Below are 72,089 nucleotides of genomic sequence, written 5' to 3' on the forward strand. Positions count from 1 at the left end.
CAGACGTACAATTTATGAAGCTGTTTGAAGGTAGAATAAGTGTTCATTTAAACGGCTTCTGCAGATGCTGTGCCCACGACCTGGATACCTGAGTTTTATAAGACCTGCTCTGTTGTGCTATATTGTATTACAAAGGTTCATCAAAATACTCTTGATTCTGTTTTGTCAAGGAATAACAGATATTGATGCTCTCCGTTTTAGACAAAACACAGCTGTGTTTTTATGCACAGGTAAGTTGTTTCTGCAGCCAACATTAAAAAACATTCCATGGGGTAATTGTCTCAAATCAAGGAAAATGAAACAAGTAACCCTTTTCAACATCTATAAAGCAATTTCATGTTGCTAGGCCATGGTGATTAGCTTTCGGCATTTTCACAGAGAAAATTGCAGGGCATTGAATAAAGTATGGGTACATGTTTTTGTATACCATTTTTAAGACTAAATGTATTACTTTAAAGCATTAAATAGTAATACAAAGTATGAATGGGATTTTGGGAACTATAGCTTCAAATTTACTTTTCTTCTTTTGATTGCCTGCACTTTAAAATCTTTTTTAGAACTGATTTTCAAGAACTGGGGTAGAGAACTAGGAGAAAAAAAATCATTGCAAACTCTGGGATGGAATGACAATAGCTCTCAAATGTATATGGGCAGATGTTTACTTCTTTCTAAATGTCAGCAAGAAGCAATAAACTTCAGTTTATTGGTGACACCTCTCCACAGTGGAAATCTGATGTAGAGACAACTATGACCTGAGGGCTACATTATTCCCAAGAATATAGATAGAAGGTGAGTTAATGCTTATAGATATTTGACTTTTACACACTAATAACTTTATGGAAGGGGACTCAAAGGTTGGTTATGAATCATGAATTTTTTTTATTTCACTTTTGAATTATATTTAAAGTTCACATCTGCCTTAATAATGCAAATTCCTACTCCAGGAACTTGTCATAAATAATGGGATAAAATTGATGTGACTATTGTGCCTGATCTTGTTTCACAAATAAATAAGAAGAGTCAGTCTTCAAAACAAGTCTGTTTTCAGTCTTGTGTTTTATAAACAAAACACAACCAAATCTGGAGAATATTTTTTGCAGCAAGGAAAACTGGTAAATCAACTAAGAGCTAAGTTGTCAAAAGATTTCTAAAATTTAGGGCTACTCATATGCTTTAAAATTAGTACACTTTAAATTGTTTCCCTGAGGTGTGTAGTTTAGAGCCTTGAACCTCAACTCTAGCTTCAACTTCACCACAGAAAAAAAAACAAGAAAAAAAGAATTTATACAGTATGTTACTGAAACACTTCTTAGGGAAGTTGTATGTCCTATTATGTGTCAGATTTTTATGTGATTTCTCATTCCTGAAACAAAAATATACCAGTGTAAGTGAAATACTTTTATTATTGGAATCATATAAACATAAGATACCTAACCACTGGAGCGAGCAAAAGGAAGGATGTTCTGGTAAGCTTTTTCAGTAATATCTTTCTGTTTAAGCCACTGAGAAGTAAATATGGAGGCCTACATTTAACAGGGTACACAGGTTCCCATCTCCTTTATAGATATATCCTATTATTTTCTCCACTAATTGCTATGGAAAATTTTGGAGCCAAATAACTTTTTGGAGGTGAGCTATCATCGGATAAAGATGACTGTGGATTCTATTACAGACAGAAGAACACTGCATTTAATTTCTTGCTCTTTCTGAAGTTCATATTCTATTCTAGTTTTAGTAGATCTCTTCATGTCAAAAGGTGTTCAGGACTAGATTGAATAAAACTAAATTCAAGGAAATGCATGAGGCACATACTTAAGAGATCCCTTTTGCAAAGATATGAAATCTATTCTTCTAAAGTGCGATGCAAATTTTTTACTGGTTTTCTTACCTGCTTTTTCGACTACTTTATGTGTTTAACTAGATAATTATTTGTACTGAATCCATAACAACTTTTTCATCTGAACTTTCTATTGCATGAAAATTTTACTCAGTCTAGATAAGAAGAGCAGTGGATTAAAATGTCAACACCTGTTTGGTTATGACAGTCTTAACAGCAATCATGACTGCTGTAAATGTGGGAACTTCACTCATGTAAAAGCTGAAGCCTGAAGGTCTGACAGAATAACTACAATATAGTTGTATTCTCAGGTTTTTTCCATGTAATGCTCAGGGCAGTCTTATAGGAACTATATACTTTACAATAGATATGTAGCAGAAAAGCAAAGCTTGAACTATGAAACTGTCAATTAAATATCTAAAGGAAACTAATAGAGTGAACATTCCCATACAAATCTCTAATGTGATTTTCAGGTTACTTTTCCCTAAAACTAATTTTGTTTCTGTAACCAATTTTCCTTCTTACTTGTCTGTAAAGTCTGACATTCTTTGGTCACCTCTCAGGCTATACTGTTCAAAAGATTCTATTTCTCAAGAAAACAGAAGTGTGAGTGATGAGGATTAACACAGCATTTCAGATGGAAAGTTGTTATCAATGTAATTGTTAGCATTAACTTCATTAAAGCCAAGTTTGCACTCCTGGCATCCCAGAAAAAGAGCGATGTCTGGCAACAAGACGTTATGCAAAAGCAAAATATCAAAGGTATTCAAGATGTTTCCTGTATCTCACTCACCACATGAAGGAATTCACAGTCAAACATAGTCATCAGCAACACTAGGAAAATCTATAGTGACTTCTGTTAATTTTCACAATATACTCAGAGCACTTCCAAAAAAGTGTGTGACATCCTAGAAATGTTTAACAATGTTCTTTCTCAAATCACTTGCAGAAGTAGAGACTGGTAGATTTGCATGGTAATCAAACGTCAAAAAATTATAAAGAATGCACATTAGAAAAAACAAACCACTCCCAAGTGTTTGAGGAATCTTTGATCGTTCATTTTTGCTTAATATGTTTGCAACTTCTTAACCGAGTTACAACAGATGCATAAAACAGCTCAATCCACGTAAGCTTCTAAGATCTATATAAACTGAATTGTGTTCTCCCACGAGGTGTTCCTTTGGACATAATGGAGCAGACCATATGTAAGTTTAATTAAAATCTACATCTGCAGAAGTCAATACCTTTGCAGTCAGCTGATGTGCAGCTGCTGAAATGCTTCAATATAAGTAGCAAAAAGAAAGGTAGAAAAAAAACCCTGTCAAACTGATGACTGAAAAATACGCAAACAAGAGCTCACTGCCTCCAACAGCGCATCTGGACGATTCTGGTGGTCACTGCTGCTGCCAGCTGTAGCTCCCTGACTGGTAATTCTAAAACAAGCGGCTAAGAACCCTCAGGCAAATCCGTTTCATTCATAACGCAGATATGCCGATGAGAATATTCACATGAACTCGTATCCATATTCTGGAGGAAGTTTTATATTTCACCCCATTCTGAAAAGACTGGATTTTCAGGAGCTCCCATGTCGGCACCGTTTAGGACTGCCTGCGTCTGCCCGGTTCCAAGGAGCCTGCTGGCCCTCAAGCGGGGATGCGGTCCTGCCGCGGCAGAGCTCACAACGGGAGTTGTGATTTGGCAGTGAAAAGCGGCTAGATTAGATTTCCTTTTTTTTTTTTTTTTTAAAGGAGTGACAACGTCTGCCACCTTTTGTCCTTTGAGATACTTCATAGTACGGACCGATTAATGGAAACCTGTGAAGGAGGTGAAAACAATGAGCACAGGCAGTGTTTAGCCTGAAGGACTTGCTGCCGGCTGGCTACCTGTTGAGGTGGGTTCACTCAGGCACTTCATTTTTTCTGTCTTTCCAAGAGAGTTCATTTAAGCCCGGCCGGACCTGCTGAACGCCGCCCAGCCTTTCTGGCAGACGCGGCTCCCGAGTCTCCCTAGGAGTGGAGGCACCAAGCAGAGAGAAGTTTTCTGCGGAGAGGACTGGGATTCCGCTCCTGCCCGCGGACCGCCCCGCGCTCCCACTGCCGCCCTGCGTGGGCAATCACAAGCTGAAAGAAGGGAAGAAAAGGGTGGGGGAAAATAAGGAGGGAGGAAAAAAACCCCACCCTTTCCTTCTCCGAGAAGACGTTCCTGGGGAGCTCAGTCTCCCGGAGCCGCGGGCTGCCACTGCCAGAGCGGGGGGTCGTGGACCCTCCGGCGCCGCGCGGGGCAGGCGCGGTGGGCAGGGGAAGGGGGTCCCGCGACAGGTGGGGTGGGGCTCTGCTCTGCGGGGGGCGGCGGGGCTGCCGAGCAGGCTCCGCGCCCCTGCGAGCGCCGGGGCGCCCTAAGCGGTGGCACCCGCCGCTTCCCCGCCCCTGCCGGCGCGGGTTGCTGGGGCGGCCGCCCTTGGCTCGCCGCCGTGCCGCGGTGCCGGGGAGCGGTGGCTCCGCGTTCCCCGCGGGAACTTTGCCCGGCGCGCAAGGGGAAGGATGGAGCCGCGGGAGCCCGCGGGGGGACCCCTCAACAGGTCCCGAGCTGTGGCAGAGCTGCCCCGCGGGGAGTTCAACCTCTCTGGGCTGCCAGAGGAGGAGGGGAAGCCCCTCTTCGGCATCGGCATCGAGAACTTCATCACCTTGATCGTCTTCGGCTTGATCTTCACCCTGGGGGTACTGGGCAACACCCTGGTGATCACGGTGCTGGCAAGGAGCAAGCCAGGCAAGCGCCGAAGCACCACCAACATCTTCATCCTCAACCTGAGCATCGCGGACCTGGCCTACCTACTCTTCTGCATTCCTTTCCAGTCTACAGTCTACGTGCTCCCCACCTGGGTGCTGGGTGCCTTCATCTGCAAGTTCATCCACTACTTCTTCACCATCTCCATGCTGGTGAGCATCTTCACGCTCTCGGCCATGTCCGTGGACCGCTATGTGGCCATCGTGCACTCCCGGCGCTCCTCGGCCCTGCGCGTTCCCCGCAACGCACTGGTGGGTGTGGGGCTCATCTGGGCACTCTCCTTCGCCATGGCCTCACCTGTGGCTCACCACCAGCGCATCTTCCACCGTGAGACCAGCAACCAGACCTTTTGCTGGGAGCACTGGCCCAACCCACGCCACAAGAAGGTCTACGTGGTTTGCACATTCGTCTTTGGATATCTGCTGCCACTGCTTCTCATCACCTTCTGCTATGCCAAGGTGAGGCAAATGTAAAAGGAATGGGGGAGTATGATGGTGGTAGATGTCAAGGATGGTGGTAGGGTCATCTCTGGGCATGTGTAGGGACGTGGCATTGTTGGGAGGAAAAGAAGTAGGGGTGAATTTACGGCACAAAGGGAGAGAACAGATTTTATAGCTGGGAGGAGACAACATCTGTGCAGTGGCACAAGAGGAGGGAGCAGGTTTTATAGCTGGGAGGGGATGACATCTGTGCAGTGGTACAGGTCAAAACAGAGATTGCATGAGGTGAACGGGGGGGTGGGGTGTGGTTTTGACAATTACTGGGGTCTCTCTGCCAGATTTCCTTGTTGCAGAATGCTGAGAAGCCCCAGTGCTCTGCTGCTTTCTCTGTCACCTCAACTCTTTTATTTTCTTGCAGTGCTGTATGAGGAGTTTAACTCAATGAAGTACAACAAAGCAACAAGTTGTCCAGGCTTCACAGTCGTTCTTTAAAATGCAGTGCACTTAAAAAAGACACAAACTACCAGTTTGGTCTGGTCCAGTTAACACATGAAGAGCAGAATGTGCATCCCACTGCCTGGTCCCTATGTGCCCTGTCTTGCCCCACCTGAAGCTGATGGGAGGTTTGCCTCTGACTTCAGCAAGGGAAGGTAGTTCCAGGGAGCAGGGCATGAGGACCCACACAGGAAAAAGTAATAAGCAAGGGTACCTAAATACAGGTATTTAAGGACTTTTCTGCTTATTTTTCTGTGTGTAATAATTGTAGCCTTCAGCATAGGGCCCTCTGCTTGCTGCTGAACAGGATCGGAACACGAGTTGCTACCTGCTGAGTTAGGCAGAGATCCTGCTGTTTCTGTGCCAGCAATCTTCAGCTGTAGGATTTCTCCTTGGGCAGTGATTTACATTTGAGAGGATAGGACTGCTCTTGCAGATAAGGACTGCTTAAATGTTGAGAACACAGTTCTTTAATTGGCAAGTTCAATAGATGTGCCTGAAGTAGTTAATTTGATCAAAGAATTTTATGTTCTGTTCTGTATTACATCAGTGTAATTGTGAGGTGCAAATTGAGACTAGAATGGCATCTTACTCTGCTAAAATCAAGGCATGCAGAACTCAAAGGACAATATTTCTAAATTACTGGTTGTAGAGAAACAAGTCCAACCTGGCAAATGAAGAAGAAATGTATGTTTTCATACATAAACTGAATACTGCTTTCCCTGTGTGAATACACTGGTATTTCATCTACAGTGGTGAATAAGACTGAGCTGTAGCCATAGATCATCAGTTTGAGGAAAACACTACATATTGCACAGAGAATGTTACAGAATGAGTGGAGAGGGAGCTTTTCAGCTACTAATTTTTCCCTATTTCAAAGACAAAGCATCTTCAATTTTAGTATGAAGTCTATGTGAGAGAAAACTGAAAACAATACTTTCTAAATTAGGATAGTCCTGCACAATATAGGGAGGAAAGAAAGAAATATGCTTAATCAAAATATATGCATAGTAAATATAACACATCCTGTTGTTACAAAGCACCTCTACAAAAGTAGATATCTCAATATTAGTATGAATATGTAGTTAAAACAAAACCAAAAGAACCACAACAAAAACCCCAAGCCAACAATAGCAACCCTATGTAAAAACATGCCCAGAACAAGTCAATGAAATCAAGGCCACTTAATATTACAATAAAATCATGTGCTTAAATTATTGCCAGGCTAGGATGTCATGCTTGCTTGGTGATGAGTTTTGAGTCTATACGTATTATCCTGCTTGCCATGGTGTCAGACTGGAAGATCTAACCTGAAGGCCTGAGTTTTAGAAGATACCTAGGACATACCTGGTATCCCATCAGTGTCAATGACACTGCAAAATGCCATGACGTGTACAAGGCTATTGAAGGTATTTGTACCCCACAACTTGTATCCCACTTGTTCCTGCCCTCATTAGGAGCCGCTGGCAAATCTCCATCTGCAATAGTTGGGCACTTGGGGCAGAGTGAGGAAGAAATTAAGGATGATAGTAGCTGAAAATCAGAGCTGAAGTTTCAGATTTCTCCAAGCCATTGCTACTCTGACAGATCTTGAGTAAATTGGTCACTGCAAGCTTTTATTGATGTTAATAAAGTTTTATGAAGTACAACAAGTATTTTGGCTTCTGAATGCACACAGAGTTAGAGGATTGCTGCTGTGGAATACCATCAGAAGTACTATAAAGACCATAGAATCATAGAACAGTTTGGGTTGGAAAGGACCCTAAAGATCATCTAGTTCCAAAACCCCCTGTCATGGGCAGGGACACCTCCCACTAGACCAAGTTGCTCAGAACTCCATCCTACCTGGCCTTGAACACTTTCGAGGATGTGGCATCCACAGTTCCAGTACCTCACCACCCTCATAGCAAGGAATTTCTTCCTAATATCTAATCTAAACCTACCCTCCTTCAGCTTAAAGCTGTGACCCCTTGTCCTATCACTATATGCTCTCATAAAAAGTCCCTATCCAGCTTTCTCATAGGCCTCCTCTAGGTACTGGAAGACTGGCAAAGGGTCTCCACAGACCCTTCTCTTCTCCAGGCTGAGCAACCCCAGCTCTCAACCTGTCTTCATAGGAGAGGTTAGTCTCTGCATTAGTTTCTTATGGACTTCACTGATTTTCATGAAGAGTGGATCAGTGAAATAATGCAATCTTCTGATACAGATTAAGATCTGATACAGATTAAGACAAAGGAGACTAATTTCTCTATTTGAATATATTGCCTTTTCCAGACTGCTTTAAGGCAGTTCTGTTTCTTTCATAAGCAAATTGCAATTGAACTTTCAAGTTTTGAAAGTCTCATTTTTTAGGCACTCTAATAGGGAGCCAAGTTCTTTCTTTCTCTCTCTCTCTCTCTCTTCCCCCTAAATTGTATTAGGAAAGATTTATATCTTCCCCAGTGGATAACCTGCAGAAGTTCTGATAGTGCCAGGTATTTGGAAACAGTGTCTTCCCAAAATACCTCACGTGATGTGCTCTTCAAGTAGAGATTCACGAGGTTGTGCTCTGTGTCTTGTGTGTACAGTTTCACCTTTTCTCTCTTCCGTAAATAACTTTGCTTCAGTTTCAGCCAAATTTTTGATAGAGAAGTGAAAATATCAGGAGGACTGATATTTCCCTAGTTTTGTGAAAACAGCAGCCAATGAGTGAAGAAGGTAGAAAGTCTCCATCATCCTCTCTTAAGGAGAGTCAGTTTGCACTCAACTGCTAAACATCAGACAAGCCATAGGGGAAGAGGTCTTATGTATGGAGAAGACACATCTTTTTGGGGGACACAGTCAAGAAGTCACAAATCTGTAGGAAACAAGCGTTTGTTGCCTCACAGACTTAATCTTGAAAGAAGTTTACTACTCAAGAGAGAGGATCAGTGATTATGTCATTTTTAGTTGAGTCACAGCACTGCATACTTGTAGACAGTCTGTATTCTGACTTTTTCATTGCTTATCATACTACTTGCCATATTTTTTTAATACTGACTTTTCTGTGTGTGCTTTGTAACAGTGCTACAACATTTGCTCACTAATGTGTTCCTAAAGAGTGAAGTGATAAATGATTCCCAGACAGCTTCTAACAAAAATTGGCACCTGCCAGGGTCATGCAATGTGACAACTAATTTTGGATATCACAGCTTTTCAAGGATTCAGTCCTTGAAAATCAGGCCTCCTTCAATCAAGCCTTTAGGTTGGACACCTGTAATTATTAACAAACTTTTCCTTTTATAGATGTATGATTTTAAAAGCTTTTTTAAAAACAAATATGTCTTGCCTTGGGAGTGTTTCCATTGTTATCTATCATTCTGAGCATTCTGAATTCACAGAAGTCATGTATGATTTATCGAATTGGTTAAAACTAAGCCAAAAAAAGTAAGAGCCTCAACATAAGATACAAGCTTATGTGGTTTTTGGCTTCAGATATTGTATCTTAAATTTTGCTGAGCAGCAAGGGGAAAAATTATTAAACTGCACTGAAAAGAGTGACACACTTAATTGAAAGAGTGAAGGATCTATTGTGACAATAGAAGTAGCAACATTACTTTAAAACATGGATTGCAGGCAATGGCACTTGAATTTAAATCAGGTTCATGCTACAGAGATGGTTCAGAATGTAATGCTTACATTATGGCTCTGTTAAACAAGCAGTTCATTCTTATTAGATAATGACCTGGCTTTCCTTCTGCATGATTTCCTTCTGCATGATTTTCAATGGCTGATAATGAAGGTGTAGTCAGTGGAATTATTGTATACATGCAGATGGGAAGACAGAAAAGCTGTTCCTTCCCTCAGAGCCAACTAAGAACAGGGACATGAAAGCTGGAGTTAGAAAAGTTTCATGTTTCTTTTCTACAGAGCTTAATTTTTTAAAAAAATGTTGCACCTTATGAGAACAGGTTAGGACCTGTTTTTTAGCAAGCTGGGTATTTAATTCCATAGGTTAAAAATGCAATGTAATTATATTAGTGCAAATGTACCCACTAATACATGCAAATGTACTAGTGGATATTTTGAAATACTTTCTTAAGAGAAATAGCCTGAGGTAAATTAAGAGTTGCATGTAGAATTATTGTTCATTCAGGTAAAGACAGTGGCTGTTAGAGGAATAATTTAGTATTCATTGGCCCAGAGAAGAGATAATTTGAAATGGGCGATAAGGAGAGTGTTTTTCATTTACCTCGTAGTGTTTGTGCATAAACACAGCTCTTTTTATCCCTCCATGGCATTCTGTGTAGGTCTTTGAGTGCTGTTCCACTGATGTTGATAGGTAATTGCATTTTGCATATTTCTCTTGCTGCTAGTTTGCATACCATCTGGTACACTACTACCTAGAGCCGGCATGTTTTCACTGCAGATGCTTATTTTATGAAATATATACATAATCTGAAAGAGGGGAAATTGAAAAGGATTCATTTAAAAGTTATCATCTAAATTGGCACCAAAACTCTCCACCACCATCTCCCATCCCCACCAAATATCCAATTTAACGGTTTTGTCTACTGCATCTTTCTTTGGATTGGAGAGAGATGCAATGCGAAAATTTATGCTAAAAGTTTAAGCACAGAAGACAAAAATACTTGTAACTTTAAAAAAAGACTTTGCAGTTCTGATTTCTGGGATGAGTTTATCTGATTTTAGTCTCGGACTGTGAGGGTCCAGTGAAACAGCCCATCATTGTAAATTATGTGAAGGAAATATGATAGATTGTGCAGCAGTGATGGGAAGTGAACTTAATTTTATTCCTTGCATGCCCTTTTTTTAGTTTTACATTTTTCACCAATGGACCCAGCAATTCAACTGTTTTGTACAGGGTGATGGTAAGTGAATCAAAAGTCTGTGAGCCAGATGGTTATTTTCCTGATCTTCTGATGGACTTCAGGGTTTCCTCTGTCATTTTCTGGTCTGCTTCATCCTGAAGAAGAAAGTAGGAATAAAGCCAAAAGGGGACCTTCTCAGGGAAAACTGATTTATTTTTTCCCTGCTTTTCCTGAGCTCAGGTTAGTCTTGGTGGCAGTCTGGATAGTGTTTCAGAATAGGAAGTGCTTGCAGTATGAGTCTTTCACATGTTAGTGCACAGACAACCACAAACAGACAGCACTTAGAATATTAAGTGGTTACAATTAATTTTTAGTCTTATTATTGTTCTTGATTCACTGGTAGCTAAGAGTAGACACTTAAAAAGTGGAATATGCTGATGAGCTATGGTTATTCACAAATACCAATTTATTTCTTTTAATTCTCTAAGACTCAGATGCCAGAGTGGGATCATATCTCTAGGTAACTTTGATGTCTGTCCTGGTAGTGGTTAGCTGTGCTCCCCAAAGAAAACAAAGAAAATGTCCCCAGATGATATAAAAGAACTTGAATTTGCACCCTTTTCCCCACCTTAAGAAGGCCTTATGGACCATAAAATTTAATGTTACATTCCTTAAAAAAATATTTTAAAGCTGGATTATTTTACCTACTAAATCTGGATGATCTTACCTTTTATATTATTCTCATTTCATCTTAGAGCAATGTAAAATGCAACCTAGCAGCATCATCTAACAGAGCCCATCACTTTGATGCTGTCTCTAAAAAAATTCCTCTTGCTGTATTTTAATTAAATCCTCCAGTTTAATAAGAATTTATCTTTTTTATTCTGTATGGTTTGTAGTATGTTAAGCATATTCAGCTGAAGAGCACATTCCCTGCCCTCCATACCTACAAATCATGCCATAAGAATATACTGGATTCAGGTAATAATGACTGCAGATAAAGTAGGGCATGTACCTCTGTGCATCCACTATCCAAAATCTTATGTGTAAAGTACTGTGTTGAAATTTGGATCCTGCTCTTGGATGATGAGCCTTTTTGTAACATATTTTTAAAATTACTCATGAAAGATGCATGGCGAGTATCATAAAATTGTTGATAAAAGTCACACCTCATATATTGTGCCTCATTTTAGTATAAATTATTTTTGAAAGCCCAAGCTTCTTTTGAAGATCAAGTAGTGCCAGCATCCCGATTACATTAATCAAAAATCCATCTGAAAGAAGGAAATTACTCAGGTGACACAGAAAAACTCCGACTCAAAATACATTTTTCTTGTGTTACACTCAGTAAAGGTCATTCTAAATTAACAGGTATTGATTTTTAATGGAAGAAGAGTGGTTGCTAATTCTAGGTGCATGGTGGGTTTCCTTGTTAATTCATAACATGTATTTTTAATGTAATATGTCTGAATTTTTATATAAGAATTCAGTTGTGGTCTGTTTCATATTTGTGGACTCATACAGATGCAGATATGTATTTCCTTCAGTTTTCATACTGTGCACTTTGGAAATGTGTAAATTGGATCAGCAATGCTTGTAAGGGAATCATACAGTGCAGAAGAGCATACTCTAAGATATGTGGGTTTGAATTTTATTTGAATAGGAAACGGTGAAATACAATACAAGATACAAATTAATCTTTTCAGGTCCTTAACCACCTGCACAAGAAATTGAGAAACATGTCAAAGAAGTCAGAAGCATCCAAGAAAAAGGTATATTGTATTCATTACTATTATTTATTTGTTTATATTTTAGTTTTATGGCTAAACACATTTGGTATTTTATTGCTTGTTGCTAAAGATGTAACAGAAAGAAGAAACTGAAATTAAGTATTTCATGAAGTATTCAGTGTCCCTCTGAACTTAGCAGGATTGGAATCTTTTGCAATCCAAGTTTTCCATCACATTGCATCAAGCCATTACCTGAGATCCCCATATTTTGAACTTCAAAGCATCTGAAATTTAGGCATGGAGAGACAACCTATCTTTAGAATTAAATGGTTTTGGTCTTTTTTTCTCACAGGCATTTTCCCCTGACTAAATGGGATTTTTTTAAATTAGCTGTTTTTTTAATATTTTTTAAAGAATTCCTCTGTTATATGTTTAAAATTAGGGTCTCTAATAAGAGACTTTTAATGATTCTCCTAGTCTTCTTTGATTTTCCACACAGTGTTTTTTGGTTCTACATTCAAGATGCAAGTTACATACTGGTTACCAGTAGAATCATTAAAGGTCTTTAAAGCAGAATATAAGCTTTGTGACTTAGAACAATATTTGAAAGATGTGTTTATACCAAGAAATTGTCAGTTAATATAATACAGATTTGACCACAGTAATCATCAACTAACTCCTCAGTTTATGACACTGGAGTCAGAAAAACCCCTTAGGCAATAGCTCTTCATTTGATCTGATCACTATTTCCATATGGACATGCAGACTGTCTGCAATGTAAATGAGATGTACATGGGCTCAGCAGGGAATAAGCAAGCTATTATTTATGCATTCTCTATTTTCCTGAAAAATACCCTAGTCAATAGATTTCGATTCCTAGAATTAGGACCTTTACGACCCTGATTCTGTAAAATACTTAATATATACGGTTTTGCATTTAATGTTGTCAAGGCCAATGGTGTAGTTTTCAAAGACGTTCTATATAATGCCATTTCTAATCTAAATTATTCTCAAACTGGAAATCTGTGCATTCCGCTAAACACTAACTCTAAGAATTACATAGCTGGCTAGGAACTAGCATTCGTAGCTTCAGGGTGAAGTATTACAGACATGATAAAGACTGCTTGGATGAATCAGGATTCAGTAATCAAAAGGGGAAAAAAAAGTAAGCCAGAACTTTTCTTTTGCCTTAGAAAATAAGTTTCTGAATCTAAGGCCTAACTTACGTTTTTCAAACACTACATTCATTAGTGTGCTAATGCTCTCTCTGGTTACCATAGCTTTTTTATTTTTATTTCCTTCTACTGTCTTGTTAAGAATGCATTTCAGGTGTAATTATACATTTGTGGCTGTATTGAAACCTTTAGGAATATTTTGGTAGTAGAACCTTACAATAAATTTGCTGTTTGTGTGGAAAAAAGTTAATGAAAAATATTAATTTGCCTAAATTATATTTTTCATGCATTTTGGTCACCAAGCATTAGTATTAACAATATATCAGACAGGTTTTATTTGCTAATGGGAAACAATAAGCAAGCCCCCATTAGATAAACAAGAGCTGCTCTTTAGTGATATCTTGTTTGCAAGACATAGTGATGATTTGAAAAGGTAAGCTCTGAAGTTAGGCTTAGGAGGAACAAAGGGATAAAACAAATGTTGTAAGGTTTCCTAATGCAAAATTGCTTATTCTGCAGATGTGAAATAACTTCAGTAAAAGTTAAAAGGGACACATGGTCAGCCTCTGCTTTCAGGTGCATCTGTAATCTACTGAAAGGTGGTGATTTTCACAGTTAATTTTTTTTTTAGCATTTTGGACAAACCGAAGTAATATGCCTCTTTTGAAGTACATGTGGTATCCTGAAAATCTGTTTTCACTTGGAATATTAACACATCTAACACAGTGATCAGAGAATGAACTGTTCTTAATTTGTACACCCTTCTTAACACGCATTCTACTGATGAGACCTGAAAAAGAAAACATTTCTGTGGCTGTTTTAGTGGCAAATGACTTAAACTCCATAGGGCTAAGTAGAGGAACCACTTTTGAAAAGATGATTGCTTAAGACTATACAAATTGTATTAACTACAGATATAATGTCCTCTGGTTTCTGTTGTGAGATTATGCTAACCAGCAACAGTATCTGTCATAAGTTATTTTGGCCTGTTGCCACAGAAATCAAAATTTTTTCCCCATGAGTTTCTCTAAGTCAACTCCTATTCTGATCAGATAGATCAGTCGGAATTATTACTGAGCATTAATCACTTCAAGAAGTATAGACCAAGTTCAATAAACTATCAAAAACTCAACATATTTTCTGTGCTGCAATATTTATCACTCTATGGTCACTGGGTTAGTTTTGGCTGTGAAGAAGTCTAGAGACTAAGTTTTCTGAAAAATTACATTAAAAAGCATTAATATAGTCATCATAATGACCCATAACATAATATGCTTTTGAATTATTATCAACTTGCAATTGGGAGGCTAATTGAGTTGAAAGAATACTTGTTAGATGAGTAGATATTAATTAGTTAGGCAACTGCAAAGCAGTAACTTGTTTCTGAATTAAGTGAAAGCTAAAAAAAACATTGACAGTCAAATTCCACTGTGCCCTGACAGAACTTCTTCAGCACCTGGAGGGTCGTACTAACTGATTCTGCAGCTGTCAGAATGGATCTAATGATGTTGATGGCTGTTCGTCTCATAAATAGTGAAAGTGGAATATGGAGGCAGCACTGAGGATGTTTTGTGTTCCATTTTTTTAATTCAGTATTTGGTGGTGAGCTTTAATTTCCAGATTGCTTTTGACAACATGCAATCACCAGAAAATTCAAGCTCCTTACTCTTTTTTTTCCTCTACTTGTATCCCAGAATGTGGTTGTATGACACTCCCTGTGGAAATTCTATCTTTAAAGGAGAGACTTTCAAAAAAATTCCCGCATCTTTAGTAAGCACTTGAGCAAAGTGACTGCTCTAATCTCTTCCATGAGCTGCCTTTATGTATACTAGATCTCTCTTGAAATTTTCATGAGAAGTCCTTGTGCACTGTACTAAAATATAGATCATCAGATCTGGATGAGATTTCCCAAAGATCTCTGTTAATATTATTTTACATCAGGCTTACATCCACCTCAGAAAAAGCTAGGCTTTTGTGTAGGGAGTTGGGAACACCATTCTTTCTCTTTGAGGAAAGTTATGTGTTTGCATTTTACTATGGCATTTTTAAGCCTAAGGTTCTCCTTTGCAGTAGTTCACTATGAAAAATAAAGCCCATACAGGTAATGGGGTAAAATCAGTAATAAATATTCCAGTGTGGTCTGTATCAGTGTACTTTTTTTTCCACCAAATAATGGTTTTGAGGCAGGTTTAAAGCTGATTCTTCAAGTGCTCATCAGACATCTGTGTTTTCCTTTCCTTGTCTCAGACAGCACAGACTGTGTTGGTGGTGGTAGTGGTTTTTGGCATCTCCTGGCTGCCGCATCACGTGATCCATCTCTGGGCTGAATTTGGAGTTTTCCCACTGACTCAAGCCTCCTTTCTCTTCAGGGTAATCGCACACTGCCTGGCTTACAGCAATTCTTCTGTGAACCCAGTTATATATGCATTTCTATCTGAAAACTTTAGGAAGGCCTACAAACAAGTCTTCAAATGCCAGACGGGTAAAAAGTCACCTCTGAATGATGCTAAGGAAAATAAAAGTCGGATAGATACACCACCATCCACCAATTGTACCCATGTGTGAATATTGAGAAGGCCTGTATGTTGGCTCTTCATTTGTGTCAACTAAACACCAAGAAAAAGCACAATGAGCTTTATCCTGTGTTTATCTTGATAAAACTAATTGGTATTTAATGTACTGAAGTTGCATGTGTAGCAAAAGTCTGTTAAACTGGTATGAAAGAAACCTGGGCTGATCCTTTGCATCTTAGATAGCTTTATCAAATGAAGCTCTTGAACCCTTTTAAGATATTTAAATATTTAAAGATATTTGAGAAAAAAATGTTGAGATTATATGTCTGTATTCTTACTCACTAAGCATACAAATATACAAGAAGATGTTGATATGGACAGGTAACTTTCTGACATCTTACTCTATCAAAGTGAAATGATGGATAAATTTTCTGTCTTAAAGATAATAAATACTGGGGTACTATGATTTCAGAGAGTAAAACTTCTGTTCTCTCTTCAGATTGTTTTGACAATGCCTTTTTTTTTTTAAAGTAAGCATGGGCTCTGATTTGGAGTTGAAGTAAGCCGTGTACAACTTGAGGTAATTGCTTTAGAGAGGAAATGCTAATTTTATCTGTTTAGCTGTTTGTAATGTATCTTACTGAGCAAAGATGGACTGTTTTTCCACTTCATATGGCTACCTTACTGTAGACATAGAACTTTTATGTATGCTATAGAAGGTTTTTTTTACGGTCTGTGTGTAGTTGTACCAAAATGTGGATTTATGTCTAACTGAGGGAACCTTTTCTTCACGTGTTGAATGTGCATGTGTGTGTATGTTTTCTCAACTTTATAGACTTTGAGATGGACATACAGTTTTAAATGTGCAATATATGCATATGTTTTAAAATATTATGTTCCATAAAGCAACTCTAGACAATGCGTAAGTATTTAAAAATAGCATTCCCTTAAAAGTTGTGGGGTTTGATATCATATAGTTTTAAATTGGAAATACACAGGATGTTGCGTTGAAATGAATGCAAAATATGTATTGCAAATGGTACAATTCTGCAAATTCTTAAATAAAATTAATAGTTTCAGCAATTTTATAAATATATTTAATAGGTCTCTAAGTGGTAAACCACTAAAGAAATAGTGGAAGGGCCCTTACTCCTTTGAGAACATTCTTTTAGCTGGAATAAGATATGATTTTATCTTTCTTATTAATGACTCATAGACTCATAGAGTAAATCAAATTAAAGGAACCTCTGGACATACTCTCAAGGCAGGGATATCTTCAGAGTTATATTGCTTCCTTGTCTAGGCAAGTTCTGAAAATTTCTAAGGATGGCAACTCAATAATATTTTTGGGGCAACCTGTGCCAGTGCCTAATTACTCCCACTAAAGTATTTTTTCTTATCCAGAGTTGGAATTTCCCTTGACGTATCTTGTGGCCATTGCTTTCTGTCCTTTTGCTGTCTTCTCTCTAACTTACTAATATGCAATTTAAGATGGCAATTAAATTTCCCCTAATCTTCTCTTCTGAAACAATGTGTCGCTATCGTGCCCCAGGTCCTTGGCCAGAATAGTGGCCTTCCACTTCCCTCCCTCCAGCTTATCCATCCCTCTCACGAACTGAGGTGTTCAAAGTAAAGAGTGTGTTCTGATGTAGCCTCATGAGCACAGAATAGACTAATTGCTTCCCTTGACCTTTGAATGATTCTTGCTAATACAGCTCAGTATTATAATTTATTATTGCAAGGTTATGCTGCTGACTCATTTAATTTAATTTCTGCTTTAGAAGCACTCTAGTCCTTTTCTGAAGAATAGCACTGAGTCCCAGTCCAAGTTTCAGAACTTCACTTCTGGCTTTGTCGAACATCATGCACTTGATAGTGGTTACTTCCATTCCTCCAGCTGATCAACAGCCCTCTGAAAGGTAGCCCTGATCTCCAAAAAACCATCACTACCCCAGGTTTGGTATCATGTGTAAAATTGGTGAGAGAGTCCTGCACCGTTGTCCCGGACCTTGAAGATGCTAAGTAGTGTTGGCTAGATTCTCTTTCAGATTCCTTTTTCTCCACAAACTTGTCATTAAAAAAAATAATGCAGAGTGGTGGAACATCAGCTATGGAGGGTTAGTGAACATAAAAATATTTACGTGTATGTGTCAGTATTGGAATCTTGGAATCAGTAAAATAATATTGAAGACGTGCTATTGCATGTGTGGCGTTTGCATCCATTTGTTCATATGAAGAGATCATTTGATGATATTGCTAGGAAAACAAATTATATGGAAAAAAAACAATCTCAATTGGAGAAGGAGGGTTTATCTATGCAGGAAACCATTTCCTAGTTTAGAAATGAGGTTCAGAAAGAAGTTCCTTTGAGTTTTCAGATCCTCATCACCTCAATCACTCAAATTATTAAAGCACTATTAGACTTCAGCTGAATTTATAACATGTTAGGAAATTCTAAAATTTTGAAAATGGTTTTTAAAAGAAAAAAAATTGTGATTTTATTACTTTGAATAAAAATTACCATGAAAATCTATAAGTATATATATTTGACAAGCTGAGTTTATTGTTTTATCTGGAGAAGGCTTTTATTTCTTAATTGTACATAATTTTAAATCTAGGAGCTACATCTATTTAAATTTTAAGGATGAGGGGGTGGGGGATGGGGATGTAGTAACAACTACTCAGAAAGATCCCACCTCGTTCCTGGAGAGTATCAGTAATATTTCCACCTAACTTTTCAGAGAAATCTTAAGAAACAGTTCATACCCCAAGGCTCAATTTCCTGCTTAAAACAAGCTTTTGTTGGTCCATGTTTCTAGTGTGTGACTTTGTCATACCCAGTGGTGACAAGAAAGTTGTGAATATAAAAGCAGTGTTAATGTGTGTTGTGAACTGTGTCCAAACTTGGAGCAGCTGAGCAGTTGGTTGGGAAGGTGTCATGCCACAATAATGGATGACTTGAGTAGAAAATCAGGGAATGGGTGCTAAGATCCCTTACAACTGAGTGTCTGCTTCCAAGTTCTGAGCTTGTTGGGAGGGATTATTACTTCTGGTGGAAAGCAAAGCAAAAGTTCCACCTCATTGACTGTCCTAATAAGTTTTTTTACATCTTTTTTTGACCAGAAAGGTTAATTTCAGTGTACATGAAGTAAAGAAGAGGGGAAAAAAAGAAAATAATTTCTCTGGCTAGGGCTGACTTTTCCACTGATAAACATAATATCACTGAATTTCACCCTGCTGTGTGAATTTGAAAATATGCTGTACAAAACAAAATAGGAAACAGGAATGATCACTCGAACTCCTCTCAAACTAAAGCAAGATTTGTATTTGTAACTAAGAAAATTCTTGCATTTCCCTTAAAATTCCTTAAAACAAATTCTCATGTTGTGAGAGTTGGAAACTGTTACTCACATATTTTTTCAATAAAGTCCCTAAAATTTCGTTGTATGTGTACTGCCAAAGTCCTACATTACTGTGCTGCTTCACGAGCACCTCCAGAAGTATAAAACGTACAATGCACTTTCAACACTTGGGATGTATCCAAACAGACCAAGTAGTGGGAGTTGCTCAGTTCATCTTAAAACTGTGTGTTAGTGGAGAAATGTAGAAGTCTTTCCTTTTCATAGTTTTCTTTGCAGAGTGGATGAAAGACCAGAGGAGGGGTAGCATCCCTGTAACACCTCGGGCTAACGTAAGAGGTTCTCCTTTCTTGCATGCTCTGGAAAGGAGATCTGTTCTGTCCATCTTCTGAGGCTGTACTAAGATACTGCAGCAGATTAATAGCCAAGTTGGCATTCTATACATTAGATTTTCTGATTTGTACCACTTTTGCCTTAAAAAGATACAGAAGTCTCATTAAAAGAGGTAAATAAATTATTTATTGTTTGCCCTGCCTGGTTGTGGATAGATATTTGACATACTAAAGATTACAGCAGTGATCTTCTTCAACTAATAAAGCCTAAAATACATTTCCAAGATTCATGTGGACCCATTGTGCACTGCTGTACGTAAATCAGATTTAGGATCCATAGCCAAAAAAAAATAAATTAAATGGCATTTAGCCAACATACTGCTCATGATGTGCAAACACCTGAAAAATGAAGGAATTTGCTTACATATATGTTCAGCTGTACTACCTTCACAGCTGATTGTATCACCCACCTAACTAGTTTTGAAGAAAGGAATCTTTTTAGTTTAAAGTGAAGCTGACACTTAATTGCTGCTTCTAAGTGAGTCATTAAACCATACTGTTTTCAGTCAGAATTGTGCACTAAACATTACGCTTTATATATTTAATATTACAACAAAATAAATTTTATTTTACATCCCACATTGTAGGGAAAGAGGAGGATCTCTTTATAAAATAATTTTGTGAATGCATTATTTTGGACATTGTTATCTTTGTGGTTGCTTCAGAGTATGATGTGACACATTGAACCTAATGATATTCATGGTATTTTGAAAAAGGATAAAATCAGAGAAAAGAACAGCTTCTAGCTTGCAGAGCTTGTGTTAGTGTTCTGTATTCAGTACATGTACAAATGTCAAAGACCCAAAAAATTAAAAATCTGTGTTTGTTTCAATGTATAATGCATGTAAAGTAACATGTAGTTCTTCTAAGATATACTGTACTTTGCATGGATTTCGTGTGTTAGTTCCAGTCATCACTTCTTGGCTCTGTAATACAAAATACAAACTGCTTTTCTTTAAAATTTTTTATATAATACTTAAAAACAAGCAGTACCCTGGGGATAACATCTAGCAAAAAAAGTGAACAAAAAACTCAATAGCGTTAGATGGCTAGATGTCACTATGGGTTGAAAATTTAACTGATATGAAAAACATTCACATTTTCAAGTACTTAAGTGCATGGAATTAATTAACACTTTTTATTCAAGTGTAGTTTAAATCTCTGTAATTTATGTATAGTTTAAGAGACATGCAAACAGAGCCAGATTCATGTATTTGAATATGAGAAAAAGCAGAGTTCTCCAGTGGTGTGAAGTACAAATCTATTTTATGAAAACCTGTATGTGGCTCCACTTTTGGAAGAAAGCAGTCAAATTAGTGCATATTTTGTGTGCATTTGCATTAACATTGATCAAGGGCTATTTTAATACAGCAAAAATAGCTGGTTGAGCATGAAACAAGATTACAATCAGTTTTATACATAATGGAAACCTTTTAAAAACAAAAGTAAATGCTACAGCATGGATTAAAATTATGTGCACTTTATCCGTTTTACTCTTCAATACTAAAAGAATTCTTTGTATATTCACAGGTATGTGACATTTGTAGATATATTAGTGCACCTTGTCCAGATGCATTTACCAGATGAAGACTGAGGTCTCATTTTCTAGAAGTATTTCCTTTTGTGCAACATTCTTCTCCTGGAAAAGTTTGTACAATTTCCGTTGCATGCTCATTCCATTCCCCCATAAATATTTAACCACATTTAAATTTTACTGAGAAAAATAAAACCTCCCCTCCAGTATTAAATCACCTGAGCTACATAGATGTTTCTGGCAATACCTGTAGAGAATTTACCAACTTGTTGAGGTTTAATATTAAGATTTTGAAAGAAAATACAAAATTCTTTCTGGTGTCTTGTAGATGTGGCATTTACAGATGAGGTTATGGTGTGACAGTTCCTTTACATTGAATTTCATGGTTTAGCACAAGCAAACTGATAGTTTTAATATAGTAAAATGAAAAGTCATACATTTAGGAATTAAGAACATAAGGCAAACTGTAAGAAATTATAATTGTACTGAAAAATGTTGAGACTGAAACTGTCAGTTAATTAAACACGACCTCCAACTCTGTGTAAATGAAATGACCTGCATAACCCCTGGAATCCTAAATTAAAGACATGGTGGTACCTGGGGTTGAGCCACTGGAAGCACTGTTGCCAAGTAGGGGCTTTCACATAGACATTCCTAGAAGTTCTTAAAAAAACCAAACACCCCAGCTGAAATCTGTTAGCAGTTCAGCACACTCACCTCCTAACTGGACACAGGAGAGAAAATATAATGAAAGGCTTGTTGGTCAAGATAAGGACAGAGAGGGATCACTCAGTATTTACCATCACAGGCAAAATAGACTCCAGTCAGTGAAATTAGTTTAATTCATTAGTAATCAAATCAGATTAGGATAGTGAGAAATAAAACCAAATCTTAAAAACATCATCTCCTCATTCTTTCCTTTTCCTGGGCTCAACTTCACTCCTGATTTTCTTTAGCTTCCCACCCTGACCGGCTCAGGGGGACAGGGAATGTTGGCTGCGGTCAGTTCATCATATATTGTCTTTGCCACCCCTTCCTCTTCAGGGGCAGGACTCCTCACACTCTCTTCCCCTACTCCAGTGTAGGGTTCCTCCCATGGGAGACAGTCCTCCACCAAGTTCTCCAATCTGAGTCCTTCCCATGGGCTGCAGTTCTTCGCTAACTGCACCTTCCATGAGGTGTAGTCCTTCAAGAACAGAGTGCTCCAGCCTGGGTGCCCCATGGGGTCACAGTCTTCTTCAGGCACCCACCTGCTCCAGAGTGGGGTCCTCCACGGGCTGCAGATGGATCTCTGCTCCCTTATGCTCCTCCATGGGCTGCAAAGGGACAGCCTGCCTCACTATGGACTGCACCATGGGCTGCAGGGGAACCTCAGCTCCAGCACCTGGAGCACCTCCTCCCCCTCCTTCTTCACTGACCTTGTCTACAGAGTTCTCTTTCACATATTCTCACTCCTTTCTCTCACTACAGTTTCCACAATCCATCCAGCTCCCCCTTAGCTATGTTATCCTAGAGGTGCTACCATCATTGCTGATGGGCTCAGCCTTGGCCAGCAGCGAGACCACGGAGCTGGCTGATATTGACTCTGTGGAATGTGGGGAAAGCTTCAGGCAGCTTCTCACAGAAGTCAGTCCTGTAGCCCCCCTGCTACCAAAAGCTTTCAATGCAAACCCAATACAGAGGGCTATTGTTAAGAAGTGGCCTCATGACATCACATAGATCTCTACCCATACAGACAGACAAACACCTGATGCTTTGCCTCTCTGAATCAAGCAGATGAGTTCACAAGGTCACATACTGTGAAATTAAGCTGTAATAGTTAAATCTGTAAATTAAGAGGAAGTTTTTACATTAAGCCATAGGTATAATTAGCCCTAGAATGTTTAATGAGTAAATGCAGTATATTACTCTTGCTTCAAATTATATTTGGGTATTTCTCAAAAGATTTTATATATTTAAACCTCAAAATGTGGATTAGGTGATAGCGCCTCTATGAGGAAAAAAATGCAATTTATGTTACAGATTATTTAGAGCTGATGATCACAGTGGCCCCTTCTGGCCTTAGCCTATCTGCATTCTTATTTCTGTAATTAATAGTATGAGAGTTATTCAAATAAGAAGCAAAACATGCCAAAACTGAGCTATTATTCAGTCAGTAAGTGACCATCTGACTATGTATAAAAAATGACTCCCCAAGTGGGCTACATCCTGAAAAGATCTTATGATGATTAAGAAATCAAATTGAAATCTCTGGTATATGGACTGCCATCGGTAGAGGAAGAAGGCAAAAAATGCTGTATGCTCTTCTCATTTTCTTAATTACTTTTTGCCATAATTGCTCCAAGTGTAATCACTCTGCATTACTTCTGCATAGCAATTATTGTTTTCATGGGAACTGTGAGCTGATGATTGCCAGCCCATTTGAAACACCTGCACTTCACTCCGTAAATTGATATCAAACCTATTTACCAACCTTTTGTGAAACTACTGGAAATCTTTACAAGCTAGAGCCTCTGACAGTAGTGTTTTCAATTTGACTCTGCTTAAATGAAACCTTATAAAGGTTAATTCTGTCTTGAAAACACATGATCTGCTATGGTGTTTCTGATAGGTTCTGTGACAGATAGACCTGACTAATTATGGGTCCTATGTGAGTTTTAGGAATAACAATTACAAAATTGCTTCTGTCATGAATTCTGCTCACTTGCAAGAGTTGTACAGTGCTCTGATCATGAAGGGGTGTGCTCCCAGCCTGCTGTCAGCAGTTAGGCTTTGCTGAGCATGCTACTTGGTTAGGCCAGCATCTCATCCCACATATAGCTGCTTCCCAGCTGGCCTATCTGCCATGCAAGGCTTCTGATGGAGTTGTAGGTGGGAAGACTGATACGAATGTGGGCTTTGCTGTTTTCAAGACTTCTGGGTTCTCCTTACTGAAGTATCTACACAACAGGTTTTGAGTTGCATTTTGTTTTGTTGTCTCCTACCCTAAGTGCTACAAGAGAAGAGCAAAGAGACTTGTTTATCCTTTATAAGTAAGCCTGACTGGGATCTTGAGCAACAAGAAAACCTCTTCTGTACTTTCGACACTGAAATCTGTGATCATGCCACATGGAATATCTTTGCTTCTTTCTCCTTATCTTCTGCCATTTTGCTACCTTAAGTGAAATTCACCTTGTTCTAATTGTACAAATAAACTAATCCCACAATTCTATATCTGTAAAGACAAAATGTATAGCTATAGATTTAAGATTATCCTAATATTATGGCCTGATAAACTAACTGAAAAGTGGTACCTAATTATTAATGTCACAGGAGAAGGGAGGATAGGAAGAGTGGGAGTAAGTGTTGAAGACAGTTATGTTTGTGACTGGAATTTTTTAGGGTTCCAACTTTCAACCTCTACCTAGGAAATACTTAACAGTTTATAGGCAATTTGCAGGACAAAGCAGAATGTTCTGGACTTGGGTAATTATTTTTCTTTACATGTATTTATCCCTGCATGTCTATAATAAACCTTGCAGAATCGTATTTCTATTAGGTTGTCCCTTGTTGCTCTACAGTGTTGTCCTGAGATGCGTTTTCAGCTGTTCTTGCATTAATATGGATGAATATTTAAATACTTTTTTTTAACTCTTGTGATGATCTTAAATAAAAGGGTTTATTTTTACCTCCAACTTGGCAGACACCTGGCTACAAGGCATAGTTTATGTATAAATCACTACTAAATATCCAGGGAAATAACCCAGTAACATTTGAAATTATTCTTGGGGCAAAATGAGACACAGCAAGGATGTTCAAATATGGATTTAATTCTCACTGCAGCATTACAGCCAAAGATGTGTGAAGCATGCTTGGAAAACATTTATACTGTGATATCATCCTGGAAACATTCTTAATGTAAAAGTAATGCAGAACTGTACCATGAATAGGACTGAAAATATTGTTCAGATAAAGGGCTCATGGACATTTTGCTGCGGATGAAATAGTAGGTGAATGTTTAGGGTGTTTTCTAATCACAGAAATCTCAATAAATTTTTTGTGTGTGTGTTTTGCTAATTTTGCCACATCCAGAAGCTTTCTATAATGCCACTTGAAATAGAATTTTGTATTTAAATTATTTATTCAATAGTTTTAATTAATTTATAAAGGCAAGAGTTTGTTCCTCTTTATATAAAATAGCATCGTTATCAATGGTTTAGTTGAGTACAAATGGAAGTAAATGGTCTTTCCTACTTCTAATATGTATCTTATTGTATTTCCCACTCTTAAATATAGTATTCAGAGACTTTTCCTACTTTCATTGTAGAATACTGATTTTCTTGTGATTTTAAGTGAAATCACTTTCATCAGTGTAAAAGGACTTGGTAATAAAATGCTGATAAAGAGGAAATTATTATAGGAAGAACTATGTTGTGAACATTATTTTGTTTATGAAATTTAACTTACACCTTGTAATTGGAATCCTTTTCTTCTTACGTATGAATGATATTGTTGTATTTCATTCTGTCTACCTAAAAAGATGCAGACAAAACATATTATTTGTTTGGTGACTTTGCTTTTTTTAAAAGTGTATGCTAATCAAATTAAAGCTCATGAATGAGCTGAATGCCTGTTCATGTCCTGCTTTTCTTATCTATAAAACCCCCTTACTGTTATTGAAAAATACACTGCTTTTAAACTACTTTTATCCTCCAACAATTAGTGCACGAGAGAGAAAGAAGAGGGAGAATGTTTGTAAGATCTGCAACCCTCATCTGGACCAACAGGTTTTCCTCTCCTTTTACTTTGCAACCAGGGGGGCCGCAGGGTGCTCAGCACAGGGGCTAATGAACACCATCACGTTCTTGTCCCAGGGTGCTGGGTTATACATCAGGTTTTGGAGATGAAATCCCGTTTTCTCTGTATCATTGCATTTATTGCAATTTATTTAATAAATTGTAACTCTGACTTGTAATCTCTCCCGAGTTGAGTTCATTTCTCCCTATGGTTTACTTTCAAACCAGCACATGAAGTCAAGTGCATCCCTTGTTTTCATTAGAAGAAACAGTGAAAACTGTTCTTATTGCCCAGATCCTATTCTGTTATCATTCTCGTTGTACTGTAAGTCCTTATGTACTTCACCTGAGCAAAAGCAAAGTGATCGCTAAATTAATTATCGGGACTTTATTGAAGGAAAACAAAAGATAAAACAATGAATATGTAACAGCAGAAGATACTGAAAGAAGTAAGTCGGATATCAGGGATACCAGCTATCACTGAGCATTTGGAAAGTTCTTCAGCATGCAATTTTTGGGGATTGATCATTATATGATTACAGGTCAGTAAACTTTCCTACCAGCCATGGTTATACCGCTTATTTTACTTTTACTTTTTTAATCTGATCTATCTCCACAGGAAGTTAGGAAGTCTTTCTAATTATTTTGGTGGAAATCAGATCTGACTCTTCTACTACGAAATAGTGTTCAAATTGCTGCTTCTGCAGTCTTTCTCCATGCTATAGAACATTGTTCTTGTGAAGACAGAAAATCAAGTATTCTCTGAGGAAGAAGAAAATCTCCTGATAAGCCTTTAATGTCATGAAATCTGACCTTTATGTCAGGAAAGCTGCAATACCAATTAGTATGAGACCTGAACCCCATTTGCTATGTCTTTAAGAATACAAAATTGAGGGTTTAAATTCGTCCCTGAAACTACCTGGAATTTCTACTGCTGCAAAAAGAGAAAGGAGAAGAAAAGGCTGATCTTATTTTGTATACGCCATGGATTTGTGGAACAATGATACATACATTTGGAAGTATCTAGATTATGCATAAACATTCTATTTCATTGTTTAATACACACTGCATATAGAGTAGCTAGTTCTAAAAAATAGGTAAAATGATTGTTCAAAAAACCCCACCCTTGCATGTTACTATAAGTAATTCAGTTAAGGAATTAGATAAAAGTCTCTTAGAGTGGCCACCAGCAGATATGAATCAGATCTTTTGGTCTAGTTGCAGAAAGTGGAGGTCATATGTTCTCTCCTCCCTGTTTTCTGTATTTTATCTTTGTATTGTTTCAGATTTTATTTTGTACTTTCTGCTTACTTTCCTTTCCCTGTATGAATCATATTTTTATTTAAAAAATCAAAATCACAGTTCTACAGAACCAGTTAGTTACATGCCTGATATATTTATATTATAATAGAAGTATATTTTTATTTTTAGAGGTAGTATTAATAGCAATAGCCACAATTGCTTAACTCTACTCCTAAATTCTGCTGAAGTGGTCATGAGCTCTAACACAGTGTAAGCAAGAGAAACTATCAGTTTGTCCAGATGTAAGTGACCAGAGTAAGTCAAATAAGGTTTCCACAGAGACATCAAACAGATGTCACCAGAACATCTCATTGTGCAAGCATCATCATCTCATTAGGAGCTCTGAGATATTCTGTTCCATTAAAACAGGAGTGGGCAGGCTGGTCTAGGTGCCTAAAACATTATGTAGCTCTGTGTGTCTGTTTACTGTACTTGGTCATGCTTAATCCTTACTGCTTCTAATGAGGTTTTTAGTGAAGTTAATTGTATTACAAGGTTTGCCTCTAAGAGGTCTGTGACTGCAGTTGCAAGACTGCTTTGGTCATTGAAAGCAGGTACCTGCTGCATTCTGAAAGCTTATTTTGGTATAGCTTTCTTCAGAGGTTTTTTTTGTTATTGTTTTCTATTTCAACTACATATTTTTTGTCAAAATCTGCTTTTATTGCTGTTGAAGAGAGTATTCTTTCTAGTGATGGATGCTCCATCCCTGGAAATGTTTAAGATTAGGCTGGGTGGGCCTTTATGCAACCTGATCAAGTCAAAGATGACCCTGTTCATTGCAGGGATGTCTGACTAGGTGATCTTTAAAGGTCCCTTCCAACTCAAACAATTCTATGATTCCTATTGCTTTCAGTAGAAGAAAAACAGCAAGAAAATGGTGGTGTAACTGATGCAAGGGACCAGCACCATTGGACCAGGACCTGCATGTCCTTGGACATGATGTGTCCCCTGACATCATCTGACATTTGTAACTGAGACACAGTGGGGGTATCATTTAAGGGACCCATGAGGTGTGTCTCATGTGCCTCCTTCCCAGGCTTCTGGTGACAGAGCTCTGACAATACAGATTGTTATTGAGGTCCTGGGCGATCTCAAGTGCTGGAATGGTATCTTCTAATGCAGCAGCTTTGGGGGACTTTTGTTAGTGGCTGATCACAATTACCTGGTGCAGGACACTTCTTCATCACGCCCGTTATTTTTGAAATACATTGGAAATTTTGGGTGCCTTGATTTTTTTTTCTGTTCACATTTAGCTCATAGCACATCCTAAAAACTGTGCCTCATATATTTTGTTAATTTTATTGGAGTGGGGCTCCTGAAACTCAGAAGCAGGTTTCCACAGTCCTTAGTGATGTCCTTTCAGAGGAAAAAAACACATTCTCCCATACATGAATCAGGTATATCAAAGCTAAGAATGTTGGGTAAGAAATAACAAAAAGGATTAGCAGTACAACTGTTATGTCATATTTTAGCAAGTCATTTGATATTTTCAATAAATGGCTTGATAGGCTAACTGGTAACATTTGTGAGCTCAACATCTAAGTGAAAGAGTCACATGATTAAAAATATGTTTTGGAAGCAAATACTTGGAGGACTGTTAGAGAGAACACACAAAATGAGATCAGGATTGATCAGGCGAGGGCACAGAGGAGAGTGCTTGAAGAATATATATCTCTGTGGTGAAAGTGTTAGCTCAGTGGAGAGAGGATGTCCATGGGTTTCTAATAATTCTGTGATCCAAAATGTTTTCCCTGGTATTTTTTGTGAAACTCTTCAACAGTTAAATTAAACAGATGTGTTCCTTCTTAAATCTAATTGACATGTATCTTTTGCAATAGCTTTAAAATCAGAGAAGACAGTTAAAATGATAACCTAGTACTCAAGGAAAATATTAGAGCAGTATCAAACAACACTGGGGCCAGATATATCTCAAAATGTCATTTTGTTCACTTTTTCCTTTTAGTAGGACTTTTTCCTTTAGAAAGGTGACATGAAAGGGCTGCTAGCTCTTTCACTAGTGCTGGAGTACAACTAATAAAGACGAGAGTGCCATGTTCTGATCATGAGTACTTACCTTTTCGGTTGGCTGGAGAGGAAATTGTCACACAGAAAAGTCTAAAAAAGGGCTCAAAGAGAAAGTTGTACAATGTCTTGTGTTAAGGCAATGAACAACTGACACAAAGTATTCATCTGCAAGGACTGGTGAGCCCATCATTGTCATTACCTTGTCAAGTCACAACCTTAAAAGATTTAGTAGAAATTTCTGCTCATTCTCCTCCTAAAGACCTTAATGTGGACAGGTTTGGCTTCTCTTTGGTTCGGTTTGGTGTAAGTTTTAACCCAAGACTAAGCCATCTCCTGAAGCGAATCACCAAGCAAAGACATGGCACAGAGGGTCAAGGCTGAGACGTCCCCATTGGTGGTGTAATGGCAGAGAGCAGTTGTTCCTTAGAGATCCTTCTTGGCACATTTGGATGCCCCATACGCTGCATTATAGCCATGCCTATGTCATCATGGAGGGTTTCTTCTTCAGCTGTGAGTTTGCCTCAGGCTTGTCACACCAGACATGACCAAACACATCGGGATGCAGCTGAAGGTGTTTCCTCCCTGACAGATGTCCTCAGAAGCCATGCCCTGGGGCACCTGCAAAGGCACCTTCTTCCTCTCGTGGAGGAAAGTGCTGCCTCTCCAAGATCCTTGCGTTAGAGACTGCTGGTAACAGTGCAGCAGTGTGGGAGGCCTTAGGGAAATCTGCTTTTATGTCGCCTGCCAGGGACAGATCCCTCCTGTGTGCCTGGGGTGGGCAACTGCAGTCACGGCTAGTCAGGGCTGTGGAGACGGGGTCAAGCTGAGTCTGGGCTGGGCTATGGATCCGTGGGTGATCCTGGCTCAGGGTCCATGGTTGGGCAGGGTCAGGCTGTGGGGAGTTGGAGACAGACCCTGCTGCAGCATCATTGGGGCAGGGGCTGATGACCCTCGGTTGCTATGCATCTACTTTTTTCTACTTACGTGCAGATAATAATGAGAACTTGGATTTCATATTGTGTCATACTAATCTGCAAAGACAGCTTACACATCATGTGAAAATATATTTTCAGCTGTGTTTTTATAACAGCAGTGACTTGAATTTCTATTGCTCTGTGTATACATCTTATGTTATGAATTGTGGTTGCAATTGGAATGAACTATTTGGAATATTGCATGTTATTGTAAGAATAAAATAAGGGCAGCTGATGAGGTAGCTGAGGGATCCAATGACAAAATCTGGTGTCAGTCTCATAGTCCCATGATCAGAAAGTCCACAACCTCATCATACAAAGCACTGATCTGATATGAACTCATTTTGGCTCTAGGTGTGTGTCAACTCGTTATCAGAAAGTTTTGTTCTGAATGATATTCTGCAAACTATGTAAAAGACACATAAAAGTATAAGCTGACATAAACTCTGTATTGTGTACTCTAACAGATACACAGTTGTATATTCATGTCTAACAGGGATCAAACTGTGTTGCTGAGTGATTGAGTGGTGCCCAGAGGTAAATGATAAGAGTCAAGCATCAAGGGAGTGCTTTGATAGAAAGCATAAAGCAGAAATATTGCCTCTTCAAACCAGCAAAGCCCACAGCAACAAAGACCTTTGCAAATACTGCTGATGGCAATGGCAACTTAAGACAATATGGTTTAATAAAGAAAATCTAAAAAAGTAAAACAGTGGTTGAAGCTCATATGCTTCACACACTAAAACTATTGAAACTGTTTTCCTAGATGATGGACATGGCAACTCACAAAAAACAGTCCAAACGATGTGAGGGTCAGGTCTTAAGTTACATACTTAAGGCCTGCTGATGCCCTAAGCTTGTATGGTATTTTATATCTGCTCAGTGTTAATGCCAGTTCTAGTGAGTTCAAATGCTGTGTGGGTAATCTACGAAGGGACAAAATGGTACATCCTCTATTAGGTAACTGGCTTGCATACTGTGCCTTTTTTTACATTGCATGTTTGCATGCCTCTCTCAGTAGAGATCTATGTGTAAAAATAAATAATAGCAAATTCTAGCTGTGTAAGTCAGGGGTTTATGTCTATTTACTGAAAAATACGGGTGTGTGGTTCATCCCTAGCTGTTGATATTGAAGCTTTGATATTTGAAACTGTGCTTGTTTTGACAAAGCTCCTTGTTTTCCCTCTTTCCTTGTCAGGATGCTATTAGAACCAAACATTCTTTATTATTCTATTTTGTGGGAATGAGAGGTTCTTGCAAGGAAATGAGCAACTTTGTTTACTACTAGACTGTTAATATCAGCCTACAGTTATTAATAGGAAGAAGTAAAGTAGTAGCATTTCAATAATGACTAAAATTGTGCATTTGTTTAGATACAGCTTTTTTAGATAGTGTTGTTTTGATCGAATATTATTTTTCTTATTGTGTAGAGTTAAAAATTCTAGTACTGACTATAGTTGGATATGTTTAGAACCCAGAGGGAAATCATCATTATCTTTTGACAGATCTCCTTTATGACACCAATCATAAACTTTTATCCACATCAGCTACAGGTTTCCCAAGGATAGGGCAGGAATGGGAGAAAAACAGATATTTTGCATGTTAGCAGTGTAGCTGCATGGCTGTAGTTATGCTCCCAGCTCATGTGAGGTGGTTGCGGATGGTTTAAAATGGGGTTACATCCACATGGTCTTTTGCTGAGGTCAATAACTTTGTATTTGAGTGAAATCAGTCTTTGAGGAAGGGCATACAAACCTGATTAAGAGAAATCAAATCAAAATACCAACTTTTGAAGAAATCAAAGGATGTACTATCCTCCTCCTCCTTGCTAGTTTATGTATTCCTGGTTTAAATGTGTTTGGCTGTCTCTTCTACTTTTGACTTTTTTTGCCTTTCTCATCCAGTTGAAGAACCCCTGAGAAAATACCAGTGACTTGCTCTGAAATAAGAAGGAAGACACTGTTGACTGTGAGCAAGTGATCTTGAACTCTCAGACAGATCATAGGTAAAAGTAAGTGCTGCTGTTTAACAAATTATTTGTTTTAGAAGATTTAAAATAGAAGAGTTTTCCATTTCGTATCCTAGTTCAAATATATGTAGTGTTACTCACAGCTGCTGCAAATCTGCCTGCTACCAGTTTATGCCTCTTGTGAATCTTCTATAGGGATTATTTGTTTCAACAAAGACAATGAGAAACTGTGTGAACCACCTTTACCAAGAACATATGTGAAATAGAAAAAGAAGATGTATAGCAGAGAAAAAATCTTGTACTTCCTATAAATTTCAGACCCTTTTCAAAAAAAACTTTTCCCAGATCTTTTCTTCATTTTTAGAATGGTGAGTGTTGGCAGTTACAGAAAAGTGTGTGATAATGACTATAGATATATACCAATTGCACAAGGGTATAAAAATGAGCCTTTTGGAAAGGAACGTATAGATTTACAACCACATTTAAAAAATTACAGATATGCATTTTTTCTATTATTACAAGTATGTTATAGAGGAGGAGGATTTACTTCTTACAACTGGTTATAGATGTTTATGTATTTCATTTTAATATTTGCTATCTGGGTTCTCTCTCAATCAAAACTGTTATGGGAGTTGGCCACCTTAAACTAGCATATCCTTAATCAGATTCTTCATGAGATTTACTTGAATGCAACTTGTGCCAGTAGAAACATGGAGACACAGAGTGAGCAGTTGCAGGCAGGAGATACAGATTGGCTTTTTTGACTGCTGTGCCTGCTTTATGTCATTGTAAAGCAGTTGTGAAATTACAGCTTGTCATTAGGATTCAGAGATGTCTTAGAAGTGTCCTCTAGAAAGGCGATGATTAACATTAAATGTTCCCAGCTCGTTACAATTTTTTTCATACCTTCTTTGTCTGTGTTAAATAGAAAATATATCCATCCCTTATTTAGCCCAAGGGACTGCTTTGCTTCTATCCTCAGACCTTAAAATTCTGAAGAAAAATAGCCCATCTCATTCCCATTTAACTCCAGCAACAATCAGTTCTATGCTGTCTCACTGCCCTCTCCTCTACGCTGCAAAAAGAGCAATTTCCATCCATTTCCAATCCATTTCCCTCTAGACATTTCATGTATTCAGACCAAGGGCTCCTTAGCCTTCAGCAAGAGTATCTCCAGCCTGTTTGCATTTATTTATCTCTGCAAAATGGTGTAAGAGTCTAACAGAACCTTTCTTCTTACCTGGGGGCAAGCCATCAGCCTAGCAATGAGCTCAGTCCATAGTTTCGTTTGTCAGGTTTCTCTGACAGACTGTAAATACTCACACCTTGTTCCTAGATCAGATGAGAAGAAAGTACCTGCACCAGCTATGCTGCAAATGCAATAGCTAGTGTGCTGCTTATCTGGATACTTGAAGTTAATCACAGCTGATGGAACTTAACTGTTTTCAGAGGTTATTTAAGAGTAAAACAGAAATGATGGTTTCTTAAGTTTTAAATGTTTTGCAGTTACGTAAAATTTCCTGGTACTTCTTAATAACAAATTTTAAAGGTACTTCTTAATAATAAATGATTAACAATGAAGTTCTAAAGAAAGTCTGACCTCTAACTACAGTCTCTGTTTAGATTGCTGAAACCAAATTTTAAAATTTTGCAGTATTTTTGAGTAGCAACTAGGACTAAATTTAAAAATCCCTAACTCATATTAATTGCATCCAATGTAATTAATGTTTTTAGGTTAAAATACATACTATTGATAGTTTATATTTTTTCTAGTTTGTGTTATATATTAGACAGTTTTTTATTACTAATGAAGAATTTTGAATTATTAATATGAACTTAATTGGACTTCCAATTGGACTTCCAAACATTCAACATTTTATAAGTATTAAAGAATGGTAGCAACTCTGTAAAGAAAATATGTTAATATTTAACTTATTTAAAATTTGTATTATGAATTGTGCCTTTAAATAATTAATATTTTAGTAGAACTGTAGCATGATTCCTAGGTAGTTCAAAGCATAGTTTTATATAACCTTATGATGTGCAACAAGGCCAAATGCAAGGTCCTGCCCCTGGGTCGGGGCATTTCCCAGTATCAATACAGATTGAGGGATTAATGGATTGAGAGCAGCACTGCAACAAAAAGAGGATAGATTTAGATCAGATAAAAGGAAGAAATTTTTTATGATGAGTGTAGTGAGACACTCGGACAGGTTATTCAGAGAAGTGGATACTCCATGATTGGAAGTGTTCAATGCCAGGCTGGATGGGCTTTGAGCAACCTGATCTGGTGGGAGGTGCTCCTGTTTAAGGTAGGAGGGTAGAACTTGATACCTCTGAGCTTTTTGGATTTTTTTAACTTTTGTAGATTTTAGAAGTGGTTGTGTAGTGAATGTAGATTTTAATGTAGCTGTTTCATACCCTTTATCCTGTAGCCTGATGTTTACACATACCCAATTCCATTACCCCATTTCATATCAATCCCTCTAAATTCCATTAGCGTGTTTAGCCTTTTTTTCAAGGTAGAATTGTAGGAAAGCCTGGACCAGAAGATATCACGCAGACACAGCAACCTTCAAGCCCAGAACTTTGGAGAAGCTGCAAGGACTGTATGTGCTACAAAGAAGATGAGGATGAGGAAGAAGGGGTTCCACACACCGCCAAACCCAATTCCTGAAGGGGCCTGCTGGGGGGCAGAAGGGGGCAGAATAGGGAGTGGGAAGATCTGGGATTGGATGGACCTTATTATAAAATCATCAAACCACTCTCTGAGGGGGCACATTATGTGTATTCCCCTGGCTTGAGGCTTCACTAAAGGACCTACTGTCTTTATCTTGTCTTATGCACTAAATTGGCCTGGAGTCTTTTTTCTCCACTCTCTCTTAAGGCAAAAAACTAGATGACATTTAGTCCAATCCAAGTCTTTCTATGAATCTATATTATTTAAAATTGTACTTTTTAGGGAGTTTCATATAAAAATAAAGGATCACAGAAGAGTAATTGTTTTATTTGTTTTGCTATTTATAGATTTAAATAACTATCTGCCTTTCAGTGCATATTTTGCATACTTTATTGATTTCCATCATCTGCAAGCAGCAGCTAAGATGTTATTGTGCTACTGCTGGATTCTGAGGTTGCCAAGCTTTTCTGGTTTTCAGAAAGCAAATGGGTTAATATCATCATACTGTTATGAGTAGCTTGAGTCTGCCTATTTTCTACTAGAAAAAGAGATGTGCAGTGCCTTTTTATCTGCTTCTAGCCTGCAGGCTTTTAACTTGAAATCTTTTTCACCAGTTCTGATTTTTCACTCACTCACTCACTCACTCACTCACTCACTCACTCACTCACTCACTCACTCACTCACTCACCCACTCAGTCTCTTTTCCTCTTTTCCCTTCCCTGGCTCACTCTCACACTCTTTTTGTTTGCATAATCTGGAAGGATGTTTTTCTCATTCACTGGAATGTTTGCATCTGAAAGATTTTTCTGTGACTGACAGTGTGTTTGGGTAGTAGGATTTTTTTTGTCTTTTAAAATCTCATGTTTAACTTGATTATATTATGCTGTAGGCATCTTGGAGTATATTAGAGATGTACTAAATAAATAGATCTGTGTAAATTCTTGATGGATTTTATACATACAGATGATATCTCTTTTTTGTCTATCTGTCTATTTATTTCAGCTCACTGAAGACTTATTAAAGATTATTAAGCATTCAGGGATGGCTGAAGTGCCCTAGTAGTCGCAGGAGTGGTACAAGAAGCAGAGGGATACTCAAAGCAGTTAACAAACACTCAAGGCAAATATCTTGAAATGATCAGTCTCTGACTTTATCTGGGTTTCAGAAACATAAATTACATAAATGTATTCAGGAGCACAAATCTTCTAGAGTAAATGTCAAATAAATTGTAAACCACAGCATCTTTAAAATTAACTAGTGCTAAAAAGCATGTGTCAGACACTCAGAAGACCAGTTGATTGCTTTTCAGACATAGGTCTGGTGGAAGGAAAGTGGATCTTTAAATGTCATTTGAGGAGAGGCAGAATGGGAAGGAGGAACTGAGAAAAGACACACATGAACTAGAAGAGTCTGCAGTGTATTTTGAAATCTTGGTAGATGTACTTATGATTAAGCTTTTGTTGTGAAAAATATAGATGTCATTGCTGTTTAACGAGTATGAGACAATAAAATGTCATTAACTCAAAAGTAACTGCAATTCTTATAAGACAGCCAAGAGGATAACATAATCTTGCCTAGTTCCACTAGTATTTGTATGTGTAAAGGCAGTAGTCTTAACTTGCTCCTATGGAATGAAATAAATCTAAGTCTAATCCTGTAAATTTACTCTCACTAAATGCCTGCTCATAAAACATTTATTACTATTTAAGTCTGTGATTAAATAGTTTGTTACACAGAAAAAGAACTCTCTACATTATAAATTGCAAAGCTCTGGAATTACAAAATTTTCTGAGTCCTACCTGACCATCCATAAGCTTTTTAATTAGCCAGGGTAACTGTCAAACTGTTGCCTGCCAGAACAGTTGAAAGATTTCCTTAGCAGTATCTTGATCAGTACAAAAGTACTAGTTTTGAAGAGGTGTTTGCCTCTGTGGGCTGGCCTAAAAAACAAATGAACCAGCACCACCAGCAGCTAAGGTGGGGATGGAAGACTGAGTGTTCTTCGTGAGGTCAAAGGCAACCCAGTATCCCATTTTCAGTAGTTACCAAAAGTGAATGTTCAATAAATAATATAACAATCAGGACAGGTTATATGGTAATTCCTTTTCATAGTCTTGCATCCTTGTCTTATTTTTGGTTCACGGACTAAAGAGTTGGGTGGGGCTTATAATGCACAATTTCTTTTTCTTCAGTGTATTTGTCAGACTGCAAAGGCTAGGGAACCTTCAGTTCAGTCTTTGGCTCTCTGCGGAGTCTTAAATTGTAGATCAACAGAAACAGAGATAGTAGATATTATGATACATATTATGATACATAGATATTCTCTAAAGTTCTAGGGAAAGTGCAAACTTTCTGTAGCAGAAATGTTCTGTAGCAGTGCAGACTTGATTAAGTTCAAGAGATGCAAGGGTGTTCCTGTGTCTCGGAGGTGTGTACTGCTGCAGGCTTTTTTCATCTTCAGCACATGACTGGAGATTACAAATAAAGCAGAAAGCCTTTGGTTTAGTTTACTTTAAAGAAGCAACTCCAGAAGCTGCTGTTAGCAACTGCTATCCGCTGAGGAGTGTCAATGGGAAAAAGCTGCCCTGTTCCCGTAATTTCAGAGGTCTGTTGAACAGAAGCTGCGTGAAAGTATTGGACTGTCCCAGGAAAAAAGACAGTAACTTTTGCTGAAAAACGCCTTACAGAAAAGGTTGTTTATGGTCCCTAGCATATTCCCCTGCATCTCTGTCTTTTCTATACACTCCTGAATCATAACAAATGTTGCTGTTATGTAAACCCCACAATATGTCAGCTTGCTGATCTTTCTGGCCTTAAAATTCCCTGAGAGCCCACCTCCTTTTCTGAGTTGTTTGTCCTGCTTCTTCTGACTGCTGCTCCATGCTTCCCAAATAACTTCTGTACTTTGTATCCATTCCCACCACTTCTTAAGTCACAGGAAGGTTTTTAACAGTTTTCTGCTAAAAGACTGGCTCAAATGTCAGCTGAAGTTAAAAAAAAAAAAAAAAGTACATTTGTTAATTCTTCAGTTTCCATGGAACTGAAGAATTCAGACTTTTCTTTCATGTTTTGACAAGCTGTCTTTGTACTGAGAGACCACAGAGATCGCAAGTGGGTTTTATGCTGAAACCTTTTGTGATATCAGCTGCTTTTTAATCAGGAAATGGCAAATACACAGATAGTAGGGTTGCCAGACATAAGGGTCTAGTAGTCTGTCACTTTTCTTTGTACCACAGAATTGGGATAAGAGAAATTTTGACTGTATGAAAGACAGGAAGGCACAATGCTGAAGGCAGGTTGGTAATTTCTCTGTATGAGTTTTTTCCCCATTGAACAAGCTGCCTATCTACGTGACCTGGAAGCAAGCGCTTGGTTAAGAATGATGACAGAAGTGCTGTGAAGTAATCATTTCTGTTATTCTTTAAAAAATGTCTCTCTGAAGCTTTGCTGAGTACATAGGTGCCTGTGCCAGATGGACCAAGATAGTTCTATTAGATATGAATTATTTTACATCTCCTGCCAAGGTACAGAAAAAACTACTCTGTATTTTGCGCAGGCTACAGAGCTCTTGGGGCTAGCATTGCCCTCTCTCTACTCCATCTTACTTACTGTCTATCTACACTGTATATCCAAAATATTCTATTAACTGTTAAAAAGTGAAGCTTTTGACAGTGAAAAAAATACTGGATTGATTTGTAGTATTTTTTTTCATTCAGTTATTAAATGCTGCAGAATATACATTCAGCAATGAATCTACTTCACAGTGGTAGTATACGATTAATACAATAAAACCTTTTTCAGACTCTGAGACAGATAATTTAGATGATATGTATTACTACAATCAGGAGGTTCTATTTGAGTCTTATACATGGCAAAGTAATGCAAGTTTGTTATTTTGAATAGATGGTGGCCTAACTAGATGAAACTGCAAATGGGAATAAAAGAAGAATCCCTTGGGGTAGGTGCTAAATCCATCAGCTTTAGTCTGTCAGACTTTGCATACATCGTCATCCTTCTTGGGCAGTTGTAAGACAAACAGGTAGTAGCTGCCTGAAGACAAAGATGTGTTTTTTCACAGTAACAGTGAGGCAGCTTTTCTTTTCCCAATTTGTACTGCTGGTTTCAAGAGGAGTCTGGATAGGATCCTTGCATCTGACTAATACAGAAGCACTCAGCATGAAAACAGGGAGATCTGTAGTACTGTATGTAGTGGAGCTTATAGTAAAATCAAAAGTATTCCAAAACAGTTCCTTTGCAGTCATGTGTTCTCCACACTGTGGGTTGTCAGGCATACATTAATCACTTATTGTCTACCTTTGGGAATAATCTCATTGTTTGTTTGGGAATAATCTCAGTGATGTGTCTGCCTCTGTCTCTTTGGGAAATTTCACTGTGGAGAAAGTCAGATTTATCAGCATTTGTTTTTCACCCAAAACCAGAAGCATTTTTCAGGATTTATGTAAAAGCACTATTTCAAAGGATGGGTAACCTTAGTTTTATTTCTGCTTCTTTTTCTAATCAGATTTTGAAAAGAAAAACAGAGCTATCCATTTAATAGAATGCTTGCTTTTCTGAAACTGATCTTTGCTACAGCAAATTACCAAAGGATACTATTACCTTGGGTACTTATGGATCTATTTCCTCAGCTGGAAATACATTTCCTTATAAATTAGACAATAAGGTATTTTATCAGGGAAATAGACTTCATGTCTGTTTCTGTATTGCTGTACGTACTGGCATTACACTGTATTTCTTAGGGTGTTTACATAAAGCCTGAAAAGAAAGAAGGGTCTGCTTTACTTTACCCAGGCTGATATAGCTTAATTTGCAATGGCTTGAATTTTTTTTCAGGTGTTGCAGTTGACCTTCCTTTCTTCTTCCCCTTCTCCTTCCCCTTCCCCTTTCTCTTCCTCTTCCTCTTCCCTTTCCCATTTTTCTTTACCTTTTTTCTTTCCCTTTCCTTTTTTCTTTCTTCTTTCCCTTTCCTTTTTTTCTTTCCCTTTCCCTTTTTTCTTTCCCTTTGCCTTTTTTCTTAATTTTTTTTTCAATAAAATATGGAACTATATTCAAAACTAACTAAATAAGGCAGATCAAGCTCTTTTTCTGATCAGAGTATGTCTATGGCAGATTGTGGGTTTTTTCCCCTTGGCTTTCAATTCAGAAATTAACCCTCATTGTAAAGCTTTGTCTATAAGAATGGATTTCACGGTGTACTAAGTTACATGATTATTTGAGGGGGCTATTACATTTAGATTACTAGTGAACAGATATGTCTGATTCCTTTTAGCTCTATGTGTTGACTGTAGTAAAGCTTACCACTTTTCAAGAGGTAGAATATTCTTTCCCAGTTTACCTTTGTGTTTAAATGTTATCCAATGTTTAGAACAGCACACATACCCTTTTATTTGGATAAGAACCTGGTAATAATCAATGATAAAATAATAATAGTATTATTATGATAATTATGATTATTAGCCATAGCAGATCAGTGGAGAGAAGCTGTGAGGTTGTTGTCAAACAGCTCACAGCAATGCATTATAGCTGTTGTTTCCTGATGTTGACTCTGAGACAGCACATTTCTACCACGTCAGAAGTACTGGGATTTGCTTATATTGACACAATAAATTTCTGATTCCTATATTTTGGTATAAAAAGCTATTTTTTGACACAGTATCACAGTTTCTCCTGAAATAGCTGGTAATGGAGACTTTCAGTCACTTTTTACAGAGATGAACTGAAAATCTCAAAGGAAGAAGGGGAACAAGGAGAGAAGAGGAAAAATGGTGAGGAAATTGCTACGGTTAGTTTAAAGGGGAGACTCTGTTACATTTCCAGCTCAGCATGCTCATCAGTACTGGTGGAGAATGTGCAGTATATGTTAAACAGTTCTTTTTTGCTCTGTGAAAATAGGCATGATTCCCTGTAGTGCACAAGAAAAACAATTCCACTATCATAATCTGCAGAAACAGTTCTACCAGATACCTCTGTTTTTATAAAAAATTGCATTTATCTAACACTCCTGAATTTCTAGGAGTTGATACATCTTTTTTATTAGTTTCTTTTTTAGAAATTGATCAAAAGCAAAGACCCTTCTCAGTTATAAACCTCTAAATATTTTTAGAGGTTTAAAGTAACTACTTTATTCTTCAGCCTTCCTAGACTATGGTTTCTGATAGCAACAAAGAGCATGAAGTTTGGGATTCACATCCTTTTGTTTTCCACATATTTCAACCTTTGATTTAGGACATCCCTTCTTGCTTCATCAGTAATGTAAAACATCTCATGAATCAAAGGCAACAAACAGAATTTCAGAAAGAATTTCAACCCCTTTTCTTCTAGTCGCACAAGTAGATGACACAAGCCAATATGAAGGCAGACAGAGTATACTGCACCCTAAGACTGTTGAAAACAGTGTCCTTTGGAGACTCATGAAGATTGAGATAGTGAATGAAATTACATTTTAAAATGTAATAAAAAATACTGCTGGCATGGTAGTGCATCATTTCATAACAGAATGTGGAAACTTCAGATCTGAAACTCATAGACATGTTTTGCTCTCTCTTGACTTTTAGAGAACCATTTCAGTCCCTAGCGAAAAATGAATTGTGCTTTGGCAGATGCTTAACTTTTGCTATGGGAGCACCAGAGGATGTTAAAAAATAATGAAACCATGTTGTGACAGGTGTAAACCACTCAGACAAGGACACTTTCTCTGCCAAGTACTGAGTATTCTAAATATACTTAACTTTCAAGCTAAACTAATTTCTGATAACTGAGATATACTCAGGTTTTCTCAGAAGACTAATCTGCATGGTTTATTTAGCAACAAAAAAAGGTTTGTGCCCATCACTTATTTTTAAAAAGCATGGCAACACTGGAATGTTTGCCCTTACCCCTCTTTCTACATCATGGATAGTTTCTTCGAGGAAAAAAAAATACAAAATTGAGACAGGTGGCTTTGCTGAAGATGAATAACTATAGCTCTCTTCAGAGTCTGTTGAAATGACTCCTGCAGAAGGCAGGTCTCTATCATCAGAAGTGACACAGCAATGGCCCCTTTACTCCTAAGTAAGGTAAGGGAGGATAGTATTTGAGGAAATTTCCTCTTCTCCATTAACACTCTTGTTGCAGCCAGCAAGCATTCAGCCTCCATTAGAGTTATTTAGTCAGACTGTTTGGAAGCATGTTTGTTAGGTAGTTATTCATTCTTCAGTTCTCCTCAAAGAGGAGATGCGTGGTATCTGTTCCAAACTACAGGGTTATTAGGCTTATGAAAGCCCTACTCTGTACAAATGTCTTGAAGCAAGTACTACATTTCAGCACACAGTTCGCCACTTCAGTATTTGGGCTACAACATCACTCAAGTAAGAAAATACGCAGTGAACATGGATTTTCTCTTCTGTTCATCCTGACTGAGCAGTATGTTGCAGTTCTCGAATTTTTCCTCTCAGGATGAAACCTACTGCTCATCAAACGAAGGATTTCTTCATAATCTTTAAGCTTTTCCATTTATTTTTTTTATCTGAGTTATATCACTAGAAAAGATGAAAACTATATTTTTATCATTAAGAACATTTGACTGTCTGGGGTGTGTATTGTCCCCTATTTTCTATGTACAGCGAAAGTAGGCCTAGAGGGAGCAAGGTAGTTGAGCCTCACCCTGAAAAACGAACAGGATTAAGATCATGTCCCCCACACATGGAATTCAAATCATGAATTCAGGTTGAAACACTGTCTCTGAGTCTTGGACTTATTCATTGATATACTTCTCTCGAGAAGAAAAATACATTCGATGTGAATAATTTGTTCAATCTGTAATACTGATCTCTTTTGCTAGATTCACTCAAAAGTCTTGAATTTTGTATCAACTGTAAGTACTTTTTTTATATTTATTGTATTTTAAAATAGCACAAAACATATTTCCAGGTAGTTTGATTTGTTGTACTGCTTAAGATAACTTGATTTTCATGACTGGAAAACCATTTCTAAAACCTAGGAAGAAAAAATGTATATGGATTTTTCAGGCATGCAATTTCCATAAAGTGACCTTTGCAATATTATTTAAATGGCAAGAACACAAAAACCTCATTGGAAATGTGGCATTTACTTTCAAATATTTCCATTTATCCAGCCAGTAGGTTTTTTAATGAGATTACTCTTTAATTTTCTATTAGTTTTTCTTTACATTTCTCTTTAAACTTGTGCCTTTATTTGAGTTTGCTGTAGATAAGCAAATGGAGTTTCTAATGAAAACCAGTTCATAAGGCTGCTATACTTGTACAAGCTGAAAAACTGAGCTTCTAACATTTTATTCTTCTTCACAGCCAAGCAGACACTTTTTTTTTCATCTTTCAAAAGCAAATGCTGCTATGGATTGTGAATACTAGACTACAACAAATTGTATCCTTACTTAGATGAACGTTGTCATGAGTATCGGTACCTGAAGTATTAGTGGCTACCTTAAATTCCATTTTGTAAGTACATAACTTCTGCAGCCTAAATATTAATACATTTTAAAATCTGTAAAACATTGTATTAATTAACTACTTTACTAACCTTATTCTTAAAAAAAAATTGAATTGTTGGCACAATAAAGGTACAAAGATGTTCTCCTGTGTATTGATAAGAAGGGCATTCTCATCAGCAAGCACAATGCTTTCATGTACAGTGTAAAATAGAAAAAAATACCTCCTACAATTATCCTCTGACATCATAAATATGCAAGTATTTGAAAATTTAAATTTTACAGTATTAAAAGTCTGTTATTAATGAGATGTTTTAACTTCATTTTACAATGTGAATATCCTGTTCACCAATACGTATTCCCTTGTCAAGTATTTTGAGAAACTAATTTGAATGCAACCTTTTCAATATGAAAATGCATTAGAACATTTTATTCTATTACCTGATTATCCTATCCCGCATTATCTATTATTCTGTTTCAGTCTTTTGTCTTCACATTAGTTTGCTTTTCCCAGCTTTTATTAAAATTTAATTAATTATAATTCTAATATAAATTAGATAAATATAATCTATTTAAATACAATTCTATTCCCTTTTCCACCTTACTGCCTAGTTTTGTTCAATATGCTTAGTACAAAACAAAAGTTTCCAAACCACTGAAGTAGGCTTGTTCTTCTTATCTATAGTGTCCTAAGGACTAGCCCTGACGTATCTCTTTCTAATCTAACATTTCAAGTATGTTTTTATTAATAATAATCTTTTTAATTTAAAATGTTTTAGTTGTAGACAAATCCTTCTTAGTTGAAGCTTTCTTATTCAAAAGACAGTGTGAATATAACATATAAAGCAGCACTTCAAAATTTATTAATTACTATTCCCTCTGTATATTTTCATTATATAGAGAAATTTCAAGTCATTGATGGAAATTGTATTCAATTGGAACTAAGATTTTGTCCCAGATATTTTGTCTTTCATTGGACATGGGGAAGAATAGTAAAAGCTAGAGACAGGAAGAATCTAGTCCAAATCTCTTTTTATCCCCAAGAACTGAAAAGTTTTAATGTCACTGGGTGTTACAGTTGTTAAATATTAATTGAATTAATGAAATGAAAAATTTCAAATATTAAAAAGCAAATTTTTTCCAGAATAATTGACATATTTAAGGAAGAGGTTACTCAGATTTATGGCTTTGTTCACTCCAAGAAAAATTTTTCACACTATTTGGGACAGTTTACTAATTTTCATTTTGTTTTACTCATATCTTTTCAAGACAAAGTTGTAAAGTATTTACGAACAAGAATTTCTTCAGGCTGAAAAAGTCAATTAGGGTTTTTTTCTGAGAAACAATTTAAGATACGGCTTAAATTTTCATTCCCCCAATTTACAGACAAACCTAGAGTAACTGAAAGTACCAGTTCCATGCAAATAGATTCCACTTTCTTTGTTATAATTGCCACAGAACCAAATTCATATTTTTCCCCAGTAAATTAGAATGATAAATAGTGGTAGATTCTTACAAGATTTTCCAGAAATTTTGTATTTCTTTCCTGGTCCAACGTGACTCATTTCAATAGATTCAGAAGAAATTTAATAATCGAATAGGAATACCTGGGAACTACTTAAATATTTGAAAAATGTAAGGAATTTTTATATTTCAGATATCATCATTACAGCACAAACTGCTATAAATAGTTCTGAAGCATTTTTTGAAGTTTTATCTTTTGACAAATTGACTGATTCAATTTAACCTGAGGAAAAATTCTGGTTCATACTTGTTTATAATATTGGCGTATTACTGTTGATACATCTTTCATACCTTGTTTGACTATTTAGTAAAAGAATGTCTTTTATTTAGTCACAGATTGTTTTTTTTCAAATCAGTTTTAAATATCCTACAGGGTAGTTTTCTTAAATAAACTGTTTTATGCACAGATTAAAATCTAAAGGCCACAGGCTATATCAATGTCATTGAATCCACTGGCTTCAAAGGGAGTATCATTTAAATATAAACAGTATAATCTTTCCCACCACAATGCTACTTCTGTTTGAATAGCAACAGAAAAAAATCCATGTAAAAGCCTGATGACTTTGTCTACACTGTCTTATATGTAGTCCAAATTTTTGTAAAATTACCACGATTTTGATGCCCCCATTTTTATATGCTCAAGCTGAGCTATTTCAGTGAAGTGTTGCACTCAGTAACGCAACTCAGCACTTCCTGAAGACGCGTCTCTGAAATATTTTTGCATCTTTGCACCAATATAAGGGAGTATTTGCAGTACTTTTACATCAAAGTTAATTTGGGGAGTAACCAATTGTCAATGTCATAAATAGAATTATTTCTGTAACATTACTGTGAAAATAGCTGTTGCAACCTTTTTATAATGATAAGTTTAATTTTACTGCTGGAAATATCAAAGACTGCAGCAGATCTAAGTTGATCCACCAGGATTACCTAAGTAATTGACTTTCCAAATCGTGTTTATCTCCCACATTAATGAAAGTATGCTCATTGTTTTGTATGTTTTGTACTACTGTATTTAATTCTACCAGGGTCAGTTATGATACGCCAGTAAAGTCTGGGACTGTTTATGGGAGGGCATATTAAAATAGCCTAGTGAAACCTGCTTTCTCTGTTTCCAGGAATAAGGCTATGAAACTAACTATTCATCTAATTAATGAATATGTTATATTTATTAGATTAATTAATTTTAATTGACCGCAAAATTTTAAAATACCTAAAAAGCAAGATAATTCTTGAGATTTTAAGGTGGTGGTTTTCTTCACAAGCCACATGAAAACTGATGAGGATGCTAACTGACAATTTGGTTACCATTTACCAACAAAATGACATGAAAAACAAATCCACGTGAGTTTTACACATATGATAAACAAAGAGATGCTAATTAATCATGCAAAAATTTGTATCAAGACTTAGTGAAAGATTTAATGTAATTTAAAGTGGTTCATACCTGAGAAGGTACAAATGACTGGTAAAACATCACCAGTAGATTTAACAATTGTCTCAGTATTGAGCAGTATTTTAAAAGCAGGCTTAGACATGTTATGGTTAATTTACTAGAAACTGTCCTTCCAACAGAAGGAAATAAGCCTCACTTAAAATGAAGTCCAACTATAATAAACATTATGTTCTTATTGATCCAACTATGAAAAGATCTTTCTAATAAAACCTTTTCTTTCTTCTGCTGAGCAAAATATGGGAGAATTCTAAACTTCTCCTATAGCTACTGAAACTTGTTTTGGATTATTAGCCTTGTTGAATACTTCCTTCATTAGTTCATTGTGGATTTTCCCCTGAAAAGTGGCATTACAGGTTTCCATTCATTGACATTTAAGCTCTCTGGTCAGTGGTTCAGAAAAAATGGATTAATTAAATTTGTTTCTCTTTTCCATGTTCAGCAAATGACCAATAATGATCCTAATGATCTTGTCTGAATCTGACAGATGAAGAAATATTTATTTTTAAAATTACAGTATGAACTGAGTAGAGATAACAGCAGAAGGAGGACCACTAAAAAACTTCTGGGTTTAGTTATTACCTTCAATCGTAGAATCATAGAACCATAGAATAGTTTGGGTGGGAATGGACCTTAAAGATCATCTAGTTTCAGCCCCCTGGCCATAGGCAGGGACACCTTTCACCAGGTTACTCAGGGCTCTATCCAACCTGGCCTTGAAAAATTCCAGGGATGGTGGGCCCCCAGTTTCTCTCAGCAACCTGTTCTAGTGTCTCACCACTCTCACAGTAAAGAATTTCTTCCTAATACCTAATCTAAATCTACCCTCTCTATTTGAAACCATTCCCCCTTGTCCTGTCACTACATGCACTTATAAAATATCCCTCTCTTTCTTGTAGGCTCCCTTGGAAGACCGTGATTATGTCACCCTGAAGTCTTCTCTTTTCTAGGCTGAACAATCTCAAAGCAAACTCTGGTGTTGCACTTGTAAGAGTTTCACATTCACTAGTTCATCCAGAAACAACCTCCTTGCACATGGGGTTCAATACAGGTGATCTTTCTCTGGTCTTTTTCAGTCTATCCAAACATTTATCTTCACGCTTTCCATTCTGTCCTGATAAAGTATCCTAATTTTGTTTTTCACATTTAAGATATGACATATGATATAAGTGTAGTTTCAAAGGCACTGCATAACATTTGAGGCAACTAAACTTCAGCCAAAGAGTACAAAGAAATATAATGCAATATATAGTTTTGAATAACCCATGATGTTCCTTCCAATTACGTACTGGGAAATTTTCTGTACAGTATTTCTTGAATATATGTAAATACCTAAACTTCTTGGCTGCTGTTGTAAACAAATAGCGTCTAACCTGAAGTATAATAATATTTACAAAGGTAATATTGAAGATGAGGCAGATCACAAAAATATGTGTAAATGGAAGTAGGAGATAAACAGAAAAAAAGAAGGGATCCACATTGATATTGAAATCCTTTGTCCACTGAATGGACCTGATGGAATTAGAGCCTTGAACGCAAAGGGAACCGTCTCTGAAATGGTATTGCAGTACCAGATTTCTTTAACACCAGACACATTCATGCAAAAATGCAACAGAGTATACAGCAGTAAAGTATTGGAAGGCTTTATTAAATTCACCACTCCCTCACTCTGCCTTCCTGGGCAACTGCATGTAATTCATTTGTGTTAATAGCATTAGACTGCAAATGTTAGATTAATGTGTACCGGAAAGTTCTTGCCTTTTCTTACAGGGCAATCAGTGTTTACAGACAAAAATAATTAATAATTTTTTGTAGGCAAACACAGGACATGTGGTTACTTTATTTGCCACCAACACGAAACTAAATTTTAAAAAGATCAGCATCCACTCTTACCCCGTTCAAATGAATGTGATCACTTAAAGAAGGGTAGATTAGGGCTTCTTGCTAAATGGACACATTGCATGCTTATTTAGAAATCAGAGATGAGAAAAGCATAGTCTAGTTTAGCCCCCGAGCAGGTAATTGTGTTATATAACACTGACTTTATAGCAGCTTTGAGCATGGAAAATTGCCATGGTGTCTCTGACCATGGCCACAGCCATAGGCGAAGATGTATTCAAGACACTCCTAAGTCCAAAATCTAGCCGCTAATGGAATGTCAAAATGGATCAGTGTTTGTCTGTCACAGTATCTGAGACAGTAAAATGATCAATTCTCAATCATTAGTGGCCATTGGTAAATTACTGAAAAATGACTGTGTCAGATCCAGCCTGTTGTACTGTACATTATTATTGTGATTTTTATTGGAAAGGAAAGTGCAGCTACAGATTCATTAAGATATTTTAGATTGTTCAATATTTCGTAACCATATACACAAAAATGCACATGCTCATATATGCAGAGATGATGGGCTATAATAAAAACGTAAGAGGATGTAGTTTTTTTTCTTATGGGTTTATTATACTAAGCAAAGGCAGATTTGAAAGCGTTCTGGGAGTAATGAATTAAGAAACATACATAGCAAGAAAGTGTTCTGGGAGTAATGAGTTAAGAAACATACATTGCAAGAAAGTAGCTATGAAGAAAGTGATTTATTTTGTAGTAGGTTGTGAAACAAACTATGAATGCAAAATAATCAATTTGCAAAGTAAAAAGGTATTTTAATATGCAGATATGTTCTCCATTTCTTCAACCCTGTATAATACTTGCTATGGAAGAATCTATTCTCACCTTGTCTTGTTATAAACACCAGGAAAAAGTAGAGAAAGTATCCAGGAATACAGGTTTGCTTAACAAAGTGGAAATACAATCTTCTCCACAGAATTTTAAAATAACTTTTCAAATAACCTATTTATAGCTGGAACTGTTGGGGCATATTTGACAAGGAAAGTAGTACATAAACAGGTAATAATAAAATCTCTGGTAACTCTTATTCTATGTACTCACAGTAATTCTAGGTTGCAATCTACTTAGAGTGTGTCCCACACCAAAAATAATTTCAAGCTTTTATAGAGGCAAGAATATTATTTTTTATTTCATGTAATGCTCATATGTCTCAAAAAAGTGAAACTTGCCTGTTTGGAGAGCCCAAGGAAAAAAAGTGAGAGGTTTTTGTCTATTGAAAGTGAAACCTGTCTGTTTGGAGAACCCAAGGAAAAAAAGTGAGAGATTTTTGTCTATTTTGTCTGTTTTGTCCCTTGAAGAGACAAAACCATCAAGCAGTGTCCAGTAAAATTTGTTATTCTTCTGATATGACTATAGGAAATCCTGTGTCCCTAAGACAATCACAACTCAAGGCTGGAGGCAAATTGCCTTATTTGAAATAAGATGGTAGAAGGCCTTAAACAAATAGTAAATTATTTCTCAGTTTTAAATATGTATAGAAAGAAAAAGAGGAAAATGGCATTAAATCTCTAACAAACTCTGAAACATTACAGAACTGGTAATCCAGGAATCAAATGGCCTTACCCTGAAAGTTTCCACCTTTCAGACATGTAGGATATAAGTTTGTGGCTTTACCAGGTAAGGGAAAGTATTGCACAAATACTTAGCTGGTTTTAAAACCAGGTGTGTTGTCCTGGCAGTGCCCCCAGCTTGCATCTCTATGCAAGAACACTTGTGTGCTGACCAAGTCCTATTATATAGGTAAGACCCTGGTGTTTTTTACTGCTGTTTTTTCTTCTGCTGGATAAAGATGTTAATGGACTAAACAAACAAGTTTTAATGGCTAAAGCTAATGTTCTAATTGTTTGCTTTTCATGAAATATGTGTTTGACATGTCAATATGGTAATTTTTGTAATTAAATCATTGTTTGTCCGTCTATCAGAGCAGCAGGATTTTGCAAACATTATTGGATTGAGATATGACAAACATTTGCTTAAATAGTTAATCAATGAAAGTGTACAGAGCTCATAATAATGGAAAAAAGTCAGCAGCTGACAGTATAATTTTATTAGGATGTAAAGGGAAAACTTAAAAAAAAAGTTGTGTTTTTTTTAGACTGAGATATGAACTTAACCCATTGTCATGACTTTAAATGAAATAGAAGTCTGCACACCGCTACTTTCTTTACTTTGTATAAATTGAACTATACCATGTCTTCTCATTTTTGAAATATCTGTACTTTGGGAAGAAATAAAAAAAGGAAAGTACTTCCAGACTTTGAACTTATACTCTTACCTGAATTCTGTTGAGACAAGTGTGATTTTCCAATTTCAGAAGGGTTTCTACTTAATTTTGCAGCAAATTGAAATTCTGCATCTCAACTCTCCTAAACTTGGATAAATAGGATCAGTTTTAGCATGTCTAGTTTATTTTAAGAAGATTTTAACAAAGTTAGTGTTTGTTAGACGCTGAAATAAAACAAAGCAAACTGTGTTCTTTCCACAGGGTTCAGTGCAATCACCTTAACATTTAAATGTTCCAAATCACTTTAATTAGGGGAAGGGGGAAATAACTGAAATTAACATCAGATTCACTTCCTGTAAAAACCTGCATAGGTCAAGGGAGTACTTCCTGCTAATATTCTGTGTGGTCCACTGTGTTAAATACAAGCATGTTTTAAAAAGAAAAAAGAACTCGGTACATTATGGCAAATTGGCAGACTATGGAAGAAGTTAAATCTACTTTTTTTTTCTCTCTCTCTTCAGCGTTATTTGTATTACAAATCTAAGCAAACACAAAAACTCTCCAAAATTAAAAAAAAAAAAAAAACAGCCACACAAAATACTCTCTCTTTTGCCAGTATGTTTGAGAGTTTTCCATAAAAAGAAATATGTATGTTGGGACTTTAAGAGCTTTCAGGTTTTTGGGAACATAACTGAATAAATCAAGTGGTAAGTTGTCTGACTTAGCCTTCATGAGGGTTCACACTAATGTTTCCCACGTTACTGCTGAGAAGCTTTCTGGGCATGCTGACAATAGTTCCTTTAAAATATTATGCCAATATTTTAAGATGCTCTCATATCATGGTGGCCCTTCAAACAGCCAAAAATAATGAAAAGCTGTGTTTAAATATGTTTTTTCTTTATGCTCAAGCTGCTTGTTGAGGCCAGGAGGATAGAAGGGTGCCTGATCTAAGAGCAAGAGTTGCTTCACTCCATTGCCTGCAACAATTAATTCCGAAAGGATGGAAGGCCTTAAAAACAAGTAATAAGTCATCTCTGGAAACAGAGGAATAAAACACATCATCATGTTTTACACATATTTAACTATAGTGAAATGATAGTGCCCCCCCCCAGCTTTCTGCTCTTTCAGCTGACTGTGTGAGCACCAGACTAGCTTAAGGGAGTCAGGCATAGGTAGTCTGTCAGAAATCATCCTGCTAGGCCACCCTTGCAAAAAGAAATAGACAACTGGAATGAGGATATTAAAGTGGGTAGAATTTTCTGAGAGAAGAAACAATGTTACCTGGATCTGTTTTTATAACCATATCACAGTACTGTTTATAGCGATAGGAAGTGATGGAGGGCACAGAAAAGAAAATACAAGCTATTTGTAATTAACCAGGTAGAGTTTCAGGTGGTTTTGTACCTCACAGTATAAAATTATCTTGAGCAGAACCTTTTATGTAAAACTCATTCTTAACCTTTCTTATGTTGGAGACCTCCTTCTTAAAATTAAATTTCAAATATATCTTGCATTAAGTCAAAACATGAGCTGATGCAGTATCCCGTCCCATGTAGTTGCCAGAAGCAACAGATGGCTAGGGAAAAGTATGTGTTATATCCTTAATATTCACCTGGCATTGAGTCATATTTGGCCCAGGGTTCGTGAGCGGATTGTGATGTCTACATATTGATAGTCCATGAATGTGTGGGTTCCTTTGGACCCGGTGTTGGCTCTTTGTTTCCATGCCATCCATTGGTAAGAAGGTACAAAGCCTTATAGCTGCAGACTCACAGAACTTGGTAGCTGATAGAGAGCATAGAGAGGTTGAATTTTCAAAGAAATAGCTCAAGAAAGGCACCAGAAAAGTCTGATTTCTTAAACATCACACCATGAACTGAGCAGAATTTTCCTGCTTTGTACAATTTTCTACCACGTTGCTGATTTTTTGCAGTATGTGATATTTACAGTATTATCTATGCAGCTATTTTCTGATGCAACAAAGCATGTTTCACAAAACAGAGCACAACTCTTCTATAAAGCTGGTTCCAGACAGCTCTTGAATAGTGGGTCACAACAAAATCCTGGTCTTAAAAGAAGCCTCGTATAGTCCTAACACAGATAAACATTCAATTTTGGTTTTTGTGTTCTGGGCACTCTAGAGATAGCAAGGATTTACCTCTATCCTTTAGATTAAAACTATAGGGTTGCTAGAAGGTTTTCTGCTTGGTTCATGGTCTATTGGGGACCAGCTCCCACATAAACATCACAATTTTTTAATTAATTCCAGATTTTTTTTTAATAGCATAGGTTTAAAGGCTACACCAGTAGCTTAAGAAGTCAATCCTTAGGTACAGTTAATAGAATGTAACTATTGCATATATTTCAACTGAAAGTGAATTCAGTCTTAAATAAAGTATTATGATTGTAAATTTGCAAACCTTTTCATACAAATGTTTAATCAACCAGATTCTGGAATTTTTAATTGACTAATGAACTGGAAATTCAATAGTTTAAATAAACCGTCCTATAAAGGAGATAAACAGATATCCATTGACAAGCATGATTCAAAAATATCTCAAGACAGAACAAAAAACAATTCAGGCTTTTATTTTAGATACTTGATATTCAGCATTTCATAAAAAGAAAGGTTTTTTTCATGGTAGGCAAGCTGGTTTGATTATTCAAAATTTTTTTATGCCTGAGAAATGTGATGCTGTTTTGGACAACAACATTTATGTTCCTACTCATTAAATGTGTAGTCTGTAATTATATTTTTCCTTTGTCTTTTTAAAAATAAATATTATAGGTACTAGGGCTGTATCGTGTTATAGCAGATGGCAGACATTGTTTAGTTTTTACACAATATGAAATTATTTCTGCAAGCTGTTTGGAAGTTGTATGGGGTTACAGATGTCTGAAAAGTATAGCTATTCTATTTTGCTTTTAAATAAGTTAAAAACTGAGATTTTTGGCATCACTTCTGATGAAAAGATAGGATTTTGTTTTTTAGTATATTGAAGTGGAAAATGGGAAACAATTGGAATCTACTTTTTGGGTACAATCTGATACCGATCCTTAAGGGTTCCATTTCAAAACACAGTCCATTTATAGCAGCCTTGAAATACCTAAAGGGGGCCTACGGGAGGTCTGAGGAGGGACTTTTCACAAGGGCATGCAGTGATAGGACAAGGGGGAATAGCTTTAAACTGAAAGAGGATGGGTTTAGATTAGATTAGGAAGAAATTCTTTACTGTGAGGGTGATGAGGTTGCCCAGAGAAGGTGTAGATACCCCAGCCCTGGAAGTGTTCAAGGGCAGGTTGGATGGGGCTCTGAGCAACCTGGTCTAGTGAAGGGTGTCCCTGCTCATGGCTGAGAAGTTGGAACTAAATGATCTTTAAGATCTCTTCCAACGCAAACCATTTTATGAATAAATAATTCTATGATGTTTTCTTTTTATATCCATCTTAGTATCTTGCTTAACCCAAAGAAGAATGCTACTGAGAATGCCTTCTGGATTCAAATGCAGCACCAAGTGAGATTTATGACATGCAATTGCTGAATGCAGGACTACACCCCTGCAATCTGGACTTGTAACTGCTGTGTTATTTAACACTTGTTGTAGTCTTGGCAACCAATGGTGTGGAAGAAAAATGCTAGCATCCCCTGAGTAACCATGGAAACCAAAACAATGGTTCTGGGTGTTTGGATAAACTGACCTACCTACATGGCATAAGAGATGTTTTATATTTAATACCTGGAGAAACTATCATGATGTTAACAATTTGTAACAAGTGATGTCACTATAAAGCATGAAGCAAAAAGCTACATAGAAAGAATACTACAAAGAATAATGAGATATCTCTTCTCTGCAATAAACAAATAGATTTTTTATAAGCATAGGGGGATTTTTTATACTGTTTATTGATAGCCAGAGATACTTGGCTTGAGTAATAGTGAGTTGAATTATCCTTACTACTTTGTGATATAAATATTTGGTCATAATATTGAACAGCTGGTCCTGAAAGTAGGGTGTTCCAGTTGTAAATAAAACTACTCACAATACCAATATTTAATATTAGACCTTTATGGCTGCATATTCAAATAAGTAAAAAACTCCAGCCCTCCTTTCTTTTTGTTTTAATTGACATATTAGTACTGTGCAAATCATTAGTAAAGATTTCAGAGGTTTACTGAATTTCAATCTGGCCTTGCTCTGGCCTAGAAATAAACTATTTTTTCTCTTTGAAATAAATTTTTCCCTCTTATGTCATCCAAGAAAAAAGTTCCTGAAGGACCAAGAGTAATCAAATCACATAAAATACTTCCAAAATGAAAAATGGTTATCCATTGCAGTTTTGAGCAAGCAACTCAGATCCAGAGTTTTGCTTGAGAAACAGATGAGGAGAGTCTGAGACCAGAAACCTGAATATCCACTGACCCTTCCAGTCTCGACTGCTTGTTGTTGCCAGCAATCCTTCTCCCTTGCTCCATTGCAGCACCGACTCTATAGATCACACAGCTGAGAACTTCCTCAGGCTTAATAAATTCTCCTTCAGAATGCTAAGGGAGAGTCAGTAAATATGTTTGATTTTTTTAAAGTCTTCCTACAGTATGTTCTGGAGAAAATATTTTGCATTTGCTGGACAGTGAGACACTGCGCATCTCTTCAATCTTCTGTAATTCATCCAGTGCTCCTCTCTCTGGAGTCTGGACATGCTGCTTGTCTGCCTGGGGAGGTTCTGTATGCAGATGGGGAAGGGCAATTCTGGGATGTAATTTAATAAAGTATCAAATGGTAAATAATTTGTGAAAACAAACAATCTTTTAGAAAAACAGATGCAGTTTTCTGTCTCTATATCTACTGTCAGGGCTGAAACAAGTAGGGTTCTTCTCCATATGATTAGACTTTTTTTCCTTTTGCAGTATTAACTGACTTCTTTTTACTCTGGTTACTGTTGCACCTGTGAATTACAATCAAGAAGAGAAGCTGCAAATATCAACCTCTCCTGCTTTGTCTCCTGTCACATGGATCTTGAAAGAACCATGTCAAATATTAAACAAAATTTATTTATAGTTCATTAAATTCATGTTACATTGTATTATCTAAGCAAAGCCTGAGCAAAGATGTAGAAAATTTTATCTGTGCCTTGGAAAGTACACTGTATTTATCATTTACCTCAAGCATATAGCCTATCAACATTTAGTATGATAAAAGTATTAAATAATATAATTAGTAGAAAACTTCAACTGTACCGTGGGAACTGCCATGGGAAACAACAGAGTGAAGTCTCATTAAAGCAGACCAGACAAAAGTACCCTGTAAAAATGAAGTAAAATGGGAACAAAACCCCATTGCTTGGGGAGAAATACATTTTGGAAGAGAGTAGATCTAAATCTTAGTGTGGGAGGCTTTATCCTTTTGTTTCTTCACCTGAAATTCTCAACCTGCATCTCTGTATGGGTCCAAAGTCCTTCCTGCTGATCCTAGTGAGAGAACATGTCAAAGCAGAGAGGAGTAGGATTACTGCAGGGAGACAATTAAACTTGCAACCAAAGATTTCTATAAGGAAAACTGCTTTTGCGTCATCTGGCCAGAGCTACTGCAACCAAGTGGGAAGTGTAAGGCATATTCATCCCAGCTTACTGCCACAGGTTGAGCCCAAGGTGCTGGGAAGTGGCCCAGAGAGTGTATCTGATGAAATATTTTTTTTTTTTTTAATCAGGGAAATGAAAAGAACACCGATGGCAGATATTCACTGAGGGAATGCTTGAATCCAGTTGCAAGGAAGTGAAAAGGTGCTGGAATAAATATCAATTATACAGAATGTCATCAAGCTTTCAGCAGAAAAAATCACCAGTAGAGATTTAGGGTACAAACATAACTGCTTTGAGACAAGGAATAAAAATAATTAGAGATGGGGACTTTTACAACAAAAGGTCAAATATCTAAAGTCCAATTAACTGCTAAAAAAAAGAAGTTTAATGACATGGAAGATATTTCAGAAAGCAGAAGGGAAGACCTCTACTGGGTTGACTCTGGCTGGAGGCCAGGTGACCAGCAAAGCCACCCCATCACTCCCTTCCTTAGCTGGGCAGGGGAGAGAAAATATAGTGAAAGGCTCATGGGTTGAGATAAGGGCAAGGAAAGATCCTTGTCACAGGCAAAACAGACTCCACTTGGGGAAATTAGCCTTATTTATTGCCAATTAAATCAGAGTAGAATAATGAGAAATAAACACAAATCTTAAAAGCATTTTCCCCCACCTCTCTCTTCTTTCTCAGCTCAACTTCACTCCTGATTTTCACTATATCCTCACCTCCAGCAGCACAGGATGGACAAGGAGTGGTGCTGTGGTCAGTTCATCACATGTTGTCTCTGTCCCTCCCTCCTCCTCAGAGGGAAGGCTCCTTACACTCTTCCCCCACTCCAGTGTGATGTCCCTCCCATGGTAGACAGTCCACCATGAAGTGCTCTAGTGTGGGTTCCTTCCACAGGTGCAGTCCATCAGGAACAGGTTGCTTCATCATGGGTCTCCCGTGGGGTCAAAAGTTCTGCCAACGACCCTGCTCCAGCATGGGCTTCTCTCTCCACAGGGCTACAGGTCCTGCCAGGAGTCTATTCCAGTGTGGGCTTACTGTGGGAACACAGCCTCCTTCCCTTCAGTCATCCACCTGCTCCAAGATGGGTCTCCTCCCTGGGCTTCAGGTGGATCTCTGCACCTCTGTGGTCCTCTATGGGCTGCAGGGGCACAGCTGCCTCACTGTGGTCTGCACCACGGGCTGCAGGGGAACCTCAGCTCTGACGCCTGGAGCACCTCCTGCCCCTCCTTCTTCACTGACCTTGGTGTCTGCAGGGCTGTTTCTTTCACATATTCTCACTCCTCTCTCCAGCTGCAGTTGCTATTGTGCAGCAGCTTCCCCTCTTCTTAACTGTGTTATCCCAGAAGCCCTACTACCATTGCTGATGGGCTCCGCCTTGGCCAGCGGTGGGTCCATCTTGGAGCCAGCTGGCATTGGTTCCATGGGACATGAGGAAGCTCCTAGCAGCTTCTCACTGAAGCCACCTCTGTAGCCCCCCCACTGCCAAACCCTTGCCATGCAAACCCAATAGAAATGTTACTATTGAGCTGAAAGAAATACCTGAATAGTGAAAGTCGAGAGAGAAATATAGTTTGTCTAAATTATAATTCACAGGAGAAAAAGAACAGTTTAATTATTCTTGAGATGAAGGTGAGTTTTATAGGATGTCTCAGAAAATAAATCTAGGGACAACAAGGAATAAATCAATGACATTTGAAAACTGGAAAAGCTTAGTCATGTGGAAGGATGGCTCTTAAAAACAGAATTGATTGGTAGGAGAAACAAAATACGTCAGTAGTGAAAGGAACAGAGGAAATAATGCATGGATGAAGATCTAATGGCATTATCACATCACAAAAGATTGAAATCTGACCTGTTAAGCTATTTAGAAGATGTTCACTGGGGCTGACGTTAGCAAAATTATGGTACATAAACCAATTACTATTAGAAAAGCATGACTGCAAACAGCTGCTGTGCAGTAAGAATTTGTATGCAATCTTGTAACTTGAGGAAAACGTAAGCTACATCACCTGTCCTTTCTTGGAACCTTCTTTAATTTACTTATATGATAAATTGCACCAAAAGTTATTCCATGAAACCTTCAACTGCTATTTCACTAGTGATGATGTGAGTGATTTTCTAATTTAACACTTCAGGTCACTGAGAGATCCATTTTTTGAATACATTGCAGATGCAGCTATGGATTTGCAGACTGTTTTCTCTTCTGTAGCATTTGTATAATTACAAGTAGATGGAAATGCTTACTTTTAAAACTAGCAGTCACTCTCCCCTGTAAGACTGTGATTTTGGCAGACTTTAAACATTTGAGCTGGGTTTTTTCTGTTCTTTCAGAGCTAAATTTCTCTGTAAATCAAATTTTTAATCGAGTCAACCATTACTAAGACTCTCTGGTCTTTTCTTGTTTTAATTGAATTTAATGAAATTTGGAAGATAAATCTAACTAAACTCTACCTTTAGCTGTTCCAGTTAACCCCTCCCACATGCTGCTAGCTGCAAACCTTTGGAAAAAAATCTAATGACTTATTGTTTAGCAATCACCTTCTGTGGTGTGTTAATTTTGTGTACTTTCATAGAATTTTCTACTGTATTTCAAGTGACATCCTTGAACTGCTGCAGGCTGTTCCGCATTAAATACCTTGTTTGAGAATGAATGTGCTTTATTTAGAAACGCAGAATCATAGAATAGTTTGGGTTGGAAGTGACCTTAAAGATCATCTAGTTCCAAACCCCCTGAAATTGGCAGGTACACCCTGTACCAGATCAGGTTCCTGGTCTTGAACACTGCCAAAGACGGGGCATCCACAGCTTCTCTGGGCAACTTGTTTCAGCGTCTCACCATCCTCACAGTAAAAAATTTCTTTCATATATCTAACCTAAATTTCCCCTCTTTCAGGGGGGACTCATTACTCCTTTTTCTATTACTTCAGTTCCTGATGAAAAGTCCATCTTCAGCTTCCTTGTAGGTCCCCTTCACATACTGGAGGGCTGCTATGAGGTCTTGTGCTGGTTTAAAAGTTAACCAGCAGGGGGAATGAACTCAACTCAAAGGAGAGATTATAAGTCAGAATAACAATTTATTAAAATAATACAGTAAGTACAATAATACAAACAAACAATTGGTCTCAACCCACAAAAACCCAAATGTATAACCCAGTACCCTGGGGCCTGAACAAAGTGGTGTTCCTTGGGCCCTGTTTGAGTCCAAAGTAAAGGGAGAGGGGAAGAACCTGCTGGTGGGAGAGCTGCTGCAGTCTGGCCAGAACTGGTGATCGCAGTCCAGTGGTGGTCTAAGTCTGGTTGAGAGCGATGAGATGCAGCCGTCCTCTGGATCCCACGAGTGGGTTGAAAAATGTTCCAAAACTCCAAGATTATATATCCTCCAGTTCAGGCAGGAATGCTTGGTACTCCCCTCAGGGCGGGGAGTTCCACAAAGGGTGTGAGGACAGAAACATCCTCCTATCTCACAGGCCTCTTAACACCTAGTTTATAGCCTGAGGAGTCAGGCTCTATGGGCAGAGGGTGCGAATAGTCTATTGACAACAATAGTCTAGTTTCTGGGAAATGACATGGAAGGCTATAGAATACAGTTTTGGGTTACACCCACCATGATGAACTGATCTCAGCTGTCATAACTAGGACAGGTCTCCACATAGCCTTCTCTTCAGGCTGAAGTAACCCCAACTTTCTCAGCCTATCTTCTCACAGAAGTGGCTTTAGTCCTCTTATCAGCTTTTTGGGCCTCCTCTAGACTTGCTCCAACAGTTCCATGTCCTTCTTATGTTGGGGGCATCTGAACTTTACTCGGTATTCTAAGCTGGGTCTCACAAGAGTAGAGTAGAGGAGCAGAATCACCTCTCTCAACCTTCTGCTCACATTTCTTTCGATGCAGCCAGGGATATGGTTGGTTTTCTGGGCTTTGAGTGCACACTGCTGGCCCGTGTTGAGTCATTTGTGAATGAATCATTTGTGTCCAGTGGTCTCATTCTGATGTAGGGCACTGACCAGTTCAAGGTAGAGAAAAAAGAGACTGGGGAAAAAGACTAGGAAACTTGGAGCAAATGAATACTGGACATAAATATTGACCATCCCTGTACCTGTATGTTACCTATATAAAGAGCTTCTGAATCCATTTGTGCTTGCAATGAGACTGTAAAAATGCTGGCCCTGTGTAACCATTAAAAATTAACAGTAGCTGAAGGAGCATCAGCTCCCAAGGAATAAGTTTGCTTTGTCAGAGTGAACAGGGAAAGCCAGCCAATGGGTTAGAAAGGTGTATATGAGTACAGAAGCTGTGATTTGCTGTGTTTGTGTGGTCATAATTATGATTGATTAAGCAGAATACTCTGAAACACTGGTGAAAATATTTGCACTGCTAAAGCCAAGGAGGGTTAATGTGGATGTCAATAGGATTGAACGTTATTCACTATTCTGTCACCAAAAGTCTTTGTTCCCTCATTCTCTTACATCATCAAAGAAGAAAATCTTGAGTGTTGTATGTGACAAAGAACTTCCTTTCCTCCTACAATTGTGTATCAACAGATAATGGAAACAAATAATTTGAAAACAGTAGATGGAATGCATTAACTTCTCTAAATGGTTACAGTATTATGTAAAAGCTATTAATTTATTTCAAAATCAGGATCAGATCAGAATCAGATCTGAGAAAAATAATGTAACCTAAATCAGTCATCAGTAGCAAATGCTCTGGGGAAACAAAAGAGCTGTGAGAAGCATTTCCCAGTTTATGATAATAAGTTTACCAATAAACCTTTTAGAAAAGTCCTGAAAACTGAACATGAACTATTGTAAAGGAGAAACAGTTAGATAATAAATACATATGGTTCTGACTGAGACATCTCACTGCACTTACACATTCAAAGCAGAGAGCACGTAGCATTTTCTCCCCTTCTTCCCCCAGATGTCTCCTCTATTAGTCACAGTGTCTTCATGATCCTGAACATCCTTTGTCACTTGCACTTCGACAGAACTGCAGAGGACGAGAGGTGATTTAGCAGAGTGAGAGAAATGCTAAAGCAAAAGTCTAAATGCTAAATGCTAAAACAAATATCTAATGAGTGCAGAGTGAAAGGAACAGAAAATAGTGACCTTTTTGCATAGAACTGTGCCTCGCTGTGTTTTTAACAATTAGATTGAGAAATTTTAAGTAGATAGGGAAAATTCTTGAAACCATTAAATGTATAGCAAGTGTACACAGGCACATACTCCACATAACGGCATTTATGTATGAATTCAGAGCATGAAAACAACAAAAATCTGCTTCAATATGAATTATTCATGCAATGGTTTTGCATTTTTTGCTATTTTTAAATAGACAAAAAGTGCCAAAAGGAAAAATATGTTCTGTCTAAAATCTTCAATTTTTTTTATTTTCTATAGGCAAAGGTTGAAATTTGCATGTACTATTGCCCCTCTTAGGTCTTTACTTGATAAGAATGTAAAGAGGAAACAGAATATATCGTTTTGTTTGACATATGTCGAATAATATAGTAAACTAGATCTTCTTCAAACCAGCCTTAAAATGAAATTTGTGTACTATGTTTCTTAGCTCCCTAGTCACAAATGGTTAAATCTTCATTCTGACGTATTAAAAATTTATTAAATATGGGTTTTTTTCTTCCAGCAATTATGTAAGAGTAATAAGCCCCCTCAAAACGCTGAAGGAAACAGTGCAAAGTTCAAAAAAATTTTTATAATTTGCAGTTTCAGTGAAAGAAAATCAAGTTTATGTATTTATTTATTTTATTTAACCAAGTACCATGAAAAGCTCTGCCTTGCATGATAACATGTGATTAGAAATTGTGTCATACACAATTTGAGCAAAAGTCAAAGATGCAAACAATGATACTTTCTCAGAGAGATAGATCTAATCCTAAATATCTTAGCCAGCCGACGTTTCTCTCAGAATTGGTAAATCTTGTTCGTTTTCTTCTATTGACCTGAAGTGAAAAAAAAAAAAAAAGGAAAGAAAAAGGCTTGCTGCTGCTTTGTGAATGAAGAAATCATTCTGTAGAAGCTTAGAAAAGTTGTATGTTCACCTAACTATTGGTTTAGAATGCTATCAGTAATTTATGTGTTAATAATTCATTACATGCTACAGGGCAATAATAAACCACCATCCTATCCAATGTCTTGTTTATGTGGGAAATTTTGCTCACATGTAACTGTTCTTCCCTGGCCATCTCTCACAGCACACACGGACCATCTGAGGTGGCTTCTCACTGATGGGGAAGTTGTTTGAACTCCTCAAATTCCTTGGTCCTTTCTCAGCATCATGGCATCTGGCAGAGGTTTTCTTTATCCAGTATCCAAGCCCTCGCTGCCACACAAGCTCCTTCCTCTGCAGCTGTCTTCATGGCAGAAGCACATGAAGCACAGCCTAAATAGCTACCATTACATTTACCGCTTCTAGACGGACCCGACAAAATGTTCTGATTTGCAAGATATTAGAGGAAATTTTCCAGTGATGAATTCTTGTTCCTGGAAGGCAGTTGAGTGTGGGGTCTTTTATTCCAAAAGAAATTGAAAAAATTATGTTAAGTGAAATATAGCTGTCATTTCCATTGCCAAAATTATTCTTTATCATTTATTGCTGGAAATGCTGTAAATGGAAGAAAGCTGGATGATCAGCAGGCTGTAATTTATAAAATATTTTGGGATATTTCAGTATGAAAAGCTCTATAAAAATGCGAGATATTAAAAATGAATTTGACAGTTCTAGGCTGCTCATATTTAAGGACAAATTCCCACTATGGGCAAAAATGAATTTCAGATCTGCTCTATTTTTCATGCCAACACAATTCAAATAACTGATCTTTAAACAAAAATATGCTCTATCTATTTCTGGAGTCAAAACAGACTCATCTTGGGGAATTTAACTTAATTCCTAGCCAATAAAGTTAACTACTGATTCGGATATCGAGAAAGAAAGAAGACAAATAGTTAAGTACTTAGTGAAATCATCTTCAGAGACACCACCAGGTCCCCTCAGCTGTCTCCTGCAGAGGGTCCCTTAGAGCCAGCTAGAATCAGCACCTTGACACTCATGTCCAGTACATCTATTTGGTCTATTTTCCTGGTTTTCATATTCAGAGTTCATTTTTGTACTATATATTTAGGCCAGCTCTAATTTTTTTTCTGTGCATTTTTGATTTCCCAGCTTAACTAACACCTCAGATCTCTGCAGTTTTCCCATGAAGCACTTTATTATATCTCAACAGAGTGCATATTACGGTGGGATGAAATTTTTACCTAAAAATAAATTACAAGATTTTTTCGCTGATGGGTAATTTTAAGTAGTCAATCTATTTGTTTTGAGAGAGGTTTGCAAAATTTTAAGGGTCTTACCCTCTTTTCACTCTCTGTTTTTGCAATTCTGGCAGTGTAGATGTAAAACCCTCTTACTCCCGGAAGTCTCCAGCTTTTCTATTTCCCATTACTTACAAGAGATCTAAAGTTTGTCCGACTGTGATCTATGTCAGAAATTTTCCTAATGTAGCCTATACTAGTCACATCAGGTGAATCTATGTAAATTATGATTATGCAGTCACAGAACAGACTAGGTTGGAAGTGATCTCAAAAGATTATCTGCTCCAACCTTTTATGTGAATGGGGGTCTAGGGGAGATCATCTAGTACCCTGTCCAATTGCATCTGGAAAACCTCCAGCAACCAAGACTCTACCACATCCCTGGGGAGGTTGTTCTGAGTAATGGTTATACTCACCATAAAAAAAATTACTTCTAATGTCAAGATGATACCACTCCTGGTGCAACTTCACCTGTTGCCCCTTGTCTTCTTCATGTGGATCTTTATGGAGAGAGGGGTTCCATACTCTTTGTAGACACCCTTTGAGTACTGGAATGCTGTGATGAGATCCCCTCCGAGCCATCTTTTCTCAGACTAAAAGACCTAACCCCTCCAGTCTTTCCTCATAGGGCAGGTTCTCCAGCCTTCTGTTCATGGCCCTCCTTTGGACCCTCTTCCATCAGTCCATGTCTTTTTTGAACTGTAGGGATCAGACCTGGACACAGTACTCCAGGTATGGCCTGACAAGGACTATGTAGGGTGGGATGATCACATCTCTATCTCTTTGCTAGTAATATACCTGTAGGTGCAGCCCAGGATCAAAAACAAATACCATGCTTGCAGTCCGGTACAAAATGAAAGACACAAAGTGATGTTTTCCAGGAAGCAAACAGTGGAAATAATCAGCTTGGGATTCGGGTTAAATATTTTTAGATAATGGCAAATATTATTTTTCAATAGCTTTGCAGAACAAACAGTGTTAGCAGGATTGCACATTTGGATTGCAATTATGTGAGTACTCTGCTGAAGTATACAATTTCCAGACATTATATCTACCGTTAACGTTTAGAAAATATGATGTAAAACTGTTTTAATGAGAACAACCAAAATATGTGCAAAGAAAACCCTATTTGGACAGGTGTGTAGAAGTAAGCTTCAATGGATGAAAGTCTTTCCTTTAAACCAAAATGATTGCAATATCTGAAGAGACATCTAAGTATCATCTTTTACTAACTTATTCATGATTTTCCTAATTTCCCATATAAATATGGAACATCACATCTCTACATTTTTGTACAATTTTACAGAACAAATGTTATTTTGAAAGACTGACATTTATTGCCCAAAGATTACATCCTGGAGTGAATTTAAATATGCCCAGGAAAATACAACTGGTAAAATTTAAATAAACTTCTGGCTTCTGCAGTAAATAAATTAATCATCTCTGATTAAACTACAATGGATTTTTTTGAGGAAAGTATGTATCCCTCACAGTAACATCCAGTATCTGATTTGTAACTGAAATATTTGGAAGTATGAACCAAAATATGAAAAAAAAAAATTAAGAAGTATATCTAATCTTGTCCTTACCTTGTCCTGTTGATGAGAAATGCTTCAGTTTACATTTCTCACATTCTCTTAAGAGACTTACTTTGTGTGTGATTTCATTTGTTGGACCGTTGTACTTCTTTCTTACTGTTCCTCCTCCGTCTGACAATGTGCAGAAGTGTTTGAGTCATCAGAACGTTGTGTCAAAGGTGTAGTAGAAAAAGATGCCATGTCAAAAGCAGATGATCCATGTGCTGTGCATGGATCCTGAACAGCTTACACAGAATATTGCTTTGTTCCAGCGGCACCGTACTTGATCTCTGTTGTTCCTTTTGTGGTATGGTGTTCCAGCTGGGATGTTTTTCTCCTGTACTTTTAAAACAATGTTTTAAAATCTGGCAATCATACTATTTGTGTTGCAGACTGAAAGGGGGGATTTTCAGAGGGTTTCGGACAACTCATTGCTTTATGGAATGCTGAATGGCATTTTCCCCTAAAGAGAGTTATTTCTCAGACTCAAATTTTCTGACTCTTTTCTTCAAACTATTTGAGGACTTCAATAATTGCTATAATTTTTTATAATGACATTATTATTTTTTTCCAGGTCCCTCTCACTAAAATGCCTGAAATGATTGTGTGAAGACTTGTCAGAGTCCTTTTCTGAGTGCAGATAACAAGGTTGGTGTCTGAATACCTCGCCTTCAAAGGCGAGGAGTTGAAGCACAAGAAAATTCTAAACGTGATAAGACATGTTTGGAACATGAAGACACTTAAGCAACATTAAATTAATTGGTTTACTTTGCTTGTGTACGTGGCTTTTGGTCTTCCATTAAACCGTCCTTATCTCAACTCACGAGTTTTTCTGGCTTTTACCCTTTGATTTTCTCCCTGATGCCACTGGTGGGGTGAGTCAGTGAGCAGCTGTGTGGGGCTATATTGCTGCCTGGGGTTTAACCACAACAGTATCTAACTATAACCAGTGTATAAAATCTTTAAAAGCTATCTTTTTTTTAGCTTTTAAAAATACTCAGTAGTGCTTACATTTGCATGGATGCATATGTGTAACCCACTTGAGTTCTAGTCTCAGACACATCTTTGAACATAATCAGTCTCTGGGTCCAGTTGTAGAGATTCCTGCATTTTATTTTAAAGATTCTTTGCTAAACTTTAAGAATTTAGTATGAAGATTTTGCTTCAAATTCAACCTATTTCGAACCTCCATGACAGTACTAGGGTGGGGTGATTCTTTTCAAAGGATGTGCATTAATGTTTAGCTGGGATTATATTGTTTTTTATGCCTTGCTAGAAGCATAAGCCAAGCTCTTTGCTATAGAAGCTAATTCATTAGCTCAAATCGTAAAGGATTGTGTTATAGGAGGTTCTGAGCCAAATGTTGCGTAATTGCTAATTTGGTGTCTACGTTTTTTCCTCCTAACAATATGATTAAACCCATTTTGTCTGGACATGCTTTTTGGTCTGAAATCATGAGTAATGATCATTTAGCAAGAGAAAATTGTTGAACTCTTTCAGTGAAATATAATAGAAAATAATTTCTTGCAGAATTATCTAAGTGACCATCATCTATATTCAATTCAGTTGTATATGACTTATTTTTTTATCATTGTAACAACGAAAATATGGTCATTTTACTTCATAAATAAGGGTTAAATAGAGATAGAGAATGTTTTACTTATAACTTGTCAAGTCGCTAGGAGCTTATTTAGTCATGGAAAAAGTATTAAGTGGAGTTTTTTCTTTCACTTTGAAAATGGCTGGTATTGGTAACTGTGTCAGTTCCATGGAAAGAGGAGCTACTCAGATTTCCATCAGAATTTATCTCTTCTCTCTCCCAGTGCATACCAGCCTTACCCCATAGATACTTCAGTGTCTCAAGTACATTTCTTTACTCTGTAAAATGTATTCTAAAATAAGGTATATAAATCTAGATAAAAGGAATTCGGTATTCATAAGTATGTTTTTTCTTTTCCTCCCTCCTATTTTTTAAAATTTTTTTATCCATTTATTTCTCCTTATTACATTGCAAAATTCACTCTTAGATTTGAACACTTAGTTCATTGCTTTTACTTTTTTTTCCAGCTGCATATAGTGGAGAAATCTTACAAACTCCACAAATGCAAAATTTCAGAAGTTTTTCAGAACATGAATTTTTAAGCAGAGTGAAACCAATCTATTTGAATCTATGTATACAAATTAATTATTTTCAGTGGCCTTAAGTAGCTAAGAGAAGATACAAGGACTGCCTGAAACAACATTTCAGCCTTGGCCATATTGATCAACATAACTGGTCTACTCTGGCCTCCAGTCGGGAGGTCTGGAGACATACTATCTGTAACTTTGCTGGTGCTTTTGAGAACACACGCAGGATCACCCTTGAGGAGAAAAGACAACGCAGAAAGAATCGTGCCCTGCAGAATATACCACCTAAGGAGTCTTTCTGCTGTGCCTTTTGCAACCAGACATGCCCGTCTCGTATTGACCTTTTTAGCCACCAGCGTGTTTGTATCAAACATGGGTAGGGCCCTTCCGAAATCTTCGTTCATGAAGCCCAGCCATGATGTGATGATGATGAAGTAGCTAAAAGGAATGATGAAATTCCAACTCACAAAATGAATTTGATGAGGATGCATTTTCTACCATGGCAAATCAGATAATTTTTATCTCTCCCTCTCCCACTCATCTCATAGAATATTTGGAAAGTATCCTATTCCGCTTAGCCATATATGTACCTCGTGACATAATTTAAGTTCCAGAATAGTACTGTAATCATTTATATAGGTAGCGATGTTGTGTATAAATACAGACAAAAACCTCAAGATTTTTAATAATTGTTTGTTCATATTTCTTGGGTTTTTTTAAGAGAAGTAATTAAAATATAAAAATAATTATTTCTTTTCCTTAAAATTGAAAAAGAAAACTAGAAAGAACAAAATGAATTTCCATGCCAGTACTTTCCATCGGAACCAGCAACTGTTTGCTGCCCACGGAATTTTTCTTTAATGTTTTAAAAGCAATGTCTTTTACTTTTCTCTGTGTCATAGTAAATGAAGACTGAATTGACTTGTTGTAAAGCAAAGATATTGATTATACACAGAAGTAATACTCCCTACTAAGTCATAACTTGTAGTGGGAGAATGTTGTGCTGAATGCAAGATAACAATTGCAATTTCCTTAGTAAGTCTTGTAAGAATGGAGATTGTTAAAAGTAAATTATTGTACTTCCTTCTTTCTGGTGTTATGCATTCACCACCAGATTCCTTTTCTTATGCATTCATTGTTAGGTGCATGAAACTAGAAATGAGTGACTGTGTTTATGAGAACTATGATATGTATATTATAGACCACTGCATGGATTTTAATCAGAAATTTATGGACATATAACAACAACAACAAAAAGATCAAACTAGCAATTTACTAGAAAATTTAATGTACGTTAAAGTCACTCAATATTGTTGTTCAACATGAAGAAGAAAAAAATTTATAAAGAATATCATCAAAAGATAATCCAATCTGACACTGATGGACTATGAATTGGTGCAAAATAAGTACATCTCTCCTTTTATCAGTCTCTTTTATCTACTCAAGGAGTTATTTTTGTATTTGTCATGCTTTTATAAGCATTTTCTACTTTCCCATAATATCACTTGTGCCTGGATTGGTTTACATACCTAAAAGCAGGAAAACCCTTACTGATGCTTTCCAATCACTGAAGTAGGTTTTCCATTTGATAGAAGCAGTACAATCCATTAGAGTAATTGAGAAAAACTTCGCTCTAAATCCCCTGCACCTTTAAGTATTAAGAAGAATAATAAATCTGGCCCCATAAGCCCATTTATCATATAATACTGTCTAAAACAGATGAGATATGAAAATATATTTTGATATTTCTGCCCTTTAAAAGAGAACTGTCATCAATCTAAACTGTCCTGTGGTCTCCATTTGTGGTCTATTCTGCATTAACTTGCACAGCAGAGTGTGATGGCTGATACACTCTCACAGCTGATCTCAACAGGGAGCTGGGATCAGTCTGTACTTGTCGGAGAACCTTTCGAGACCTGGGAGAGGACATGGCCGTAACGTCAATAACTCCTCAGGATTTCTCTGTGACCACAATGATGTTGTGTGATGCAGTCTGTTCCTCACACTTGGTCTCTTGGAGACATACTGCCATGTCTCCAAGCCATCATGCTTTTAACTGTTTGCGCAGTGAGATTAGGGATGGGACCAGGGTGGCAGCTGTGCAGACAAACACACTGCCTAGCTTTAATCCTGCTTGACAAGGACTATAAACTCTGGTGTGTCATCAGTGTGCTACCAGAAATAAAAAGGGGAAAAGAAAAACCCCAGCACTGATTAGTAGAATGGAGTTTAAATTTCCCTAGACATTAATTTCTTCATGAAGCAAGATCTCAACTGGAAGACATTCAAATTTCTCTTTATACTGCATCTGAAACCAAAGTGCCAGCAATAAAAGAAGATGGGGTTACTGTATTCTCTTGATTTCTGTTAACTTCAGTGGATGAGGATTACTCCGTAACACTGCTTCTCTAGCTAAAGGACACATAAAGGCAGGAACTAACAGAAGCTGAGATAAAATGAATTCATATCAGTCTCCTATAAATCATTCTATTATACTTTAGTGCTTCCACATTTTCCCATTCTGACATCAGTAAAAATATATTCACTGAGGCATGGCATTTGACTTATGATGCTTTTTATTTTCACAAGAAGATAAAATGGATAACACAATTATATTTCAATTCAGTAACATAGCTGCGTGCATTTTTAAACCAAATAACTAACTGAGCCTTACTGATTTTTTGAAACATAATCAGTTATGCTAAACTGAGGTAATCTTGAAGTTATATATTGATTTTTACAATGGCGCATACTATATCATATATTAGTAAATTACTATTGTATCAATCATTATATTTTCTCCAAAAGTGATACATCAGAAAGCATAAGGAAAACAAATATCAGAAGTAGAAATTAACTAAATCTCTACTATTGAACAATTAATTTATACAATATATCATAATTCTAGAGATTGTAAAGTGAGCATTGCCATTCACAGGCTATGCAGTAGCCTAGAACTTGTGACGCTAAAAGTTATACCACCTAATTGTATCACCTCTTATGTATTTTCACTATTCAGAAGAACCCTGAAACATAAAGAAGCCTGATAACAACAACAACAACAATAAGTTTGATTTCATTCAACAGACTATAAGACTATGAGGACACTTTAGCCTGTTCCTAAACAGTCACTTGCATTTACAAAAGGAGTAATCTTCAACATTATTTGAAGTTCTTGTAACAAGCAATTGCATGGCAAGAAATCTGCATATGTCCCTGACTAAGCTGAGCGTAAGTAAAGGAGGAAGAAATCTGGCAAAAGTATAGTACTACATTATGTAAACCAAACTATACACCTATGCATCTTTTCACAACAGTTGCAACTCTTCTAATACCAAGATATCTGAGAATTGTTCTGTAATGGTCATTTTAAGATGTATTTATCTTTTTTTCTTTTTGACTTTAAGTAACATGCCTGTCTTATATGAATGATTCTGTTGGAGTTTGGTAGGAAGGCATGGTCTAACTATGTCTTCACTTTGTATTAAAATCACTATAGTTGAAAAGAATAGGGCATCATGTGGAGATAAGACAAAAATTTCTACATTATTTCATTTATGAAAAAAAATTATCTTTCTCTCAAGATTCACTCTTAAGGGAACAGTTTGACTTTTCCAATGGCATGTAGCTACCACAAGGAGAGAAAACAGTTCATAGAATAGAAATTAGGAAATTCTGTGAAGACATTGAAGATAAAGAGTGAAATTTTGCATGTAATTGAGAATTATTTGGGGAATTAGAAAACACAATGAAGCACAGACTGGAGACTCCTGATTAGGATTTCTGGTCAGATGAGCTTTATCTATCCCTCATCAATTCTGTATTCTTTAAGAATATAAAGACTGATCAAGCAGGCAAATCGTTGGACTTCAAGCTATATGTCTTTGGTCATGCCTTATTAGAATAAAGTAGATCAATAATTTTTAATGCTCTCAGTGTTAACTGATCAACTACTTGTGAAACTGAATCAAATGGAGTCCTGAAGTGATATCAATCAACTCCAAGCTGGATTTATAACATGCAATGTGATGGGATTTCATACAATTTAATATGCAACATTTGTGATACTACTTTGATATTATCAAGCACTTACAGAATACAGTTGGTGTTTTTCAGAGAAATATTTCATCATTGACTTTATTTAGCTAATCGGAAATTCAGAAGATGATTATGCTTTAAGTATTTTATTATTCAAAGTAGCATTTGTTAAAATCAACAGGAATAACCAGTTAAACGCTGACGAAAAAAAAAATCACAGAACAACTGATGCCTTGAAAGTATGTGAATTTATTCAATGTACTTTTATATATGGTCACATATGATTTTTTTAGTGAGTTTTTATTTTCTCCATATACAGGCAAATACCCATTGATCTACTGCTTTTCTTCACAGTGCTTTACAAACAGGAACAATATTAATGAACTATAAATCAGTTATAAAGCATTATCAATGTCATAAAGTCATGATCTGGATTTCATAACTTCACTTGTAATCAGGCTCCAGTACAGATTCTAATTTACAGACTCCGTTAGTCCTAACAAGGTAGAAAGGAAGGTGTGGAACATAAATTTAAGGTGCACCGAAAAGTTTGAATATTTGGAATCGAAGAAACTCAGAAAGCTGCTGAAACTTCTAAATCCTAAGCATAAGATGAAAAGAACAGGAGAGATGCATATGGTGTTAATGTAGTTTAATGTAACACTCTAAACTGAACAGATACACTCTGTGTGTGTACATGTGTACATATAGGTGTAAAAATACACCCAGTGGGTTGGTTGTTCTGATGAGTGGGGTTAGTTTGCTCATAAACTACCTTCAGAATATTTACATGAATGTATTACATAATTCCTTAGCATGTGATTTTGACAATAAAACTTCTTACAGCATCTATAATTCTCCCTAATACTAATTTTCCCAAAGGCTGGACATTGTACAGAAGGATATAGTTTTGTCACACTTTAATAAAAGGTCTGTGAAGAAAAGGTACAAATTCCTTTCTTTGTGTGCATTTTCCTGGACACGTTCAAGGTCAGGTTGTATGTGGCTCTGAACAACCTGACCTAGCTGAAGATGTTCCTGGCCACTGCAGAGGAGTTAAATTGAATGACCTTTAAATGCCCCTTTCCAAAGC

The 72,089-nt window shown here is 37.1% G+C and overlaps 1 protein-coding gene across 1 annotated transcript; it reads left to right on the plus strand.

The window, feature by feature from the left end:
* Positions 1-4,377: 4,377 nt before the first annotated feature.
* GALR1 (galanin receptor 1) lies at positions 4,378-15,840 on the plus strand. The gene is made up of 3 exons (XM_008931260.3): positions 4,378-5,079; positions 12,053-12,118; positions 15,499-15,840. The coding sequence occupies exons 1-3, from the start codon at positions 4,378-4,380 to the stop codon at positions 15,814-15,816; spliced, it is 1,086 nt and encodes a 361-aa protein (XP_008929508.2). The 3' UTR covers positions 15,817-15,840.
* Positions 15,841-72,089: the final 56,249 nt, after the last annotated feature.

This window comes from Manacus vitellinus, unplaced genomic scaffold, assembly GCF_001715985.3.
Source record: "Manacus vitellinus isolate BGI_N305 unplaced genomic scaffold, ASM171598v3 scaffold_17_pilon, whole genome shotgun sequence".
Taxonomy (NCBI): Eukaryota; Metazoa; Chordata; class Aves; order Passeriformes; family Pipridae; genus Manacus; species Manacus vitellinus.

Bases quoted from the DNA above. Each gene is read 5' to 3' on its own strand.
- GALR1 (XM_008931260.3), top strand. From the start codon at position 4,378: ATGGAGCCGCGGGAGCCCGCGGGGGGACCCCTCAACAGGTCCCGAGCT. The intron at 5,080-12,052 runs GTGAGGCAAATG...TAATCTTTTCAG, and splicing joins TCACCTTCTGCTATGCCAAG to GTCCTTAACCACCTGCACAA. The intron at 12,119-15,498 runs GTATATTGTATT...TCCTTGTCTCAG, and splicing joins CAGAAGCATCCAAGAAAAAG to ACAGCACAGACTGTGTTGGT.